The following is a 71,287-nucleotide window of genomic DNA, read 5'->3' as shown; positions in this document are numbered from 1 at the left end:
CAATCAAAACAACAAAAAAATCAATAAAATCACATCAAACAATCACAACTATCAATTTTTCATCATTTTTTCTGCTGCTACAAAACTATGTCAAAAAATCGCTTTCTTTGTGACACAACCCCATTAACTATCCCCCATCACATCGCTTGCCCATAACAATATTTCACCGTATGTGAGATCAAAGAATTCATTTTGCTGCCCGCCTCGACCAACAACTGACACACTTCCATGACTCGCCTTTTATCGCAGGATTGGCAGTCTCATTCAAACAATGAATTGTCATGACATTTATTTGATAGGTTACGGGACGACGCTCTTTTGTTCTTCATCATCATCATCATCAACGTTCGCCACATAGACAAACATCACACATCAACACAGTAGGCGACATCACAAGAGCCATAAGACGGTCATGCTGTTATCCAAACTGAGCATCTAATCAAATAAAGTGCTTTTTTTCGTTCGTTTCGTTACCCGTTCAACATGCCCGAGCGCGACAAATTGCTGAGTAATCAAACATTTTCACTCCGTTCCCGGATTATTTTGAATTTATTGCACTGCACGCGACATGTTCCACTTTTTGGTCATTCATATCAATTAAACAAAAAAGTACAAAATGCGACAAATGCATTTCTCGCCAATATTTTCATTATTTGTGGCGCGCCAGTCGCTTTGTGGGCCATTTGCGTGAATTTAGCATTTTCATTTATGAATTTCATGTACCTGACAAATTAAATTAGAAATTCCACTCGACGTCGAGTTTTTTTTCCTGTATCTGACTGACATTATTTAATAATAAAAAAAAGAGAAAAAGGGAGAAAAGTCTTACTTTTATATTTTTTCGTGACACAATTGCATAAAATTAGGCAAATTCGTGCTTTTTTGTCACGATGGTGATGAAAAGATGTTTCCTGCGTTCGTTTCTTTCATTCAATGTCATGAAAAAAAAATTCTGTAAGGAAAGGAATTTTATTAGAAAGTTATGAATAAAAAAAATATGCAATGAATATTTTATGCTCAATTTTTAGTTAGGTACTCAATTTTTTGTTATTTTGAATTCATTTGAAAATAAAAAATATCTTTTTCTTATAAATCCTTGTCTCGACATTTAAACACCTTTATTTTCTAAAAGAACAACAAAAAAAAGGGTATTCGTCACACCTTTATCGCAATTTAATTATTTATTGTCCCAAATGTCACCCTTTTTTTCAATAAATCGTTTAGTTCTTCCAATGAAAAAGAAAGAAAAAAAAATAATGAGAGACAAATTGATAACAACAAAAAATTCTATGGAAAAAAAATAAGATACCTTGATTTGCTTGACAACGACGTGACATAATAAGATAAAAAAATATTTTCAAAATATTTAGAATTTTTTTTTTAATTTATTTTTTTTACTTTAAACATTTTTAAATGTACCAAAAATATTTTTAATAAAAAATAATTAATAACAGAAAGGTTTAAATTTTCGGTATTTTTTTTTAAATTAAATTTTTGGAAATATTTATTGATATTTAATTTTTTGATAAAAACTCATTTTAAAGCTTCTATATTTTTTTTTCAAATAAAATAAATATTTTAAATTGTAAATTTTTAAAAAAATATGTTTAAAGGATTTGCAAAAAAAAATTTTTTTTTCAAAAAAAAAAAAAAAAAAAAATTTAAATTAAAAAAATAATTTAATTTTATTAATAGTAAATTAATTAATAATAAAATTAAATTATTTTTTTAATTTAAATATTTATTATTTAAATTTAAATAAAATTTTAAAATATAAATTTTGTTTTAAAAATTAAAAGCTTGTCGAACTATGTAAGAAATTGAATTTCAAAAATAATTTTAAAAATGTTTTGTGACATTTAGAAAAAAATCTTAACAAAATTCAATAAAAATCACACAAAACGATAAAATAAAACTATATGACGCAAGGTAAATTAATTGTGATCACATCAAAATCTTGCTCTCTTAAATAAATAATGATCGTTATTTTCACATTTGGACTCGTACCTCATCTAACAATAGCCCAAAAAATTTTCCATTGTTTTGTCTGGACTTGAACTTGTATACCTTCGCAACACAATTAATGGCTTCAAGTTCTGTCAATATTGTAAAAATAGCATTAATTGGCCAACTTTTCTTTTCTACCTTCGATTCACAAGAAATTGCCCCAAAATAAACGAAGAATGAGAAAAAAAAACATTAATCGCCCACAAAACAATAGAGAAAAAATCCATTGATTTTCCATTAGCGCGAAAATGGGAAAAGTTTTTACCTTATTTCCTCTTAATTTTTGGTTATAAACACAATCGGCTTTCGTGACAATATTTTTTTTTATTTTTCGTCTAGCGAAGTGTTTTAGATTCCAGCCAGGTCTAGGTCGTTGTCGGAATCGTAAATAATGAAGTGACACGACAGGAACTTGATGATTTTTATTTTTTTGTCAGTCCTTTCCAATCATGTACCAAAATCGATAAATGACTTGTCTTGTCTTATTAGAACCGAGTGACATGCAGTTTTTTCGTGTTTTGAGAAAAATTACGAAGGATGGAAGGAAAGATTAAATGCCATTTTGTAACTTGTCATGCAAATAATTGAACATGAAAAGTTTCCTTTTTTTCATGGGAAATGTCATCGTCAAAGCACTTCATCATCCTTCAATTTTTTTTTAAATCAAGTTTTTTAAAGTTTTATTGTCTGTCTGACAGAAAATAAAAAAAATATATTGAAAAGAATTGTTGCCACTCAAAAACTTTCTCATACTTGACACAGAAAGAAATAAGACGAAAAAGAATGACAAAGGCAAAGGAAACGCAAACGGAAACTCATAAAGTCATTGAAAAATCATTCTGCAAACACATTTTTTCATCTTTTTCATGCGTATTCATATTTTATAAGCACCTCGTCAATAATAATTTCACTCGAAGGATGGAAGTGTCGTGATGAAATGATTTATTCCTTTTCGATAAAAATACTTGACATTGAAAGGCAGCAAGGAAAAATTTATAAATTGAGCAAAACTTTTTTGTTTGTGTACTACAAAAACCACTTAACCAGCACTTATGCAGTTCATTCCCATTTTTTATTTATTTTTTTTACAAAAAAAAAATGTTTTGTAAGTACTTAGTCGGCAAAAAAGGAGAGAGTTAAAAAAAATAATTTTTTACTTGAAAATTTATTTTAAACATTTCCATCCTTTCGGTCGAGAGAAAATATTCTCGTAAAAATAAGAAGATACTAAAATATTTTTGACCTACATCAAGATATGTTCAGTCAATTTTTCGTTTTAATGTGGTTATTTATAAAAATAAAAAAAAAATATAAAATGTAGAATTCTCACCCTGTTGCATCGTAAAGTTTCCTCGGTGTGTTTCTCAGCAGAATATGAAGAAGAAAATTTTCATATCATGACTCTATTAAAGGAGGATTTTTTTTGTATAATATATAATGTTGGTTGTTATATTGACGAGTTTTATAGAAAAAAAAATGTTGAAAATTGGTGCAAACGACGTTCGAAAGGCATGAAGGAAAAAAGGAGAAAAAAGAATTGTTGCATGTTAATGTAGTCGTTAAGGAGGTAAACACAGGAGAATTTAAAATGATTTTTTTCATTTTTTTCTTCCATAAGGAATTTAAGGCAAATATTTGATTTTGCTCGTTCAGATTGTTTTTGTCTTCATATTTTTCTTGTGTTTTCTGTCTGTTTATGACTTTAAATTTTATTAAAGTTTTTTGACAGTTTGTCGTGAATTTAGGCGGTTTTTATGCCACAAAATTAATTTTTTTTAATAAAAAAAAAATTTCTTAGAAATTGTCATTTTTGGCGTTGTTAAATTTATCAAGTGCAGAAATTTGTCGAAAAATTAAATTAAATTTTATTTTATTAAATATTAATATTTTAAAAAAAATATGAGTAAAATTTAAGCTTAAAAAAATTATTAGACTTAACCTTGAACTTGAGTAAAAGTAAAACAAAATATTTTTTTTTTTAAATTTAAAATTAAGTAAAAATTTATATTTTTTTAAAAATTGTACATTAAGTCGAAAATTTGACTTTAAGTAAAACAATTTTACCTTAAGTCAAAAAAATTTAGCTTAAGTCAAGAGACTTTACCTTATGTCAAGTAATTTTACTTTTAGTTAACTTAAGTCAAATTGATTTTTATCAAAGTTTAAGTCAAAAAAATTAAATTTAAATAGACTTGCAGCATGCAAAATTATTAAAATTAATTCCCCTAACGAAAATTTTTCACTTTTCAATCGATTTCAATTGACGTCATTCCCTAATAAGCCCCTAATCGCACAACCATGACCGAAAATCGAGAAATAATTTTCCAAAAACTTTTCACGCGTACCGTCAACGGCAAATCGCATTAACGCAACAACAACTTAAATTGTCTCAAATTAAATTATCTTCGTTCCACATTTTGCTGCTGTTGCCACTCTCGTTGCTGCTTACACGTGTGAGCATCATTAAACTCATTAAATAAGTGGTGTCTGAGGAGTTTTCTATTTTCCATACATTGACACGCGTTCGCTTTTGTGTATTCGCCAAACACACACTTCACACACAATTTGATTAAAACCCTTTTTCACCTTTCTCTGCTTTGTTTTCGTCGTTGTGTGCGTTGCAAACAACAAACGAGCAAGCCAGCCCCCGAACGCATAGAAAAGTTTTCCACAAAAAAAGATATAAATAGCTTGGTTGTTGGCTCATTCTCTCAAAGAGCACTAAGTGGGAGATAATGATAAACAAAACCACATGAAAATAATTTAAATAGAGACAACAATGGTGACAATGACACATGAGTAGGTGCCCTGCGGATTGAAAAGGGGTTAAAATAGTCCCTTGAAATTTTAATTTATTTCTTCAGAGGTTATTTTTATCCAATTTTTAGGGGATTCAAGTCAAAAATTTTGAATTTCAAATCGCAAGTTTCTAGATGCCATAAAATTAAAGTAAAAAATCTATCAGGCCTCTTCAATTAGGGCGTCAAATTTAATAAAGTCGAAAACAATTTGACTTAAGACTTGAAGTCAAATTAATATACCTTACTTTGATTTTTTTTTATTTGCAGAAAAAAAAAGATGTTTTTTCCCCCAAATTTTATTGAAAATTTAAAAAACTATTTGACTTTTGACTTGTTTCTGGGAGCCTACCCCATGCTTCACATGCATCTCGGGTAAGATAATATGAGATACTGGTATTAATGGTGGTCGTGTAACATTGTCTTCTCCTATGCCGATATCCGCAAGATTTTTACTTCGTGTCCCGTAAATTACATTTTCGTAATAGTGCGTTTTTTTGGCTCTTGAATCCCATCTTTAAAAATAGCAAAGACGTTTAACGTAACCACTTTGGTAACCTAACAGGATTCCTAGCATTTTTGAATCACAACAAATTTTCCATTTTTTTCATCGCATTTGATTTTTTCTAAAATAAATTTGACATCGTCGTTAGTCTCGTTTAATTGCTTGGAATATCCAATAGGAATGCTGGGTCGTTTATTTCCGTTATGACATAATATAACCTAACAGACAATTGGGGAAAAGGACTTTTAAGAATCAATCATGAAGGCACATATCGTAAAGTTTTTTGCTTAAAATATTATGTTTTCTTATAGTTTACTACTTTAATGTTGTAGCTTTGATACTTTCACAAAATGAGACAAATATATCAGATAAAGGTGTAAAAGTCAACAAATATAAAATAAAAAAAAGTATAGTTTAGATAAAAATAAATTTAAAAAAATTTATTTAAAAAGTTGATTCTTTGGAAAAACTTGCTAAACAAAAAAGTTTTTGTAAAGTATTTATTTATTTTTTTTTTTTTTTTTGTTAAAAATGGGAAAAATTGTTTTAAAAATTGGAAGGTTTTATGATATTAAATGAATTATTTTCACTGTCTAAATTAGGGAAAAACTGTATAATTTTATTATTTTTTTAAAGTTTAAGCAAAAAATGCTCAAATTTTGGAATTGTTTTTTTAGCCTTTATCCTCTTCATAAAATAAGATAGATATTTTGGTTGAAAATTGAAAACAAATATTTGACTTGTTTCAATTTTTTCTTAAACTTAAGCTTAAGTCATAAGATTCTTAAGTCACATAAGCTTAAGTTTAAGTCATAAGTTCTGTTCTGCTCTAAATGAATTATCTTCTAGCTTGAGATGATCAATTCCAAAGAAAGTATGAATTTCACCCCTTTTCAATCCGCGGGGCATGAATGCGTCGCTCTCGTATCACAACTCACTAATTACGGTAGTCATTTACGAGTCACGTTGTAATTGAAATTGGAAACTGTAATTATTTGGACTGCGTGCGCGCCCATCAATCGACGAGTTTCGTTGATTTGGGTGAAGGTCGTGCGATTCAAATCTAATTTTCCTGCAATCTCGCATTCATTTCCTGAGAAACGAAATTTCCTAAAAACGAAGAAAAAAATTGGGTCACGAGCCAAAAAACGTTCTTTGGGATTTGATTTCCGTCTCTCATGCGATTGATTTCACTTTACTTTTGCGAAAATAAATAAAAGTGGATCAATTCGGATCAATCATATTCCCGCATGGCATGACGACGACGCGGACGAAACACACAAAAGGAAGAACATTAAACATGGCATAATAATTTTCCTCCCCCGAAATTTTCCGCGACATATGCGAATGACATGTTCCGCTCGATAGAGGGAGAAATGGAGAGAGAGAGCGAGTAATGGAAGCAAGTAAACAAATCGTTTGCCTCGCCTAAACAACGCGGCAAGATGATATAATTAACCTAATAACCTTCGCATTCCTCCTAATGGAATATTTATATTTGAAAGAAAAATATTTAGTATCGGTAACAATAACAAATGTTTATGACTATGTAGCGCAGTGCGGGGAATGGAGCAACTACTGCCGAGAAATAATGAAATGAAAATACGATTGGAACTGTATTGATTTTATCAAACATATATTGTTGTGTTGTGTCGGCTGCTGCTGTTTGTGGCTATTTTGTGGTTTAATGCATCATCAGAGTGTGTGATCGAATTAGAATTCATCAACTTTTTATTGTCAGAATAGTTGGAATAGGCAAGAATGGATAAAATGGAGTTCGTGACTGGTTTACGAGGCGATTTATTGAATAAATTTCGTTTTCTTGTTCATTTATCTAATTAATTACTGACAAAAAATTGAAATATGATATGTAATATTTTTTATGGAATTTTTTTTATTAATTTTTAAATAAAAATTCATTTAAAACTTTTGAATTATAAAATATTTTAAATTATTTATTTATTTTAAATTAAAAACTTATTTTTTTATTTATTTAAAAATAAAATTAATTTTATTTATTAACAAAAAAAAATATGACTTCGATTATTTTTTTCTAAATAATAAAAATATTAGTCATTAAAAAAAAATTATTTAAATTATATTAAACAATTTATTTATTTTTTTTTAATTAATCAATTTATATTTAATTTATTTTAACTAAAAAAATTCAAATTATTCATTTTTAATTTTAATTTTAAAAAAATGACAAAAAATACAATAATCCATCTTAAAAAATATGAAAAAATTGCTGAATTAAAATTTAAAGAAAATTATTAATTAATTTAATTCTAGAAATATCAAAAAATCATTAAAATTTTAAATAAAATATGATTTTGAAGAACATTTTATTAAATATTTTATTTAAATTTTATTTTAAAATATTTTACTTGAAAAGTTGCATTTGTAGAAAGCAAATAAAAATTCAGAAAACTAATTTTCAATAAAAATGAAAACTTTGAATAAAGTACTAAAAAAATTTTCCGGATGCCTGAGGAAAAACCCATTAAATTGAATCAAGCTGTGATTCAAGAAATAAAATTATAATGACAATAAAACTATTCAAACAAAGAAAACTTTTTACATATCATTTTCCTCACAAATGGCTTCCATCTAACTTGTACACCTTCGGCATCTCACGTTGCTGAGCTCAACACGTTCAACAAATAACTTGAAACAAAACTGAGTTTAAAAACCATTTTTATTCTTTTTTATTTTAATTTTTTCCAAGTCGTCGAGGCAAAAGTTTAACATCCGAATCTCGGTAAATTTTTAATAAAAAAAAAACTTTTTTTTTCTTTCAACTCGTATTTTTTGATGACATGACGTTTCATTTTATTCCATGTTGCATGCATTTAGCGTCATGTCATATCAGCGATAAGAATATTAGTCTCCAAGCACTTTGTGGAAGCAATAAACAGACTACAAACTCGTTAATTAAATGTAAACACGACGCAGGATGGAGGACTTGTGTATGCGGCATAATGCACGCGCGCGTTTGAAAATTATTATTTTTTCCTTCAAAAATGTGTTTTATGCATGATGATAGGATCCCCATAAAAAATAAACAAATTTCGTGCTTGACGTGCTAGAAAATGATTTTTTAATGTAATATTAATCAAAGGAGAAGAGTGAAAAATTTATAATTAACTGCGATTTTTTTCTGTGTTCTACCAAGAATTTTGTTCGTTTATAATTTTTTTTCTCATTTTTTTAATGAATTGAATGAAGAATAATAGAAAGACAAAATTTTACCTGCAGTGTAATAAATGGGAGAAAAAAGCTTGTTAACAAACAAAAACCGGAGGAAAATAAAAATTAACCTTAAAGTTTTTTTTTCTGCCGCAAAATTTCTTTTATGTGACGAGAGTTTTGTGAAAAAAATTAAAAAAAAAAAGTAAAATAGAGTGAGCAATTTTTTGTCCTTCGCACCGGGAGGAATTTTCGCCGTGACCCCATTTCGTAGTCCGTACCACTCTAAGCTTTTTTAACGATCCTAATTTTATCCGTCTGCACTGCCCCGTATACGGAATAAAATGGAAAAACACGAGTAAACAAGTTGCTTGCCGCAGTTGTTGCTTCTGTTCAGTAATAATAAGCAAATATGTTGTTGTTTTAAGATTCTTTAACAAGCGTTCACATACACCGACCGACATAACGAGCGAGTTGTTCGGATTCACGGGGAAAAAAGTATTTCAGGTAGCAAAACAAAAAATCTCTCTCGTTCAATTATAACAAGAGAAAAAAATGAAAAGGTAGAGATGGATAGAAAAAAAACCGGGCCGTTGGAGAATGTTAACAATAATAAATGATGATGAAAAATGTAAGTGAGATTTGCTTTCTATTTAAAATCTCGGGCAAAAGAGAGACTACATTATCTCATCAAAAGGGGACTCAAATTGAATGAACTTTGTTACACAAACACGAACACTGGAATAGCTATTTTTAATTCATCATGATCTTGCATTTAGTTTGTAAAGTGGGTCAATGTGTTAAAAAAAATTGGTCTACCTATATATCCTGATTTTGTTGATAATTGATGTCTCGCCTTAATTTTTTTTTCTATTTTGAAAAATATTTTAAATAATTGAATGATAAAAAATTAATAATAATTTATTTTTTTTTTAAATTATAGCTTTTTGAGCTTTTAACCATTAGAATCTAATTATTTTTAAAATTATTTAAATATTTTTTACAATTTTATATTTTACATCTTAATTTATTAAATATTTTTAATTTTTTTTTCTAATATTTATTATTTTTTAATATATTTTATTTAATTATTTAAAAGTGTAGGTATTTTAAATTTTATTTTTAATTTTTATCAATTAATTTAAATATTTATTTAGTTAAAAAATTTTTAATTAGTTTAAAAATTAACAAAAATGCAAATTGTTATCTATTTACTTATTTTAATTTTATTTTTATGAAAAAAATAATATTTAAAGTAACTTTTATTTGTCAAAAATTTTATTCTATAAATTTTCTATCATTAGTCTTTTTTAATTCTTTTTAAATTTCTTTAATTTTTTAGTTTTATTTTTTATCATTTTTAAAAAATTAAAATCTAACTTTAAATAATTTTAATATAAATATATTTTTTTTGAATAAAAATAATTAAAGAACTTTTTAAATTATTTTTTCTTATTTATTTAATATTTTTTTTGATTTAAAAATAAATTAAAATTTCATTTTTTGAAAAAATTAAAGAAATAAAATTTTTATGTTTTTTTTCTTGCCAAGCTACAAAAATACATTTTTGCGAGAAAAAAATTTTTACACAGTAAACTCTTCAAGTTGATGAAAATAACAAAAAAGGGACCACTCCATTTGACAGAAAAATCGTAAAAATTATAATTTTTGTCACAAACCCTTTTAATTCATTCATAACACGACGACGACGTCGACAAAACACCCAACAAACTCTTCTGCTCTTACATAACTATCATTTATGTTAATTTAATTAACATTTATGTAAGTAATGAATAAATTTTTAGAAGCATACAATTTTGTTCGTTTTTCCTTTTATTTTTTCTCCATGAGTATATTATTATTCTAGCACATGTAAATATTTTTCATCGCGTTTTTGCCTTCCCAGAAAATGAACGAAAATAACCCGCAATTATGATAAATTAAATGGAGACCAATAAATAAAAGGATTTATTTTCATTGACGTTCTCTTCCGTTATTATTAATAATTTGTATGTGTTTGTAGCGAAAACACGAGGAATATGTCTCAATTCGTTTTTCATGAGTGCAATTATTATTGTTATTTAAATCGTGGAACGTTATCGTAATAAATTATTCATGTAGAGTGTTTTTGTTGTTAGTCGACTCGTCTCGACTTGGCGCGCGAGCGAATGATTGTTGTAGTCATGCTCATTCCACGAAACGAAGAGCTACTGATATAATAGAGACGAAAGCTGCTGGCATGAATGAAAATGATAAAATTTCAATAATAATAAAGTTGGCGGAGTGATTCCGATGTAGATGGGAAAATTTTATAGAAATTGATATCAAGCGATAGATAATAATGCGAATTAAATTGATTTTATTTAAATTTTTCATGATGAAGGAGTTTTAATGCAGTTATCATAATACATAATAAAATATTCGATGATTTTTCTTGGAATTAATCAATTTTTGAACGAAAATATTATTTTTTTTTTTTAAGTTTATTTATTTTATTTTAATTACTGTTTGAGCATTTAAAGTAATTTTTTAAATTAAATAAAATAAGAAAAAATAAAAGTAATAAAACTTTCGCGAAAATTTTGTTGTTTGGTACCTAATTTGTAATTTTTTTAAAAAAATATTTTTTTACGTAAAATAAAAAAAAACTTATGAAAGAAAAAAATTAAAAAGTTTTTGTAAATAAATTAAATTAAATTATAATGAAATAAAATAAATAAAAATTAAAATAAAATAAATAAATAATTATTTAAAAAATAATTTTAAAATAAAATATTTGAACAAAAAAAAAAATATTTTTTTTAGGTAAAATTAAAGTCAATAAATGTTTTTCCATCTGGAAACGTCACTTGTGTTCAATTGTTTTTAAATCGCCTTTTACAAATATATAAATTTTATTTAAATCTTTTTTTGTATCAAAAAAACACTCCCAAAAAATTTCATTTTAATATTTGTTGAACTCACTTCAAGTCCAAATTCATTCATTTCGCATGAGTTTTTATGTAAATTGCCTCTTATTTAACAATTTCACATTTTTTTATGGATTCCATATTTTATTTATTTTTATCATGAACGATAAAAATGATTTGTGAGTGAAAATCAAGCACTTTAGTTTCGATAAGGGACACCACACTCACATTACACAACTTTTGCCGACACGTAAAACCTTCAGAAGATTACTTTAATAATTTTAAGATCCGGCAAAATCTCGCTTAGGACCCGTTTCGTAATTGAAATGTCAAATAAATCCTCTTACAAAAGAGAGTCTTGAGGAAAATCCGTTTAATATTTTTTTTGTGTGCAATAAAATTGCATCTGTAAAAAAAAAGCAGATTGGAACAAAAAAAATATTTAATCTAGTCTTTCATATAACATGAGGATGAACTTATCTCCTCTCTTTCTCCCTTTATGTGTCGTTTATGTGCAAAAGTTTAAAATTTCGCATCAAATATCAATAAAAATAAAAAAAGTTTGTGGTTTGCTGCCGATTTTTCGCTACATTTCGCCTTTGGCCACAATTATGGCGAATTACGGGAAAATAATTTTGTTCTGAAATAAAAAAAATTTGTCGCATGATAATTTTAATTTTTATTGCAATGCATTTGCCTGTGAGACAATTGCTGATTAAATAACTGGTCATAATAAAAAGAGCGTTTCAATTAAACAAACATCGATTACACCTGTTTCGACCGCATCGCAGACGAATAAATTTCATTTCACACACGATTTTCATGCGATAACGAAAAATGGTTCATGGTCGCCTCGTAATTACAATAAATTTCATTAAAAAAATATTTATTTAATTTTTAATGTAATTAAAAAAGGGTTGTAATATGGTTTAAAATTATCGTCGGCGATGGTGACAAACAAAATGGAGACGCCTGGCTCTCGTTAAAATTATTTTTATAGGCCAAGAAAAAAAAACTTACATGAAAATTTAATTTTGATATCCTTCACAATTGATTTTCTACTTTTTTTCCCCTGTTCTTTTGTTTATTTATTTACGGGTACGGGCCAACAAGCACGAGAAAAAAAGTCACCTTCAGGCCAACAACAACTCGGATCATGTCGAACGTGACCTTTTATGATTTTTTTTTGCTCGCCTTTTTCCTTTGGAGTCCCTTTCATCGATGTTGTTGTCGACGACATCCTTACGACACGGGTGACAATAAAAATAAACAAAGCCAAAACCTCAAAGCAATGACCTTTTTGTTCGGATCTTTTCTTTACTTCTTTTTTTTTTATTCGTCTTTTGTGTTAAACAAATTTTCCTTTTTATTTGGCGTTTCTCTCGTTTTCTCGTCATTATTTTATTAGTAGATTGCAATGCAAAAATTTAACAACCGCCTACCTGACCGAGATGCCTGTGATGCGGTATGGGTACGAGAGAGCGAGTTGTAATAACATCCGTGAAAGTAGGTCAGTTGCCTTGATAACGGATGAACGTTAAATTGGGCATGCAATGCAGTCATATGTGGGGTTTTTTAGAGCGGTAAGCGATAAAAAATGGTTTTTGAGAGGGGATTTGGGTTGATGGAAAGTCAAGGAAAAATATTTAAAATTGTTAGGGTTGAAAAAATTTTTAAGTCGAGTGTTGAACGTGACTTAAGCTTAAGTTAAAATTACTAAAATTTGACTAAAGTTTACATAAAAAATTAATTTTACAAAATTTTTCATAAAAAATATTACTTTTTAACTAAATTTGGTCAAATTTAATTAATTTACTTATTTTTTTTTTTTTTAATTTAAAATAGCAATTATTTTATTTTAAGTTTGAATAATAAATTTAACCTTAAGTCACCTTAAGTTTTTTTAAAGTTTAAATTCAAGTCATAATTTTTACATCTCAAAATTATCGAAAACTTAAGTTTTCCTTGCCTGAAAGACAAAAAAGTTTATTTTCACCTTAAAAAAATAAAATTTAAAACTTATTAACTTTAGCTTAAAAGATTATAAAACTTAAACTTAAGTAAAACTTTAAAAATATATCTTTACCTTAGCTTAAGTTTTATAATATTTCAATTAATTCAAGACTTTTCGACTAAATTTGACATTAAAAAAATAATTTAAAGTTTCACAAAATTGCAATTTTAAATTTTTAAGTCAAATTAAGTTATCTTAAGTTGACTTAAAGATTATTAAGTTGACTTAACAGAATTTTACTTAATTTTAAGTCATTAAATTTATCTTAAAATTTTTACATTTAATTTTTTATTAATTTTTTTTTTATTTTAAGTTTAAAAAACTTAAAAATTTTAATTTTTAAGTTAAGTTAAGTACTTCTTAAGTTGACTTAAGACCATAAAATTTGCCATCCTTTAAAAAAGCGCTCATATTTTCGACTTTTTAGACGAGTTTTAATAAAATTCTTGGAAAATAACAATCTTACTTGAAACAGTTTGTCGGTTAACCACCAACAATGTTGCATTCCAACATGAGAAACGTAATATGTGAACTATCTCGCGGGCATGTGTATTTTTTTCCAAGCTCATTACTACGGCATTAGAGATTCATAAGTACTTGCTATGTTAATAAAAAGCTTATTAAAGTTCATGAACACGTCGCGTCTAGTCTTTTATTCCATCAAAAGAAAGAAAAAAAAAAGATTTTTTCACATATCGCTTCGACTTGGTGGAAAAGAAAGTTCAAGGTCCTCTGAAAAAAAGAAGGAAAACCTTGAGAAAAATGACATTTATTTATTAACTCGCAATATGGAAACCATTTTTCAATCAAATAACCCATCATCCGACGATCCAAATGAAATATACACCTCCGAAAAAGGATGAAAAAACATCAATTTCCCGTTTTTCTAAGCATGTGAAGCCATACGGTTTGTTGATTGATTTTGCTCCTGCCTCTTCTATTTCATTCCGCTCTTTTTTTTAATGATAATAAATACTAATCCAAAGCAATCAAACAGACATGCGAGAAATATATTCGAACAACAAATTTTCGGCTATTTTGATAAATGAATCACGATTTCGGGCTGTGACATATTTTTCACGAGTAAATCCAACAAATTAATTCAAACATTTAAGCAATAATGGAACATTTAAATCACGAATTCCAAACTATTTTGAGTATTTAGGATGAAATAGTTTGCAAATTTGCGTGATAATTGAAAAGTTGATGGATTAGAGAGGCGTGAAAATGTGTCAAAAAAATCGGTTGGGAACAAAAAACGAGTTTCATGTGCAAAATTTATCCTTTCCAAGTCGGAAATATTGAAAACCATTCACAATTTTGCAAGTACAAACACAGGAAAAGCAGTAAACAACAACAAAAAATGAGCAAAAAATGCGGAAAATCGCTTACAGCAGCATTTAAAAAAGAAATTTTACGAGGTATTTTCAGACAGTTTTTCAGATAATATGAAACACACAACAACAACAAATATCTATTATGCGTTTGAACATAAAATTTTTCACGAAATCGTTTAGAGAGGCGAGATGTAAAAGTTGGTCAAGAATCGTCAATGCAGGATTTTTTACGGGACTTGGGCGCCTTTTTGCTATGCGAATTGTTTAAATCACAAAGAGATTAGAATTTTTTATTAAAATTCTTTTTTAAATTTAAAAACTAAAAATATTATGAAAAACTGAAAAATTCTGTAAGAGCTGAAAAATCTTTAAGAGCTGAGAAGTTGTTAGATTTTTAAAAAAATCAAAATTAAGCTGAGAAATAATTCTTTAGAAGCATGTTCGAAGATTTTTTAATAAAAAAATAAAAACTAACAAACTTTTGAGAAAAACTAAAAAGTTTTAATGAGGGCTGAAAAGTCTTAATAGCTCTTTAGAAACTGTTAGATTTAAAATTAAAATGAATATTTAAGTTTTTATAGTAAAAAATTTAAAAACTAACAAATTTTTGTTAAATCTGAAAAGATTTTATGAGAGCTGAAATGATATTAAATGGCTTAAAAAATGTTAGTTTTACTAAAGCAAGCAAAAAATCATCAAAAGAAACTTTTAAAATTACTTTTTTGATCTTTTTCGAAAAAAAATATCAAAAACTAACAAAACTTTGCAAGAGCTGAAAAATTTTCTAGAACTCAAAAAATGTTAGTTTTATAAAAACTGATTAAAAATCATTAGAATAGAGCTTCCTATTCATTTTTTAAAGCTTTTATAACACAATTTTTAAAAACTGACAAATTTTTAAAGTCGAAAAAAAAAAAAAATCTGTAATGACAGACGTCTAAAAAATCACATTCCTGTGTAGGAGAAAATTTCTGTAAATAAAACAGATACCCACAAAAACTCATTCATACACGTAAACAATCAATTGGATCTGAACGTGATCGCACGTAGTTACATGTTCGTTATTAGAGTTTTGTTCGTGCGAGAAAGATTTGCTTCTGTTGTTTTTCATTTATTTTTTATGGACTGCTACCTCGCATTCGGTGCTGCTATGCAATCTCTCGTTCATTTCCATGTGCAACTGGTGTTCGATATTGTTTGATTTTATGTTCGCTCATTTTTTGTTCGTTATAAAAGCAAAAAAAAAAAAAAATGGACAGAACAATTTGCAAGTGAAAAGTGGGTCGATCGATGGACGAAATAAATGGTTATTTTTATCATTTTTTTTTCTAATTTTTCATTTTTTTTCTCTCGTTACAGAGAATGTTCCCTTAGCAATGGGCAAAGCTGCGCGGCGGTCTGTTGCGAATAATCCGTCGACGCCATCATACTATGACACGTATATAATTCAGCCGAAAGGGAAGACATCGACGACATCAGCAGCGGCAACAACGACAAAAATTCCTCCCACAACATCCGCCTATTATTCGAAAGCGGCAATTAATGCAACAGCGAGGTAAGAAATTAAATGTTAAAGGAAAGAGGTTTTTAATAAATTTTTCTGTTAATTACAGCTCATCGAATAATGGAACTTTTCATCACGGTAGAAATGCAACAAGTGCATCGACTCCCACGACAACGCGCTCGTATAGCAGCAACAAGACTCCGGAGCAGCTGGCTGCTGAAAGAGCTGCTGCCGAACGCGAACGAATACGGGAAGAATTTTATGCCACGTACGATGTCATGACAGGCGTGCGAATTGCCGCCACTCTCGGTTGTTTCTTTGCTTTTATGGTTTTTCTAATCGCTTACAAGAGTCGAAATAAGGATGATGGAATGAATGTAAGTATTTTTCTTAAATTTTTATTTTAATAAAAAAAAAATGATTTAACATTTGTTTTGAATTTTTTTAATTTAAAAAAATTACTGAAGTCAAAAAATACAAAAAAAAAATTTTATTAAATTAATTTTATTAAATTTTTATTAAAAAAATTTATTTCTTTTTAAATTTTTTTTTTATTTTTTAATAAAAAAATGTTTTTTTTAAAATTCAGTAAAAAATATTTCAAACGAATAAAAAAAATATTTAAAAAAAATCTTTTATATTCAATTTATTAAAAATTGTTTCAAATTTTTTAAGTTTTTGTTTCTTGTCTCAACCAAAAAATTAAAAAAAATTATTAAGGCATAATAAAAATTACAAAATTTGAAAGTTTTATTGAAAATAATTTTTTTTAAATTAAAAATATTTTTCATATGTGACTGGTTCAACTTTTAATTTTTTTTTTATGATTTCATATATTTTTTTTTTATTTTTCAAATGAATTCCATTTAAATTAACTAACAATTTATTTTAATTATTTTTTAATAAAATTAAATATTTTAAAAATAACAAAAAGTTTATCAATAGTTTTTTAGTCATTTTATATTAAAAGCTTATCAATTTTTCCTTTAAAAAAATATTTATTATTTTTTTAAATTTGAAAAAGAAATTTAAACAAAAAATTAATTTTGGATCTTATGAAAATAATTAAAAATATTTCATTTTAGGATCCTGATGTCGCTGCGACAACAGCAACTTTAGTACAAGAAGAGGAAGAACGCGAAGAACAGGAAGTATGGGAAGCCACTCAACGAGCGATTTACGAAGCGGAATTAGATTTAGACTTAGACACGTGTGAAAATCGGTCACGCAAACGACCCCGATTGTTATCTTTAGGAAATCTAAATGTGCCACCTACATCGTCAGCATCGACGGGGCGTTACGAGCCCACATTACGATTTTCCTCTGTCGGAGGCGGCTTCGGGTACAATGGATTACTAAAACCGCCTCCCTTCCGTCGCTATTCTGCAGCTTCTTTCGTGAGTTACGATCGATATCGTCGCGGAAGCATCGTCACAGTTGGTCCCTTGCGAAAACGCAGCACTTCCATGGAGTCTCCGAGAGTTTCTTGTGCCTCGAATCGCGTGCTTACAACAACCACAAATGCGACAGAAAAGGCCTTTCGACGTCACAAAACTGGGAGTGATAGCGACGGGGACGAAGCGGATGACGAATTCGAGCAAATCACGGTGACAGCAGACATCAACCATCCGCCATCGACGTTCCTGAGTGTGCCCAAGGGACAAGATTCGCGTCGCAGTAGCGGATGTACGTGTTGCAGCACGGAATCCTCGTTCCTGGAACGTCGATGTTCGGCAATGTCGTTGGGCATCACGTCGTTGCCGGGCGTTTCGCGTCGTTCGAGTTTCCGCGACGACATCGATCTCGAAGCAGGTTGCGTTCATGGCGCCCAAACGATTGTTCAACAACGACCCCATACAACGCACGCAACGACACATATCCATCCGGAAATCGAAATTATCAAAGCGACGCCGCGAACTTCGCCGAATCTCAGTGCGAGCGATCGACAATCAATGCCGATGGGAATTGAGTTGAAACCCCTGACGACGACGACGACGCAGCAACAAACGCGTCGTGCGACAATCAGCGTAGCGAGTGATGACAAAGGATTTGACTACATTGCCGAGTATCCGGATGAAGTTGTGGTAGAAAAACCCCCGAAAGCCGTCGTCGTGGAAGAAAAAAGACAACAACAGCAAATAACGCCAGATGGACGGGCGCCACTGGCATCACTGAGTTCCTTCAAACTCTCGTCAGCCGATTGCAATGACTCGATCGAGTTACAAAGTCTCGGCTCGGATACGGTTTTCGACGATTATTATGCCGACACGGAGGACGATATGGATCCCCTGAGTACGGATAGCGACGAACTGAGTGACGAATGTGTTGGCGCTTCGGCGGGCGGCGTGAAAAGAAAAACGGAACCAAGTCCGCGAAAGTCGATTTTGAAAAATGCCGCGACAACGGCAACGACAACTAACACAACAACCGCCAACTCAACCGATAGTAATAATAAATGTACTTGTGATTCTATAACTATAAGTCATGCCGGCTCTAGCGGCACCGGTAGTGGTTTAACTACCAACGAAATTATCATAGTTAGTGATGGTAAGGGCAACAAAATAGGGATTTTACCAAGATTTAGCTCTAATTCTATTAGTATAATAAATACGGAAACATTCGAAACAAAAGCAATCATCGAAAGACATGAACCCGAACCAAATTCGACACGCACCTCGTCGTCGCAGCCATTCACGACGGTCAAATTTCCCGCCTCAACGACCACAATTGCGCCAAGTAACCCGGATCCGTGCGGCGGCAGTGACACAAATCTCCAGAAGCATCGCGCGAAAAAACTCAAAAAAATCCAAGAGGAACAGGAACGCAAACGACCTGCCAGCACAATGATGAATTACTCCCTCAGCACGTTGCAGAAGAAAATTTGGGGCAGTAGCGTGGCACGCGCCAAAAAAGATCCCGAATCCGACAATTCCAATGACAAAACTAGCAAATTAAGCAAAACGAAGGCAAATAACAACAAAAAACCATCAAAACCCTCGGACAGCAACAGCAGCAATAGTCTCGATGAAGTAATGCCGGCAGCGGAATCCGAGTCGAAGGAAAATTCAGACAGCACAAATCGACGACATGACATCGTAGTACGCGACTTGAGTCCTTGCGTGGTGCTGGAATTGCCAATTCTTGCGGCGCAGGGCGAATCGAAGGAACGTGAAGAGGAAAGACAGGAGAAGGAACTCGCCACGAGCAATACACTCGATCCGGAAGCTCCAAGTACTTCCAGAAAATGGTCACGAGAGACTTTGTTTTAAGAAAAAAATTGCCAAAAAAAATATTGAAGAAGCTTAAGATGGTAGCATTTAGACTAGAAAATATTAAAAAAAAAATATTATTTTATAAAAAGAAAAATATCAAAAAAAAATGAGGCCAATATTTTATAATTTAATGGAATTAAGAAAAATTCCCATCATAACTTTAGAAGAAATGGTGATAAATGTTACAGAAGTTACAATAAAAAAAAATAAATTAGAATCTATCATCAAACAATCAATCAAAGAGCTCAAAAATCTAGTCATAGGATTCATTTAGCTAAAAAAAAATAACTTTAATTTTAATACAAACGGATTTGAAACAAATCTTTTTTTCTACTTCATCTCTACTTTATCTATAGAAAAAATAATGAAAAAAAAATTGAAAAAAAAAATAATTTAAATTTTTTCTTAGTACCTATTAAATTTAAAGAAAATAATTCTTTATCTGTGATTTTCTTTTTTTTTCTCTCAATGGATAAGTGGAAAAAAAAAAAAAAAAAAACTAGAAGAATGTTAACAATTTTCTGTATTTTTTCAATCAATCAATCAATCGATGGTTAGGCTATTATAGATAAAAGTGTAAAAAAAGAAAGAAAATGAAACGTAGGAACGAAAGTTAATTATAAAAAAAAATACTTAGAAAAAAATCAAAAAGTTGTTAAAAAAATAATCTTAATGATAAAAAAAAGAAGAATTTAGATGGACATTCAATCAATCAATCAAAGATATACTTTATAAAGAAAAAAAAACTTTTTAAACACAGCACATGCCTTCTTCACACCTTTTATAATAGAATGAAAAAGTGCAATGTTCAACAACCTACTATCGATACCTCTACCTCTTAAGAAAAAAAAATATGAAAAAATCGAAACAATTTTCCTCTTCTGTCAATTCTTTACAATAAAAATACACACTTTTTGTACTAAACTCTCTACTATATGAAAAAAAATCTACACAAGAAAACTCTCTCCCGTCAACGACTACGCGCGCGAACTTTTAATTAGATTAAAATGAATGTTCAACAAAAATTATAAAAGTTTTCTCTTCGTTTTATGATAATTGACAGGTTTTTTTTCACGGATTTCGCTAATCTCTCTCGGTAATTGAATGAAATTGTTCGCGTTAAGCTTTATCAGAAGTTGCAAAACTTGTTCAACAGAAATAATAAAAAAAAATATAACATGTATTTCAATGTAAAAGATGTAAAAAAAATAAAATATTATTAGCAAACCTTAAATACTAAAATTACAAAACAGAAGAAAAATAATTAAAACTAAATAGAACTAAAAGAAAATGAAAGAACTGTACTTCGAAAAAAATAAAAAAAAATAAATTTATAAAAAAAATAATAGACTAGCAATCTGTGTTTATTCAAAAAAGAGGAAAAAATAATTTTACATAAAAAAAAACTAATAAAAGTTGTTGAAACAAATAAAAAAATATAAATGATAACAGAAAAATATTACTTGTTGAGCAATTTTCAAACAAATGCCTTTTTATATAGTTATATTTATATACCTAACAAAAAAATATAACGATTGGAAATAAATCAAACAACAAAACGAACTAGATTCTATGTGAAAAATATTTATCTGATCTCTATATTACATTTTTTTATATTCATCTTCTATATAAAAAAAAACAAACAGGAATAACAATTAAAAATAAATAAAAACAATATCAATTAAAATATTTTTTTTGTAACACTTTGCGATTGAGTCCTAAAAAAATACGTGAAACTAGCAATTTTTTCGATAATAATAAAAATTCGTTATTTTTCCGTCCATTCTATATTTATGAATAAATACTAATCTTTAATACTTTTTTCTTATTTCAATAAAACAAAAAATAATAATAAACTTCTTGAAAAAAAAATAAACTAAATAGTGCTAAAATTGTTTAAAAAAGTGTAAAGTAGAGAACAAAATTAAACAATAAGAAAATAATTATTAAAAAAAAATCATGAAAAAAGAGAGAAATGTTATAATTAATATTTATTTAGTTATTTATTATTAATTAATTAAAGAAAATATATTTAATTAATTATAAATTATTATATTTATTATTAATTAATTATATATTAGCGTTTAGCAATGAAAAACTGAAAAAATATATTTAAAAAAAATATATCAAAAAATAAAAATAGAAACCACAACCAAAAAAGATATAAAGTTATTATTATTAAATGAATAAAAAAAACAAGAGAATAATTTAAAAAAGTAAAAAATAGATATGTTATTTAGAGAAAAAAAAATATAAGAAAAAAATCGTAGACATTTAAATTGAAGAAAAAATGTAAAGAAAGGCGTTTTTGATTGAAGTTTGAATGTAATTCAGTATCAAAAAATAAAAGAAATAAAAAAAAATATTTGAAAGGTCAAAATTATATTAAGAATGATTGAAGTTGATCGCGTTAGGTTAAAATAAAAATGAATAAATATAAAAATGAGAGAAATAAAAAAAAATTAATAGAAAATTTAATGACTTTTAATGGAATTTGAGGATTTTTATGCAGGTAAGAAAAATTCAACGTCTAAAAATTTTGAATTTTGACGTTTTAGTTTTGAGTTTCTTTGGAAAAAATGCATTTTAAAGGATTTGGATGTCTGTCTGTTAATTATTTTTATGATTTTTTTCAAAATATTTTTAAATACAATTTAATTTTCTTATCAATTTAATATTTTTTGTTAGAAAAAATACTCAAAATCAAATTCTTTTTTAAATATTTTTTTTATATAAAATGCGCTCACATCCCTTTTCATAATTCAAAGTCAAATTATTCTTTTTGTTTACATTTCAAAAGACGTGAAATTCATCAAGTTTTCGCTCTTGTCGGCACACATTTTCCCGTAAAATGGACCCAATCGAAGATGTCAAGCCGGAAAAAGAGAACGAGGTCCTTCTCAACATTCGACAGAAGAATCGTGACGACCTGCACAACGTTCAGCACAACAAACGTTTATCCGCCGTCGATCGTCAACGTTGCGGCTTAACAGAAATCGTCGCCAACATCCAAGAACACGAACTTCTCACGGAAAAAGATGTTGCTGGCTTGTCATCTCGCATCAAACGAAGAAAATCTGCAACTCCAACCGACTTGAAACGTCTTTCTGCTGCTTTTTTACACGATCCCGCGAACATCGAGGCCTTTTCAAAAATTCCCGGTGCCCTGAATGTCGTTGTGAAGGAACTCAGTGGCAACGAAATCGAAAATCAAGTGTTGGCAGCTGAAGTTTTGTGCAATTTGGCACTCGGAGAAGACGTTTGTTCGAAAAAAATCGCACAAGCCGCTGGTTCGTACTTGATTCTTTACTTGGATTGTGTCTCGAATAAATTGTTGGTCGAAACTTCATTGTGGGTCATTCAGAATTTGTTGTTGTCCGGCGAAAAAACAAGAAAAGTACTCATCGCTCAAGGATTACCGGAGAAATTAGTGACGTTAATGGAAACAAAAGACGATGACTTACGAAATTTATCGGAAGAAACATTCGCAATGCTGGTCGTTGAGGCATTCAAAGACTTGCCAGAGGAGTTTTTATCGAAAATTCTTCCAATATTAGTGAAAATTTTGCATCACAATTCATCTGGAGTGTTTTTTGCGGTTTACTCAACCTTAATGGAGCTGAATTTCGTAACGGATTTTGGACTTCTCTCATCAATCGTGCAATTTTCTACTGAAATTCTCATCCAAGACACTTCTTCCAACTGTTTAATGGCTCTAAGAATCATCGCAAATGCTTTGGAAGTCACAAATGGAAACGAAATCCTCGTAAATTTGGTTTCTGAAACGATTTCTCGTCAAAATTCGTCTTTGGCGAACATTGTAAATAACATAATTTCAGTAGATAGTGAAAAATTGAGTCAAGAATTGTTTTGGTTCCTGTCCGTTCTCAACAAATATTCGAATTTAGACCTTTCACAGCTCAAAATTCCCATTAAATATTTATGAAATAAAAAAATTCTATACAATTAACGATAATTTTGAATTCTGTCATATTGAGTCGCTCATGCGACATTTTCTTGTCGCCAACACGTGTTTTACGAAAACAAAACAAAAGGTGTTGGAACGAGTGTTTTATTAAATTTTCATTGAATTTCGCCCAAATTTAATTTATTTTATCCAAAAAATGGATATCGTTCAATCAGTTCTGCAAAAGGAGCAAGAAGAGCTCGCGAAATTCAAGCCAATTACGGTCGAAAAGAAGGAAGAAGTTGCTCTCGACTTGGGACATCTTCTTTGCACGGATGCCAATGACTTGGATGAGGCTCGTTTGCGTGACGACACAGACAACTACTTGCTCGAATTGACGCGCGACAACACACAATTGCTCCTCAACGAGATCTGGAAGCTCGAAACGGAACGCATCGACGAAGAAATTGTCGCAAAATTGCCGGAACCGAAACTGCCGCTGCCCCGAAGTCGCAAATTGCCGGAACCGAAGCCGCTGACACGCTGGGAAAAGTTCGCCAAAGAGAAGGGCATCCAGAAAAAGAAGAAGGACAAGAAGGTGTGGGACGAAACGATGGGCGACTGGGTGCCGACATGGGGTGCGAAACGCGCTAAAGTCGAACAACAGAAGGATTGGTGCATCGAAGTGCCGAAAAATGTCGATCCGATGACAGACATGTTCGAGAAAAAGGCAGACTTGAAGAAGGAAAAAGTGGCGAGGAACGAAGTGAACCGCATGCGAAATATCGCGAGAGCGGAAAAAATCGCGCTTCCACGTGCCGGCATTGTGTCAGCTGATGCCGCGAGTTCGAAGCAACTTTTGACAGCGGCAACTATTGTGAAAGCATCCACAGCATCTGTGGGTAAATTCCAAGAAAAACTGCCCAAAGAAAAGGTTGCACGAGGAATTGGCGTGAAGGAATTAATTCCAGGCATGAAACGCAAGCGACCCATAACAGACAACAAGAAAGAACGCGAAGTCAATTTGGAGCTAGTGACACAAATTTTGAACAAAAAACCCAAAATTGACCTTGAAAAGGCAATTTCAGTGCAGAAACGTGAAGCGCGAGAGGAGTAAGTCACATTTTTTCATTAAAATTATCAAATATTTGCTAATGAATATTAAAATTTTATTTTAGACGTGAAAATTTGGAACACACAAACGTCGATTCAAAGAAAGGCGGAAAGAAAAAGGGAAAATCAAAGGGCGGTAAAGGCAATAAAAAACCGAAAGGAGGTCAAGGAGCACGAAAACCTGGCAAAAAGTCATCATTTGGTCGTAAACGAAGATAAATTGCTGCCTTTTACCTTTCTAATAAACATTAATTACGCGCTAAGATGTTAAATATACCCGAAAAAATTCAAAAATATAATTTTTTATTATATTTTCTATCTAAAAAAACAACATTTTAACAATTTTTGTGAGAGAGACTCCCCTCTCATTCCTAATTTTCTGCCTAAAAAGCTGCTAAATCGATTTTCCTTCGACATCTTCTTCGTTCGTCGTCTTCTTTTTGTTAACGCGATGCGCTCCGCAGCACGGAAAACTCCAAAATTTCTGATCTTTTCCGAATTCTTCGCCATCTTCCATTGTCTGTGGCAGTTCACAGTTCAAACTTTCCGGCAAATATAAGCAAAATAATCCTCCAACAATTCCCACGATTCCGAGCACTATCAACGGCAACGATGTCGAAAAATTCGCCAAATACACGACAAATGGCGCAATGAGACTTGCCACGTAGCCCATGATGTGAATCAACGTGATGCCTTGCCCACGCACGACAGTCGGAAGTAACTCGGCAGCGTATTGACATCCCAAGTTGTACGAAAAATTGGCAGAAGCACGTCCGAGAATCGCTAAAGCTGCGGAAGAAATACCGAAAGGCACAACAGCAGCAAGTAAACTAAAGATGCCGCCGATGAGTAATGCTCCGACGGAGGGCCAACGACGTCCCCAGTAGTCGATCATGAAGATTAGCAGCAAATCCGATGGAAGTTCTGTCGGAAAAAGTCGCGTGAAATTTGATTTTTTGAAGGATTTTTTACTTACCGGTCGCTGTTCCAAGAGTATGGGTGATCCATAAATCCATTCCGAGGGATCCAACGTTCCTTGCGTGACCTAAAAAATTAATTTTTTAGAAAAAAAAATTAGACGGCACCAATTATTTTTGGTAAAAAAAAATTCTAAAATTTAAAAAAAAAATAATTTGAAAATTTTTTAGGTTGAAAATTGTATTTTAACCTAAATATTTTTCTAAGAAAATATTTTTCTAAAAGTAGTAACTGAACTGAAAATTTTTATTTGTAGAACAAAAAGTATAAAATTATTTTTTAATTAATTAAAATAATTATTTTTTTTAATTCTGAAAAATCATTTGAAATTCTAATTTAATTACATTTAAATTATTTTTTTTTATTTAAAAAAAAATTAATTGAGTTTTTGATAAAATTTGTAATTTAAATTATTTTTCTGCTTTAAATTTTTTTTTTTGAATCAAATTTATTTATTATTTTTTTTTAATAATACAACTTGAATTTTTTTAATTTTTAAAAATTTTTAAAAAAATTTTCATTTAAATAAATTTATTTTTTTTTTGTTCAAGAAAAATTCTAAATTAAAAAAAAAATAATTTAAAAATTTATTATGTTAAAAATTGTAATTTAATTTAATTTTTATTTTCAGAAAATATTTTCCCAAAAGTTACTGAATTTTTCGTTCAAAAAATTTTTGTACAAAAAAATGATATAATTTTAAAATTTTAAGTAAAATTTTATAATTTACCGTCAAAAACGAGCGATATTGTCATCCACATAATAATGAGCAAAATAGTAATATTCCTAATTCGTGGAGTTTTGAACAAATCCAGCATCGAATAACTTTTATGCGCTTCCTCGTTCTTCCGCATCGCCTTACAACTCTCCTCAAATTGATCATAAACACTCTGATCAACCTCCTTCCGATTCATCTTCGCAATATGCTTCATAATTCGTATCGCGCGATCGATTTTTCCCTGCGACACCAACCACATTGCTGACTCGGGCACGACATAAGGCGTCAAAATCGCAAGCAACAAAGGCGCTGACGTGAGTACCGCAAACAACCGCCAATCCAGTAAGTATAAGGCAAGGAATGGCAAAGCACATGCGGCTATCGTGAAAAATACAGCAATGGATAAATTGGCAATGTACGTTCGCCATTTCACGCCTGTGTACTCAATAACTGAAAAAAAAATTTATCGGGTTAATTTTTTTCCGCAAAATTTCATTTTTTTAGGTACTTACTTAAAATGTAAATCATCGTGTAGACGTTGTCGTAAGCGAATCCAACGAAAAACCGACAAATTGCGAAACCCCAGAAATCCGTCACATAAATTGTTACAATGCCAGCCACACCTCCGACCACAGTACAGCCAACTAAAATGGGGAAATTAAGACAACGGCATATGGGTGATAATGATGTAACGATTTAATAAAACTGTCGAAAATGATTAGCCTTTGTCACACATGCAGCGCAGCACACGCATAAAACGCACACGTGACGCGAAAAATGTGTCGTTGACCTTCTTTTTTAATGAAATTTTTAGATTTTTTTACAAAAAAAAAAATAATTTTATTTAAAATTTTCAGTTTTGACTCATTTTTGGGCTCAAATATTGCTTTTTAGAATTTCAAAAGAAAATTTAAAAAAAAAAATAAAAAATATTAAAATATTTTTTTATTAGATTTTTTTTATTATTAAAATTAAATTCTAAATTAATTTAAAAATCAAAAAATATTAAAATTATTATTTCCTTTTTTTTCATTGAAATTTAATAAATTAATTTAAAAAAAATGTAAATTAATAAAATTAATAATTTTTTTTAATCATGAAATATCATTTAATTTAATTTAAATTATTTTTTTTTCGTTCAATTTTTTAATGTAAAAAATGGTTAAAAATTCTCATTTGATTTTATTTTTTTTTATTTTATTTTAAGTAAAATAAATTTTTGTGAATTTTAAAATAAAATAAAATTCTTTTCTTTCAATTTTTTTTTTTTCATTTAATTTTTAAAAAATTCTAGCGATATCATTTGAAAATTTATTATATATATATTTTTTTAATTTGAATTATGCTTGATTTTTTCAAAAAATCTCAAAAATTAAAAAAAAATAAATTACAATTAAATTATCATTTTTTTTAAATTTTGTAGTAAAAATAATTTTAATTTTTGAGAAATTTAATTTTTTTTATCTTGCAGAATCATTAAAATTTATATTTTTTTTATCATTCGTGAATTATTTGAATTCTCAAGATATTAAAAAATTCTCTTTAAATGAAATTTTATTTTTTTACAAGGAAGAATTCTTATCAGTGAAATATGTAAATTTAATATTTTTGTTTAAATTATTTTTTTAAAAAACTTTTAAAAAACTTTAAAATTTTCAACTTGAAAATGAACGAGAAAAAACAACTGAATTGTATAATATAAACAAATAATAAAAACAAAAACGACGTAACTTTAACAAAGACAATCAATTAATTAATTGATATATTTTGATATTGATTTGCGCGTATATCGACTTCGTTTCATCAAATCTCAAACGTCACACGCTTTGAAATTATGTAAATAAATATTTCTAGATTTTTTTTTTTATTTCGTCAACTCACCTAATGCCGGAACTCGCCCGTAATGATCGGAAATCCATCCGAAAAATAATCCTCCCACAATTGCGCCGACATAAAAAATACTGTGTGACACGAAAAAAATGAGGAAAAGTCGTAAATTTCCATTAAAGAGGAAAAAATTTACCTTTGTGCCAAGTTTGGTAGGAATGCTTGATCGCAAACCCAATTGAGCTGAAAAATATTCGTTTAATGGTCAAAAATGCCGGAAAAAAGGACAAATTTTTACCTCTGTTGCTATTGTCGGGTATGGAATATCACTAAAAACGTAAGTATAACCATTATCACAGTTTTTTACAGGCCACGTGCGATTCGGCTGTGTGATGCCTGCTTCAATAATTTCTCTATAGTTAACATCGTACATCTGGCACTTGTTTATTTTACCGTCATCTGGGTCGAGGGGGATACTTATCGATATCCTACAAGTTAAAAATTAGTTAAAAAGTTTATTTTTTAGTGGAAATTCGAGCTCACCTCTCATCCTCGGTCAAGTTAAAGTAATCCAGTTCAGGCACATTGCAGTAATACTTGCTCGGCACGAGCGTGATGAACATTTGTGCGAAGTAGACAAAGGCAAAGAAGAAACAAAAGGGAATCATAACGATGAAAATGAGTGCCTGATAGCGCCCGCAATCGCCAACGTGCGGCAAAAATTGATCAAAATCCATGGCAATAAATTGCGATTGGTCATCGATTTGTTTGGGGATGTCGCTGTCCTTGGTGCTGTCGGCAGCGGTGCTGCTACAACTACTGAGTTTCGTGATGTGCGTCCCGCCATTGATACTCGTTGCATGATTATTTAAACTATTATTTGTCATAGATTCCAACTTTATTTCGATTGTATTGTTATTGGCCGTGTCATTGTTCGGAGTTGTCGTCGTTGTCGTTGACATTCGCTTGACTTCCGAATCAGTCTTTTCTACCTCGTTGTCTGCCATCACTTGTTTCTTCGAGGATTTTCTGACATTCAAAAATAAAAAAAAATTAGTGGCACGTTTTTTTACGTAAAAAAATATTTTTTGAGGGTTGCAACTCCGTTAAAAGCTCAATCTCAACTAAAATTTGCTCTTCTTTCGCGTAAAGATTTATCGAGACAAAAAGAGCGATCAACAATTTATTTCAATTAATTCGTATCGAAGCTATTGATTCGCTTTAAAATGCTCTCGCGCACTCACTCATTCACTCGCTAAACTGGAAGAAGCTGCCAAGAATGATGTAAGAGCGTCAAAATCTCGCACTTCATTCACTTATCTTATCTAAAAAAAAAATTTTGTTGACGAGATTTAATTCTAGTACCGGATTGTCTACCGCAAATAATTAATCAAGCGTAATTTTTGGTGAGTTATTTGTTGAGTCAGGGTCATAAACTCATAAATTTTCAGGGCCAGGCTCCTCAATTTTTTTTATTTTTTTTTGTAGAAGTGAGGAAATGACGATTCAACGAAACAACGAGGAAATTGCTAATAAATGAGAAATGTGTACGTTTTTTTGCAAGAAATCTTTTGGGAATTTGTCTTTGTAGCAATGTTTAATCAAACAACGGCAAATATTGGGCAATGATGAAGCAATTCAACTGCAGAGAGAAATTTTTAGTATAAATTTGTATTCAAAGTCGAATTACGACAATGAAAATTTCACGTAAGATATTTTTTTTTACAATTTTTAAGCTTTCATGTGTTTGATTTATTGAAAATTTACGAAAAATTTTTTTAAAAAATATTTAATTTTAATTCGACGAGTCGAAAAGTCCAATGTAAAAATATATTTTATCAATTAAATTTTAAAAATACTATTTAACATAAAAAATAAAAAAATGTACTTAAAATATTAAATTAAATTTAATTTTAAAATTTTTAATTTTTTTTTAATGTTATTGATGCTTAAATTTGGAAAATTTGTTATTTTAAAATCTTATTTTTAATCATAATTGCTAATGTTTGGTCAAGTTTGTACAAAAACCGATCCGATTTATTAAAATTTTATATTTTTAATAATTCTCAAAGCTCAAAAATTTTTTAAAAAATATCAAAAGTGAAAATTTGACAAAAATTTGTTAATTTTACATTAAATAGCTCTTAAGTGCATTAAAATTTTTAATTGAAAAATTTCAAAAACTTAAAAATCTTGCTAAATTTTTATAAATTTTAACAAAAAAAAAAAGAAAATTAGAACTTAAAATATATTTTATGAAAATTTTAGTTTTTTTTATTTAAACAAATGAAAATAATTTAAAAATTTTGATGATTGTTCATAAAATTATTTCGAAAAATTAAAATTTAATGTAAACCTTTCCGAATCGTCGAATTAAAAAATTATTATTAAATTTATTTTTCAATTTTAATTTAATTTAATTTTTTAAACAATAATTTTATTTTATTTTTTTAACATCATCAAAAAACTGCACTTTAGTTGTTAAAAAAAATTTTGTGTATCACATCACACTCGACAAATATTTTGATAGATTTGATGATAAATGACACGAAACTATCTTGATTGACATTATTGATGGTAATTTGCATTTCTTTGTTGTGGCAAAATAAAACAATTCAATTAAATTTGCATTTACGAGCAACAACATGGAGCGCCTCGCCAAAGTGATGATGATGAAAAATGATGCACAAAACATTTATTTGATTAGTCGTCGTCGTGTGTCTTCGGCGTCGAAACATCTTCATTTTACACTTTTTGAGAGAAATTTTTACTCTCTTTCTCTAATTCACACACCCTCGTCTCGTCACATGGCAAATATTTACATCTTTGCGGAACTTTTATTTAATGTGAGTATTTTTTTTTTGTTTACTTTTTGTCTGGTAATTATAAATTTTTCACTTGATTTTTTGAGTTAATTTGATTTTTTGCATTTTTTTTGCAGCGGAGATTTTTTTTCAGACTTACGGAAGCAGATTTGTGATTAATTTTTGTTTTGGTGACGGAGAAAGAGAGCGAAGAAAAATTATATTTAAATTTTTATGACATTTTCGCACGTGAGGTTTTTAAATAAACAAACAACACACTCGCTCGCACACATTTTTTTCGATGCGACAAATGATGTCCAACTACCTTCATGTTGAAAAACGGAGACAAAGCTGGAAGTCGAACGACACGGAGCGAAGGAAAGACAGCGCTCTAGGTGTTTCAGTTACCGAACAAATATTATGACTGCGCAAAAATTCTGTTTGAAATGCACTTGAACCTACGTGTTTCCTCCTTTTTCCGACGGTTTCCGTATATTTCGTGTCTGTGTGCGAGTGTCTGAGCATCGAGAAAGCATAGAAACGTCGTACAGCCGAAGAAATTTTAGGCGAATGTTGCGGCCGTTGTTGCAGTAAAACAATCAGAAAACAGCTGGGCGACGTGTACAACGGGGGGCAAGTTGTGTAGACAGAAGCTACAGTTCGACTTTGTGTGAGTCATAGCCGGCTTTTCTTTGTGTTTTTGTTGCTCTTTACCTTGCCCGACTGAAGAATTAGACGAAAAATCAAATCGAATGCTGAGGTTATTTAGAGTCAAAAATAAATAAAATTATTGTTATTAAGGAAACAACGTCTGTTGTTTTGATGTAACCGCGGGCAAAGTTTCAAGTGCATTCTATTTCGGAATAAAAAATGACTTTTTTCAATAAATATTTAAAAGTTTTGACAATTTTTCTTTCTGAAAAATTATATTTTATGAAGTTTTTGTGCTAAAATATATTTTTCACTTTTTTATTCAGTTAATTAATTTAAATTTTTTTTTAAAGTAAAATTTCAATTTTTTTGAGAAATTAAAGATTTTAATTATTATTAAAATAATAATTATTTAATTAAATAAAATTAATGTCCGATAAAAATTAGAAATCAGTTTATTTTTTTTTATTTTATTAAAAAAATTATTTTAATTATTAAATCATTAATTAATTTATTTTTATTTAAATTATTAAATTTTAATTATTTTTAATAAGATTAAATGAAATTAATTAATTAAATTAAATTTAGGTAAATTATTTAGTTTGATAAATTCTAAAATTTTTAAAAGTTATTACAAATTATTTTTTAAACTTCTAAAAAATTTTATTATTTTTTTTTATTATTTTTTAATTTAATTTAAATTATTAAAAATTATAATTAATTAAAAAATTATTTAAACAAAAATAATTTAATTTAAATTTTATTAAAATAACTAAAATAAATTATTTTAAAATTAAATTAAAAATAATATTTTTTATTTTAGGAATTAAAATTTTAAATAAAATTTGAATAAAAAATACACTCAAGTCATCGAAATTCTCCTCAACTAATTTTTAAATCAAAAAAATTTCTTTTTCAAGAACATACAAATTTCGTCTATTGAGACATGAGTCATAAATATTTTTCCCTCTCTAAGTACCGTACACCGAAAAATTTCACCAATAATTCGAAAATTCAACGTCACACAAGCAGCAACTTGACCTTGACTCTCGTACATTAAAAAAATAAATATTTCGGAGCCTCATGAATAATAATATGTGGGGTAAAAAAAAAATGTTTCAACAATTTAACACAACGACGACGACGACGATGTGCGACACTGCCAAATAAATGTGGCTTAAACGTACATAATTAGTTCGTTGGTTGTAATTTATTGTGTGCCATGCTCGTCACAGGGGAATTCTTTTATGATTATTGGCGTGTTTAAAATATAAATTAACGACTTGCTAACTTACACGTTACTTTTACTACAGTCTCTTCTTGGTTGTTGTGGAAAATTTCCAAGTAACGCCGAAGTTTCTTCATTTTTCTGTGTTTGTGGCTCCATTTTGTCTCGTTTTTGTGCCGGAATTCACTTTGTCGATGCGACTGTCGGACGAATACTAAGTTGAAAAAGTGTTGATAACTTAAATAAAGAGAAAAGAAAGAAAAAATCTGAATTTTAAACAATTTTTTTTTGTCTTTTGAATAAATTTTGTTTACTGTATTTAATAGATAATCAGCTGCCAACTGAGTCAAAAGTCATGTTTTGCTACTAGAAGTGTCGTAAATTTTTATCTAATCAATTTTGCGATAAATTTTGATTAATTCCAATCGTCGTCGATACGTTGCCAAAGGAATCTCCGACCCTTTTGGATTTTTTAATTTTTTTTTTTTGCATGAGACACTCTCACGTCATGCCATATTAAGTAATTGTTTCTGATAAATAGTCATGTCGTGCATTTTATGATTCCCATAAAACATATTGCAATGTTAATTTTCGATGCAATTCACGATTCGTTCTTCGTATTGCCGCTCATTGTTGTGTCTTAATAGGTCAGTTTTGTGTGATTGCGAGCGATTATGAGGTTCGTGTGACACTCAGTGAGATAATAAAAAGTGCTAGAAATACTGAAACAAAGCAATGTTGCCTTGGAAAGGACCGACATTGGTTTGTGTGCCGTGGATAACGAAAAAAAAAAAAAATAAAAAATTCAAACATGTCTAATATATCTTGTTAGGTTGTTAGTGGAAAAAAGGTGCATAATTGTTGCAATTGTTTTTTATAGTTTGCCGGTGTTTGCATTTAATTGACGTGGAAATATAACTCCACGTGGGGTGAAAATTAAATTAATTGGAAAAATTTTTAATAAGTGAATTTTAATAAAATAAATTGTTAATTTATAATTTAAATTAATTAACCAAAATAATTAATATAATTTTTTTTAAATATTATGTTTTTGTTTAAAATTCTAATAAAAATTATTGTTATAATTTTTTTTCAATTGCATAAAAATATTTTGAAAAATAATCATTTATTATATTAAAAATATGTTTTTATTTAATTTTTTTTTTTTTTTTTTTTTTATAATTTTTAAAATTAGTATTTTTTAAAATAAATTAACAAAATTAACAAAATTATTATCATTTTTTTATTTTGAATTATTAGTTTTATTAGTTTAATTTTTTTTTAAATGTCATACAAATAATTAATTTAATTAATTAATTTTTTAACTTTTAAATTTGTTTTTATTTATTTTTTTATAATTAATATTTAAAAAAAATATTTGCAAACAACATTATAATATAGAAAAAAATTATTTTGTCCGCCACATAATTAAATAATTAAAAGTAATAAAAATGTCATTTAACTTAATAATAAAAAAATAAAATATTAAGTAATAAAAACTATTTTTTAAAAAATTTATAAAAAAGAATAAAACAAGGTAAAAATCTTAAAATTATCAGAAAAATAAAATATTATTTTTTTTTTAAAAAATTACTAAAATTTTTTTCCTAAAATTTAGAAAAAAAAAATAAAAAAAATATTTATATTCACAAAAATATTAAAAACATATTTTTTTTAAATATAAAAATCAAATTTAAAAAAAAAAAAATAAATTTAATATATATTTTTTAAATTTCACCCCATTTCAGGGTACTTTGGCTCGGAAAAACATGATCTCAGCATGATTGATACAAGATTAGAATACATTTTGTGTGTCAACTCCTATCGCCAGTCACCCACTTGATGTTCACGATCTTGTGCACCTGCTCTGCATCTAATTAGTCCACTTCTAGATAAAGACACAACCTTCTCAACCTCATTTGCAGCCATGTACTCGTTTCGCTTTCATGGCAAGGGAACGGAAAGAGACCATCACCGTTTTATTTTTTTTTTGCCGAGCGTTGTTTATTTTTTTTATCAATGAAACAGCAACAACACGACCTTTAATGATTTATTCCTCTTTGCTGTTTGTAATCGAATCTGGGGACATTCAAGTACATTTTTCGAGTCAATTTAAAATCGCGAGTAACAAATATCTGCAAAACGCTCGATATCAAGATAAATGCGTTGTTGACGACGACAAACCACGACCAAAAATGGCACAAGAAACCGATTAACGGCGGGATTATTCATTCAATTTGTTATTTAATACGTTTGTTATGTAAACATTGCACTTGAAATGCAGAAAAAATCGATAAATGAAAGGAAAATCGCACGAGAGTCCCTTTTAATTGTGCATTAATTGACCTTGAAATAGTGCATACCATGGCGAAGTAAAAAAAAATTGCATGTGAACATGTGTTGCATAAATTTTATCGCTAGAAATAAACACAAAACAGCAACTTATCAAAATATTTCCCACGAAGCCTTCTTCAAACGCCGAATAATTTTGTTTGTTTTTCATGCAAGAACGAATTTATAGGTCATGCATGATAATAATTAATATCCAACAATTGTTCAATTGAATTCCGTTCGTTTGAATGAGTGCAAAGTGGTTCTGTGTAGGCGTTTTGCCAATTATGGGTGAGCCTTCCGAGTTGTGCTCAAAACGTCATCAACGTGAATGAATAAAGGGGTGAATTGAGTTAAAATGTTAATTGGCGCGAGTAAAAGTGCTCATGAGCTTTGGTGTCGGAGACAATAAATTAGAATAAAGTCATGTTAGATCAGATCAAAAAGCACGAAATGTGAACGGTTGAGACATTTCCTGAGTGAGATTGATTGCGTCGAAGTTGAAGGCATGACAAAAAATTATTGCAAGTCGCACCTTAAAACGCATTTCAAAAATATTCTTTGAGTTTTGAAATTAATTAATCATTTTTAATTGGATTTTAAAATATTTTTATTATTAATTATTTTAAATATTAAATAATATTTTAAAAAATTTTTGAAAATTTAAATATTTTAAAGATATATATTTTTTTTAAATTTAAAGTACAATTGTTTAGCTCCTTTGGATCATTTTTGCCTATTAAAGACAATTTTTACCATATCTACAATAATTTCTTTATCATTATTGACAAATTTTGTCTTTTTTTTATATATTTTAAAAGAACACATAATTTATTAATGATAGCCAGTTTTAAAAAAAAATAATTATAAAATTGCATAAAAAATCATGAAAATTGTTTAAATTACTTTTATTCTTTATTTTTCTTGATTCAAGCTCATTAAAAAATATTTTGAAACATTTATATATATTTTTTTAATACAATTTTTATTTTTTTATAATTTTTTTTAATTATTTATTCAAATATTTAAGAAACGAGAAAATTCTTAATCTTTTATAAAAATCTTAAAATGACCCATATATTTTTAAATACAATTTTTATTTATTTATTTTTTATAGGTATTTTATTTATTTAAATCTTGAACTTCAAAATTTGTATACTAGAATTAATTAATTCATGTTATTTAATTAATATATTTAACTTGTTGTAAATTAAATGTCTAAGATTTTTTAAAATTAATTTTAAAATTATTATTTTTTTATAAAAACATTGGAAAAATATCAATTTTTTATTTATTAAAGTCACCAAATTTTTTTTTTATATTTTTTACAAGAAAAATTAGAAATTTTTCTTTTCATAAATTAAAATTTTTTCTTCAATTCAACTTATTTGTGTGAGAAAAACAATAAGAAACTTTACTTTTGATTTTTTACTATAAATAAATTGTTACATAATAATATCAAGTGATTTGTCAGCAATTATAAATTTAAATAATCTGCGAAACACTTTGACTTGTTGCATCATTTCAATAACTTACCTAAAGAATTTCCAGAATTTAATCAAATCTCATACAAAATAAAAACTTTTTTTTTTCTAAATATTTATATAGGAAAATTTATTGATACATATTTAATTAAAATTATAACTTAAAACTATTAATTACAGAAAAGTAGCAATTATTACCTACAAGTACAACCTTAAAAAAATTAAAATAGCAATAAATTCTTATGAACTAATAAATACAAAAGAAAGATCTGGTAGCCCTTTTCTTGTTTGTCAGAGGAGAAATCTTTCAAATATTTGAAAAAGTAATTTTTCCAAATTTTCAAGTTTAACTACCAAAATAATTAAAATTGTAATTAAAAGCTACTTTACAGTAAAAAAAATATAATAATTTTCAAGTATAAGAGAAATTTAAAAAAATAAAAAAAAAATATAAAAAAGGGCAAATATCTGATTTCTTAAATTTAATTAAAATACTTTTTAAAAAAAATATTTTTTTGTCACGATAAGAGGCGTAATTGGCACCTGATACAAATATATAAGGAAGCTCATTAATTTTACGGCGTCACGTCTTTTGTTCGTTCGTATACTTTTGTAACTTGATCTACATTTCGAAAAAAATATATCGACTGTCAACATTGATCATATCGATCGGCACAACCAGGCGACATGTACACAAGCATTTTCCGGCATAATATTTACATTTATTGACAAGTCGTTAGTCTCTGAGAAATGACGAACAGTAGTCGATCTGTCGTTTTCGAACAAAGGGCTCGAATTCTGTCATGTGGAATGGAATGTTTGTTTGACACTTGTTTGCGTTTATTGAATTCCTTAAATTTTTAATATTCATAAGTTGTTTCATAAGTCCCCATCGATCGATCAATCAATCATAAAAAGGGAGTAAATTCGAGTTGAGAGTGGGAGAGCAATAAAAAATAAATGTCATTGTTACAAATTGCACGATAATTATTAGTGGCGACACTCAATAAATGGTCATTTAGTGCTTTAATTGATATCAATTCACCTTTAATGAACAAGCAATTATGACACCATCCAAAGGTAAACTATTGATGGAGTGATTAAAGATTTAATTAAACGAGTTACATCGGATTTCTGTCATTACGAGAGCGATGGATGGCGTTTAAAAATGATTTCATTCGAGAAATTAATGGGGTTGAATGAGTATTTCGTAACTTTTATGACGATCTAAGGTTTTTATTGAAATTCAATTTTCATTTAAATTAAAATTTTTAAATTTTAGAGCAAATTTTATGAAAAATTCAAATAAAATTCTCTTGAAGTAAAGTTTTAAAGGAAAAATTGAGAAAAATTGTAATTTAAGATTTTTATAATTTCATTTTTTAAGTTCTACAAGCGAATTTTGTTATAAAAAAAATTAAAAAATTTAATTAAAAATTAATTTTTTTTTTCAATTGAAGAATTTTAAAATTAAATTAAATTAAATGTCTTTAAAATTATTTTTTTCTTACTTTAAAAAATGATAATTGTAAAAGAAAAAATTGTTAAAAATTTTTTTTCAAACATATTTTTTGAATTTTTATCATAAGTTTGTCGAAAATTATTTTAAAAAATAAATAAATTTAAAAAAATAATTTTTAAAAAATTTTTTCCATGTTTTTTTTAAATTAATCTTCTTTCAAAAAAAAAAAAAAAAAAAATAAAAAATGAATAAATTTCAGGTTTCAAGTTTTGAGAACTTTGTTACAAAATACTCGTCTAAAGTCTAGACAATTTTCTAACCAAACAGGTATTTAAGGAATATTAATCATATGACGCAAATAGAGCGTTATGTTACATCGTAAAACCTGTAACTTTAACGTAAAACGCCAAGACCCCTTCTACGTTTCTCATTCATTGCCCCAAGTAGCGTAAACCTTTCCTTCATCTCTCGTAAACTAATCTTAATACAAAAAACCTCAGAATTGTTTTTACATCTATTTTGCATGTTAATAAGACGCGCGAATGATCGATAAAGTAATTTTTTTCTTGAGAGTATTCATTTACTCGACCACAGTATCATTATTGAGTTTTATTGTCACAATAGCGGAATGATTACTGATGCATGTTTTTATCGCAATGTAATTGTATTGCAAAAAAATTAGATAAATTGTAATAAAATTAATTAAAAATAACGTCGTAGAATTGATAATTCGAATAAATTTACATGTGTGGGTTGCTTTTACGAGTAAATCACGTCAACGCGACAAAAAATGATCTACATTTTTATGTTAATACTTGTATTGTTGGCACTTGCCTACCTTTTAATTACTTGGCATTTTTCGTAAATGCCTCGCCATCGTCCAAGCTCTGTGGCAGTTCGCGATTTAGCGTTTCAGGCAGGAAGAGACACAACACGCCGCCGATCAAACCAAGCACTCCAACGACAATTAACGGTAAAACGGTTGCCACGTTCTTCAAGTAGACCACAAATGGCGCGAAAATTGCCGCCACAAAGCCCATAATGTGAATGAAGGTGACTCCTTGTCCTCGCACAACAGTTGGGATTAGCTCTGCCGTGTACTGGATACCCAAGTTGTAGCTGTAATTTATCGTAAGACGACCCAAAATCGCAAGAGTTGCGGAAATGACGCCAAATGGCACAATTGTAGCGGTGAGATTGAGAATGCCGCCAAGTACGAGAGCCGTGGCCGAAGTGTAACGACGTCCCCAACGATCGATGGTGAGGACCAAAAGCACGTCAGCGGGAAATTCGGCAGCACAGGCAAGCGAAAAAGTGAGGAAAAGATTCAATCCGAGAGAGTCGATGTTACGAGCGTGAGCGTCAAATGACTGAAAATTAATTTTTTTTAATTAAAATTTATTTTTTTTTAACATTTTTAGGGAAAAATCAGACTCACCAATGCAATAATCATCCAAATAATGATGAGAATAATTGTGTTATTTCTCAACTGCGGCATCCGGAAAAGATCGAAGAACGTATAACTCTTGGAATTTTCTTCGGACATTTGCATGGCAGCACAAGTTTTACGAATATTGTCATAAACATGAGGTCCAACGTTCTTTTTGTTCGTTCTCTCGATTTTTTTCATGATTTTTATAATGCGATCGACTTTTCCTTTCGTCGCTAACCATCTAAAAAAATATTTTTTTACTAAAAATCTTTTTAATTTCAACTTTTAAGGTACAAACCTCACGGATTCCGGCACAATTAGCGGCGTCAAAATTGCCAACATGAGCGGCAATGAAGTTAAAAGTGTGAAAATCTTCCAATCTCCGATGTACAAGACGATCCATGGCAACGAAGCAGTCATACTTGCAAAGAAAATTCCTAAGCTGATGTTACAAACGAACGTTCTCCATTTCGGTCCAACATATTCGACGACGAGAATGTACATCATGGCGAAACAACCGTCGAACGCAAAGCCAACAAAGAAGCGACAAATAGCAAAAGTCCAAAATCCAGTGGAAAAAATTGTCAAAGAACCGAAAATGGCGCCGATTAAATTGCAACCAACGAGGGCGGGAATTCTTCCGTAATTATCTAAAAAAAAAATAATTTAATTAAAATTAATTAATTAAAAAAAAATAATTTAAAAAAAAAATTTTTTTTCGAATTTTTTTAAAAATTTGTTTAATTTAAAACAATTTGATTAATTTTAAAATTTTATTAAAAAAAATAAAATTTTAATTAATTTTTTAATTTAAATTTTTAAAATTAATTTAAAACCAGTTAAATTAATTTGTTTCGAAACTTAAAAAAATTAATTTAAATTTTAAAAATTTATTAAATTATGATGAATTTAATTAATTTTTAAATTTTTAAATTTATTTAGTTCATTAAAATTAATTAAAAAAAAATAGTTAAATTAATTATTTTTTATTTTTTTTTTAGGAAAATAAAATTTTTTACCTGAAATATAACCAAAAAGTAAACCGCCACAAATAGATCCAACATAATAAATACTTTGAGCGAGATTCGGAAAATATCCTGAATCACAAACCCAATCCATTTCAGTGGCAAAAGTCGTAAAAGGAATAATACTATGATCATATTCATATCCATAAATGCACTTTTGACGGGGCCACGATGTATTTCCAACAGTAACTCCTTTCCGAATCTCCGCTACAAAATCAACTTTGTACATGGAGCAACTATCGAAGCCATCTTTGCCGCTTGGAGGAATCGCCAAAAGCTGTCTAAAAAATAATTTATTATTTTTTAAGAAGTTTTGCGTCATTAAATAAAAAATACAAATAAATTTTTAATGACGCTTTTTAGAATTTTTTTTATCATTCTTTGCGTCAAGAACAAATCGAGGTGCGGATTCGTGATAAATGATTTTTTTATTACTGACCTAGCCCACGAATGACAAGTCTCATAATTTACCAAAAACCGAAAGTTAATCCTTTATTAATTTTTATTGTTTTAATCGTACGCGCCTTAAAATCTTTCTAAAATTATCGCATGTCACTTGTTATCGACACGAATCAAAAACAAAAGACTTTGTCTGTAATTTTTTAAGAACAAATATTTTTATCTCTGTGATTGTCCGGAAATTTAACGACAACAAAAAAAATTCTACTCACGTTTCTGCCGTGTGATGTTTATTCTAATGCAGATTATCTTCTCGCAGTAAATTATTTAAAGTAGTGTCTGACTGAGTGCTTGAGATAATTAACGTGCAAATATTATGAGAATTTTTTTTATGTGACACAGAATGAGAGTAATTCACGAAAAATTAAATCAACACACACATATCTTGCAATTAAGATCAGTCAGTCACAGGAAGGTAAATGAAATTTATTGTAAAATATACAGATTACGAAATTAATTATATGTTATTTATAAGTGGAAGTATGAGACTACTTGTCATTAATTGAGTGTCGGAATGCAAGTTCGATATGCAGTTTATTTCACGGATTTTATGTTTTTGATAGGATTTTAATGAAAAAGTTCAGTGAACTGAAATAAATTTAATTTATTTTAATTTATAATTTGATCATTTAAGGAGTGAAATTTTTAAATAATTGAAAAAATTGACTTTATTTATTTTTATTTTTAATTGAATGAATATTTAATAAGGAATTAAAATTTCAGTTAAAATATTATATATCTTTTAAAAATATTAAATAAAATATATTTATTTTTTTTTAATATGATTTGAAAAATTAATCAATTTTTTTTTTTAATTTTATTAATAAAATTTCTTAACGAATGTAAATATAATAAAAATTTTCTACCAAATTTTATTTTTTTTATAATAATATTTTTTTTAAAGAAAAAGATAAAATATTATGATAAAAAAATATTTTTTTTTATAATTTAAAATATTTATTTTTTAAAAAAGTAATAAATGTAAATTCAAGCGTTTAAAACATTTCTTTAAAAATTAAGGAGATATGTATGATAAAAGAAAAATTTTATAAAAAATAATTTTAATTTAAATTGAATTTTAAATTATTTTAAGATCAGTTTTTCATTGTTTTAAAATTATATTAGGTATATCATTTTATGCGAAAATAAAATATTTATCTAGAAAAAATTTAATTTTTAGCAATTATAGATAATAAATAATTGATTTAATTAAAATAATATACATATATAATTTTTTTTTATTATAAAATATGTACCAAAATTCACTATATTTAATTCAATTTTTTTCCAAGAGCTAAAAAATATATTTTTCTCAAAAATTAAAAAAAAAATACCATTTTAAAATTCTTGCCCCTAATTAGTGACACTTATTAATGAAACATTCTAATAGCAAATAATTAATCCTTTGACAAATAATCGACCGAATTTCGCTAATTGCCATGTTAAAACAATATTTAATCACTTATATTAACATTTATCGCTGTAATCCGATCTAATCCTCAAATAAGTCCACCCTTTATAAATGTATGACGTGACCAAATCCGGTCAGTAATAAAACATGAATAAACAATGCGACAAGAATTATTAATAATTTTGTTAGAAATGCAAATTTTACAAATATTTGCATTAAAATTGAGCAATTATTTTTCAAAAGTGATTCATTTTTGACCTGAATTCACAAAAATTCATAATTTTCGTCACGTTTTAAAAAATCTTAAAATAATTTAGTAATAACCATAAAAAAGAAACAAATGGTATTTTTTGATTTTTAAGCTAAAACTGGTTTTTGTTCTTGTTACGTTTCAAGTTTTACGGTGGGTTTCTACTAATCGCACTTTCAAACCTGATCAAAACACACATTTTAAAAATGCATTTAATTTATGCATATTTCTCATCAACTTCATCAGCAGCAACGGAAGAACCATTTGTAGGTACACACGTTCCTATGAATGAATCTTTTGTATTTACGTCATTCATAATAAAAAAATCTCTCTTATAAGGTTGCTTCATGCAACTTTTTGAGATTCAATTAATATTTTTTTCTGCAGTTAACAATGCAACAAAAATTCATGCAAATAATCTTAAATTAATTCTGTCTCAAGATTTAATTTTCTCATAAATTTGTAATTTTAGAAAATTATTTCAAATTAAATTAATTTTTTTTTCGTTACCTTTCATGCAAACTCAGACTTTCCAGTTCGGGAACGCGACACCAATGATCTGGCACAAGCGTTATGAAGAATTGTGAATAAAAGACGAACGCAATGAAGCAAATGAAGGGCACCATGAGCACAAATAACAGCATCTGATAGCGCCCGCAATCGCCAAAATGATGAATTAAGTCGTCAAAATCGACCACTTCGTCGCTGTTTGCGGAAACATTTAAGCCACTTTCCGTTCCAGCGGAGCTTAAGTCACTGCTCGATACGCGTTTAAACACTTTTTTCTTGGTTTTTGTCTGTTTTTTAGTGTCTGGAGGCGTTTCTTGATTCACTTGAACACTTTTTGAAATGGTTTCGAGATTGCGAGCTGTGATGCTGCCGTAACTGCCATTACTGCTATTTTCCATTTCGATGTTGTTGTCTTGGTGAGATTGCTCTTGGGATGAGGGTTTTTTTGAACTTGGCATTTTTTATTATTTTTTTTTATCACAGAAAATATTTTTTTTTAATTATTTTTTTTTAATTATTTAATTTTTTTCATAATTTTTTCAAGTTTTAATATTTTAATAATTTTTAATTTATTTTATTAAAATTTATTTTTTTAAATTATTTATTTTTTTCATAATTTTTTTTATTTTTTAATTTTATTTAATTTTAATTTTAGTTTTTTAATTTAAATTTTTTAATCTTATTTTTCAAGTTTTAATATTTTTGCAATATTTATTAAAATTTATTTTAATATTTTTTTTAATTTCAGAGCTCAAGCTAGACACTTGTTGACCGGCACACGATTAAACTACAAATGACTCTTGCTCAACAATAAATAAACAAATGAAATATCAAGCTAGAAGTAGTCAAGTAGGCAACAAATAATAATAATAATGTACACAAACACGATCCGATGTTGGTTAGTCCGTGGTTTATCTATAACTGATCGCCGTATGTAACTGCCGTAAGTTGTTCTGTCATGTGTTAGTTCACTTTTTTCATGTTTATTAATAATAATATTGTTATTTTTTTTCAGTCCACGACGCGTACGATAAACAGGATTGCTATGAATTTGTGTTTGTTAGTTCATTATTTGCATACAGCGAGACCTTCTTGATGTTAGTTATCGCTGAGCTAACAGGTTCTTTCGACATCGTCATCATCCCGATTAGAAAAAAAATAAGAATCGTGCCGATTGTGAATGGAGCATAAACAAAATTCGTGTTGAATTGAAATATCTTTTCAACCCAGATTTACATAGGAAGCTGGTACTTATTTAATTAACGACATTTAGAAAAGAGAATTAATAAAAAGTGGATTACTTGGCTAGACTATGGAGGCACGTGTGCGTGTCAGAAATTTTTTTTATCAACAAAAATTAAACGAAATTTTAATGTAAATATTTTTTTAGATTCATTTCTAGTTTTCACGTTAAGAAAAAATTAAAAAAAAAATTAAATAAAAACAAAATTAAATTAAAAAAAAAATAGACAAAAAAAAATAAATAATAATTTTAATAATTATTATTTTTTTTAAATATAATTAAAATTATTAAATTTAAAAATATTTAATAATAATTAAAATTAATTTCAATAAAAATAAAAAAAATAAATTTAAATAAATTATAATTAAATTTTAATTAAAAATTATTAAATTTTAATTTTGAAAATCAAAAAGTATTTTAAAATCAATCGATAATGACATACAAAAAAGTTCCCCAAATATTAAGATTTTAGCTGTAAATGATCTACAAAAAATATTGACTTTGTTTAAAATAGCTATTTAAACCACAAAATTAATGTTAATGAAACACTTAGAGTCCATTTAAAATTTGCACTTGTAAAAATCCCCGATCAATTTCTTAGAAATTAATTGTTTTTGTTTATATTTCCTAAAAAAACAGCAATATTTGTCTTTTACGTCCTCACCTGTCATAATACATGTTAATTTACCGGTTTCTCATAACATTGGAAAAACCAGAGAAGTCCGTTGATCTTTTTTTTGCTTCTTGTTTTTTGCTCCTTTCAAGTCACAAATGTAAACAACAAGAATGAAAGTTTGGAATGACGACCTTAAACGGTCTTGTGTCTTGACTCATTTTATTTTTGTTTTCGCACTCGTGTGACAGACATTCCTCGTAGGTGGTTGACACAAAACGTAAATATAATAAAAATAAAGGCCACGGGATTATTACTTTCTGAAAATCTCCATTAAAAAGTTGTATCGGTACAAAAATTAGCAATTATTTTCTCACTTCCGATTTTGTGTAATAAAAAAATTATATATATTTATTCGTGTTGTTTTTAAAAAAAAAAGTACTGCTAGGTACACAAAAAGTGGTTGGCCTTGACATTCAGCAGTAAACCGAGTGAATAGCAATAATAAAAAAAAGTTGCAAAACAAAGGAAAGAGTGATTGATCTCGTATCGAATTTAATGTTTTGTTTACATTTTTTTTTATTGGAACGCATCGGCGGAAGTGGATGTGACGGTGAGTTATAAACGGCTGTTACGAGATAAAAATCTAACTGAATGGACTTTAAATGAAAACATGATTTTTTGTGTTGCAATTGAGATGTTGTGTCAGTGTGTAAAATTTTAAAATTTATTAAAAGACTTGTTACGAGATTTTGTAATGCGATAAATTGCTGCACTTGAGTAATAAAATTTTCAGTTTCTTTGCGTTCAAGAGTTTTTCTCACAAAGGTTTGATAAATTTTTATAAGAATTTATTTTTTGTTTAATTTTGACATAATTTTATTGTTATATTTATTGCTTTTTTGCCATTATTAACTTTAAAAAATTATTTGCTAAATTTTGAACTAATTAAAAATTAATTTTATGGCTTAATTTTGAGACTTAATGTTGCAAAGTCAAGGATATAATTAATAAATATTTACTTTTGGGTAGAATATTTATTAAGGTGAGTTTTAACTTTTACCCACGTATAGCGAAATTTTAAATGGGTCTTAAAGTGTATACAAAATTGCATTAAAAAAAGTTTAGAATTTTATTTATTAAATAATTTAATTAATTTAATAATTAAAAAAAGAATAATGAAAAAATTTAATATTTAATGAAATTTAAATTATTATTATTAAATTTTTTAAATTAAAATTTTTAATTAATTTTTCGACTTGATTTAATTTATTTTTTATTTAAAAATTATATTTTACATTTTATTTTATTTATTAAATTAATTCACTCATAATGGGTTCATAATAATTTTTTTATTTATTTTTTTATTATAAAATATTATTTTGAGAGTCATAAAAAAATTTGTATAAATGTTTTTTAAAATAATTATTATATAAATTATTCTTTTTTCTGTCATATTTCTTGATTTTTTTTTTTGAAAATTCACTTTTTAAATTATTTTTTAAAAATAAATTTAAAAAAACAAAATTATGACGTCACATAAAATTTGCATTCAAAAAGAAAGCAGCTACATCAACAACTGCGACTGCGGCAAATCCATTCCATTCATGATTAAATTAAGAGCTTAATACAATTTCATTTGGCTCAACGATGGATCTAGTGTACTACTCGTGTACTTATTTTATTATTATTAATGTATTGTGTTTGACTTAAACTCGCATACTTCATATTTCTAAGTATTCACTTGTCTATTTTATATCAAGTTAATCTTATTTTACTCATTCATTCATTCTTTCACTTAATTCGCCGCGACGAGTCTCGAGACTCTTTGATCAAGAAAGCGCAAAAATACGAAGAAAATATTGCTTTTTACATAAAAACGAGTGCATCCTTGATGATTTTTTTTCTAAACTCATCGTCGTCGTGTCTTTTTAAGAGAGACATTCATTGATTGCGAATGATAAATTACTCTTAAAAGTCAACGGCTTTTGAAATCAATTTTTAATGAGATTCACGAGGTAATGTGAATGGCGCTATTATCTCTTTTTTTTCGCTCGTGTGATTAATTAAGCCACTTATTGTTACAAAAATTCAACATTTGCGTTGAAAGGATGTCGAACGGTGATTAAAAAGGACAAATTTCAATTAATTGATAATTAAATAAAAATCATTAACACATAAAAGGAATTGAGTTCCATTCATTAAGTTACATTCAACGTCGTTGTAACATTTTTTCACATACTCACGGGTCGCTTAGCGAATATAAAAGAAGGTAATTTAATTCCAAAACAAACTTTTGCATTTTTGGTTCGTGTAGTTTTAAACTGGCAATTAGGCATGAAATATGTTTATTTTTTATTATTTTTTTTTTGCTAGAGTTGTTTAGAGAAACGAATGAAATACACTTAACACCATTCAAAAGTAAGCGATCGACACGCAACGATGTTTTTGAGCTATGTCAATGTACAATTTTTGTGTCTACGGAGGAAAAGACAGGTAAACTTTTTGAAATTGCACTCGAGAAGATAATATGTGACCATGAAAGGTATTTAGGTAAAGTGGATGGCGTTAGTGTACATTATTTTATTGTTGCATATTCCGACGATGTCTCACTTTTTTATCATTGTATTAATATTTAATTAGAGATTTTTCGTGTTTTATTGTCACTTTTATTATTTATTTTAATTTTATTTTTTAATTTCTTCTTTTTTTCGAATTTTTAATTTATTTCCATTTTTTATTAATTTTTTAAATCAAATATTTTTTTAATTATTTATTTTATTTTTTTTTTATAATTTTTTTTTATTTTTTAAATTTATTTTTTTTTTGTATTTTTTTATTTATTATTTAATTTTTATTTTATTTAATATTTTTTTAGTTTTTAAAAATTATTAATTAATTTTAAAATTCAATTTTATTTAAATTCTATATTTTTAATTTTTTTTTAGAATTAAAACCGCACTAAATACGTAAGAAAAATGTACCGAATATCATCAAAGTTGACTAACGACTAACGCGAGATCCTCTTTTGTTGTGTTTTTGTATTCAGCGAATATCTACGTATTATTTTATAATGATGTCTGAGGTATTTCACGTTAATGTGGTCGCAAAAATCGTGTTGATCATGTACTGACATATAATGGAGACGTCTGGTTGAATATTTTACTCATGTTTAAATTTTTCATGTGAAATAACTCAAACATGACGAAATTTCTTGTAAGCCTAAAGAAATATTTCAAGCTAAAATTCAAGCTGTGATATCAATTAACAAGAAAAAATAAAAATTAGAAGCTTCCACGAATGTGACTTTGAGACAACATCCGTAACTACTGATCGAATTCGTGTCGTGACTTAACAAACTTCCCAAAATCCAATTTTCAGAAGTCAAGAATCATCGCATAAATCACATAAATTCCCAATTTTTTTGCGCGATCAATATGATTTTCAATTTAAAACAGATTTTGCAATGATATATTAATAATTATAATTAAAGATATAAGATTATAACAAAGCATGAAATTGCTTTGAGCCGCCTATTCATGAATTGCAAGTGGAACAAATTACATAATTGGATAAGAATTGTTCTTTATTCTTAACGAAATCATTTTTTCTATTGTTTAACTTACCTTCAATAACTTTTTTTGTATACAATAAAATTCTTATTAGTCGACGTGATCTCAAAAATATTAAACATAATTAAATAAAAGACATTTTTTTATTTTTATATATTTTACTTTTAAATGAACTTTTTATTCTTCTGTTCAGTGTTTTACTTTTTTTTTCATTAATTTGTACTCTCTAGGCAATAATTAACATTATATTAAATTATTATTTTTCTTGTAATTTCTAAAACATTTATAAGTATTTTTTTCTCATTTCATGTACTTTCCTAATTTTGTTTTTTTTTTCATTACAATAATAATATTAAACATAATTATTAATTTAATTAAATTATTAAAAAAGCTTACACAATAGAACGGATGATTTAAAAAAAAATGTTGAAAATAATCTGCATTTAATGATAAACAATTTTTTAAGCCGAAAAGGTACGAATTCAGAAAAAGCTGATTGAAATATCCAAAAAGTTAAAATAAAATAATCTAATTATTAGTACGAAAGACTGTTATCCCAGATAATAATGGACGTTCATTTCATTTTTCTTCTTCTTCGTTTTACTGAAATTTTTTATATTCTATATATTTATATTTTTCTTTCTTTTTTTTTTTTTACATTGTTGACGACTATTTATTATTACTTTTATTTTTTCAAATAAAAACAAAGATAAAATCTGTATTATCCAGTCAATTTTGTCGTTATTATTATTATAAACCGACCGAGTAATCATCTTTTTTTTTCATGTATCCATTAATTGTATTTTTTTTTAATTATTTTTTTTTATTTTTAATGAACGTGCAAAAATACAGTGACCTCTCTACTATCGATTAATATACTTTTTTTATTATATTTTTATTTATTATTATTTTATAAGTATTTATATTTACTTATTTAATTTTTTTTTAATCATAACCATCATTGTCCGTCATTTTTTTTATCATCATCATCATCATCGTTTTTTATTTTATTTTGTCGTCGTTATGATTCTTATGTTAAATGTATGTTTTATTTTATATTTATGTATTTTATTGAAATGATAAAAAAACTGAAGCTATTGTTTATTTTAGTGATTATTTTGTTGTATTTTTATTATTTTTTTTTTTAGAGGAAAATGTAACATAGTTGTGTAGTATCTGTGTATGTTTCCATTATTATTGTAAAAAAGAAGTCTTATGTTTCTTGTTTGTTATATTTTTATATATGATTCTCTGCTGTTATCCTACAAATCCTAATAATTTATTTTTTTTTAAGTTACGAGATTGATCTGTATTTAAAAATCCTATCTATTAGATCAACTTTTTTTTTTTTGAAGATGACACGTAACTTTAGCTAGCTACTACAGAAAGACTCTTTGTTCTCAAATATTTTTTATTTTTCGTTTCTTAATCAGTTCATGATGATTTTTTTTTGATTCAAGTTTTATTATTTTATGCATTTTTTTAAAAGTTCAAATTTTTTTTCTACATGTTTATCTAAAGTGTTTGCCTCTCGATAAAAATGTTTAAAAGCGGATTTTTACGCACTATTTTTTAAAGTCTTTTTTTTATTATTCAAAAATATATATGTTGGAGAGGAGAAAACCATCATCATCATATGTTTTTTTATTAATTAAACAGCATAAGCATCAAATTTGAGTCGAGTTTTGCTAAGTGACCAATGTTATATATGTTTGCTTGACGCAAGGCTCTTATTTTTTTCAGCTACTACAGAAATTTCTTGTTCCATTTATTTTATAATTATATATTTTTTTCTTTGATTATTCATATTATATATATTTTTTTATTTATTTTCCTTTTGTTTGATAATATTCTCATCTATTTTTTCGTTAATTTATTACTGGAAAGGTTAAGGGCGCTAAAATTCAGTTATTTTTTTTTATATGAACGCACGACGATGTGTTATGATTATTATTTTTTTTTTCTTACTCAAAAAAGAAGTTTGATGAAATATATACTTTTTTTTGTTGTTGCTGTTGTTACATTATTCATACTTTTTTTTTAATATTAACCATTAATAATAGTATAGTCACTTATATGAAGTATGTATTATTATAATTACTAAATATATAATATATATTTATATAAGTTTAATAGTTTTCCTTAATTAATAGATTCTATATTCTTAAATTTTTAATAATTATTATTTTGAAAGACATTTGAGGGTTCTTTTAATTTTTTAAACTCCTAAGATTTTTTACGATTTTTTTTTTATTATTATTATTATTTTTTTCGTAGTATGAATTTTTATATATAATATATATTTGAAATAATGAAAGCGAAGATGAAAAAAAAATTTGCTTTGGCTTGACCTTGTCATAATATTTTTTTATACTTTCAATATATATATTTATAATTTGGATGTCACACAAGAAATGGAAAACAAATTTTCTGCTTAAAATTTCACTTTATGTTCGAAAAGTTGTAACAAAAGTAGACTAGAATTTCGAGAATTGACACGTTTATGTGAAAAATGTGAATAGTGGGTGGAAATTTTATTTACAAAAAAAAATTAAAATAAAAAACTAAAAACATATATACAAAAAATAAAAGTGTGCTTCAAAATAATTAACAAGATTTGTTCATTACTATTATTATTATATTATTATTAAGGAATAAAGATAATTTTATAATTATATACGATTAAACATAATAATAATAATAAAATTAATAAACATTAGTAACGGGTGAGAATTTATGTCACAGATATGTTGATTCACCTGAAATGGACACACAAAATAATAACAGTTGAAGGATTGCAATTAAAAACAGAAAATTTTAATATTATTACATAAAGATAAAATTATATATATAAAATAAACCTCCACCGAAGGAAATGTATTTTTTTTTAAGAAAATGACGAGTTAGTAACTTAAAAATAAAAATAATGATCTTCTTATGCTTTGACATAGTTACTTTGTCCATTACTTTTAGCGGTAGCTTCCATTGCCAAATTATTAGTATTACCACTACCATTAGTATTATTATGATCCATGACATTTAAGTTATTTATATTATTACATTGATGATTATTTATATTATTAATTTCATCTGATTGTGCTGTAGTAGTAGTATTATCTTGTTGTTGTTGTTCTTGTTGACTTTGTTGCCCAAGTTGCTGCTGCTGAATCAAATTTCCGATTTCCGGCTCTGAAAGTAATCTATATTTGACTAAACTTTCTACTTTCACGTGTTTTTTTTCATTTGTGTGGCAGAAGAAGCACAACAGCACATCAATAATAATATTTTTTAATGTATATTTTAGTGTTTAACATTTAAAATGAAGAAAAAAAATAGAAATTCATCATTAAAAATTATTATTACAAAATAATAATAATAATATAAATGTACATTCGATGCATGATGATGTTAGATTGATTAGTTAATGTCAGCATGAAAAAGAAAAGAAATAAAAAAATTTACATGTTAGTGATATGATTAATATTTAAAAATATTTTTAAAAATTAAAAATTTTGAAGAGCCATAATTTTAACCCAAAATGTTAGTTTGATGATAATTTGTGTACAAACCTTCATTAAACTGAACAAAATTTATAATCAACCAATGCACAAACAACAATTTTTTATATAGAATTAATATGTATAATTTATAATAACACATAATTTCTCAATTTTTATTATTTATTTGTGTTTTGTACTTTTTTAAAAATAAAAAAAAAATATAATTAAACTTATAGTTTTAATAATGTTTAATTTATATCTTGTATTGTTAGAAAAATTTTATAATTAAGTTAATGTTAAAATAATATTTAATAATCAGTAATATAAACATTGAGACAGAAATTATTATTTTTTCTTTCTTTTATATATGTTGTGTAATTAATATTTTTTTGTGTATTATTTATTATTATTATATTTATTATATATTTATTTATTTATTTATAACATTGGAAAAAGGTACAAAAAGAGCAAAATAATATTGAGATAGATAACGTTTAAAACACGTTTCGAATATAATAAATTTTTATGTTTTTTTCTTTATCACAATACGCTTTTTCATTTATTTTATCCTCGTTTGTTTTTGTTTTGTATTTTAATAAAATTTATATTTTTTATGTTTGTTTGTCTGCATACAATATTTAAATGTTACATACCGAAAAAAATACTTGGCCAAATTTATTTAAATTAAAATTAATTTTTATAATAATTATTTAAAAAAAAAAAACAAAAAATATAATAAATTATGTTTAGTTTTTTTTTTATCTAATAAAAAATCGATGCAATGAATGAATGTTGTTGCATTTAATTGTGTAACAATTAGTAACGCATTTTATGTACAAAGCGTTTTTTACACATTTTATATCGAATAATGAGTATCAATGATGAAACATGAAGATGAATTTATATTTTTTTTTTTGTCAGAAAAATAATGTGAATTACATCCCTTAAGTATTATTTTTAAAAAATTATCATATCAGAAGCAGAATAATAATAATAAAAAATGTTTCTCTTGAGGTACAAAATAATATGTATATAAATGTATGTGTGTATTCTCGCTAAGTTGATTCCCTGCGTCCCTTTCTCGGACTCTTGAACAATGCTAAATAGGGCATCAAGTCATTCTTGAAGGTACCACTTGAAAGACGACGTTTTGCGTAATCCATAAATTCAGTACGTGTCGATTTGGTTGGTGTCGCGGATGTAACGACGACATTATTACTGATATTATCACTACTGGAACGATCCTCGTCCTCCTCTCTGAAACATGTCGAAGACGAACTTGCCGCCTCCGTCGAGAACATGCCATCGGGACACGAGGCTGGTATGCAGCAGTCTTAAGGTTTGGTTTTTTTTGTGTTATTTTTTTTTGTTTTAAAAGGATTTGTGGATATTTACAGGTTTATTTTTGTGTCGATACCGGGGAAGGAAAATCATTATATGGAAGAAAAAAAGAAAAATATTTGTAAAATAATAAAACTTTGGTAATTTTTTTTTTTCGTTAAAATTAAATAATAATTAAACTAAATAATTTTAATTCTATTTTTTAGAGAAGAAAGACAGCCCAATAGATAGAAGATGAAAAAGAATAGAAGAGAAGGGACGACACAAGTTTTAATTTTGCTTTTCAGTTAAATATTTAATGATTGTGCATTAATTTAGTTTTATATTTTTGTTGTTTGTGCATTGATGTAAACCCCCATAATTTGTTGATTTGATCAAAATTAAGGCTCTTAACTCTTATTTTTTGACAATTTTAATGTTGTTTGTTACTAAATGTGGTGTTAATGATAAAATGAATGATGGATATGAAAAAAAATGATAACGATTGATGTTTGTTGTTAGAAATGATGATCATTCTACTCTACTATTTACCAAAAATATTACGAACCAACATCTAATTTTTAACATTTTTTTCTAAATTTATGATATATATTATATGGCAGTTAGTACCAAAACTCACACATAAAGAAATCTTTCCTAAAATATGAAAAATTAAGCAGAAAATAAGAAAAATAATAATAATAACAACAAAAAAATCGAACGACACGTTTAAAACTAAATTAATTAATAATAATATTATGTTTGAATTAATGATTAAATTATAGCGAAAATTATATTGTTATGAAAGCGCCAAAAATTAATATTAATAAAATTATATTAATTGCCCTACATTCTATATTATACTGATAAATATATTATTTTTTATGAGAAATTATATTTAATTGAAAGATACAAGTTGTAATTAAATTTAAAGAGTATAAAAAGAACAAAATTAATGATAATAATAATTAAAATTAACTCATATAACAGACAATATATTACTTTTGATTATTATATCTAATTAACTGCTTAAAATTTAATTTTTCTAATATTTAATAAGTTAAAATAAAATTTTGAATTTTTTTTAACATATATAATTTTTTAAAATTAAATAAAGAGTTTGCCGAATTATAAAATTTAGAACGGTCAAAACGAAACTTAATAAATAAAATATATTTAAACTTAAAAACTAATATTGTGATTTTTTTTTCTTTAAATCATAATAATAATAATATATTTTTTTAAATAATCAATATGATCATGATTCATTTGTTTTATTTTTTTTTAGTAGTACGATTAATTTTTTTAAAACATTTAAAATACGTTTGCAACTTTTACATTCTACACTTTCTTCGATTTCTTACTATCACCGTTGCTTTTATTATTATTATGATTATTATCGTTATTTGTCTGATGCATCTTAATTGCCGACTGAATTTCATTTCGTAAATCCCGAAAACTAAATTTACTATTAGAACTGGCTTTCGTGTTAGTTGTTGCGGCAGATTCGTCATTATTTGTAATTTTAATGATTGGGATTTCCTGCGTTGGTTGTGGCGTCGGAATCGGAGAAGTATCGTGTTCTTTTCGGGCAAAATTAAAGAATCGCTTGAAAGATTTCCGCGAATCGTCATCTTCCGTTGTTTTTGTTGCCGCAAAAATGGAAGTCGATGATTCGCCGGGCGTTGTTGGGGTGTTCGGAGGCGGCGGCGTGAATTCTTGCGTAATTTTTTTCTTCGTTGCCACCACGATATCGGGACATTCGTTACTTACGCGATGCTCGTGCACCTTGGCAAGGCGAATAAAGTCACTGGGACTCTTCGCGGGCGACCCGAACGAAAGCTGCTTATCACAAATTGACGAATAATAGTCGGAATTGAGACTGTCGTTTGACGTGCGTAACGGACTGAGACCCGTGGTTGTTTGCGTCGGGCGAAAATGCACATTTTTGTTGAGAGTTTCCCGAAAATCGGGGTCGCTTTTCATGTTGGCGAGCCATCGGATCTTTTTGCCGGTTGGAGTTGTGCTTGCCGTAGCGCCTGCCGTCTTGGCTTTGAATTTTTTGCGTTGCGCAAGGATTTTAATGAAAGGCGGGGTATTTGAGGGAGACTGTGAGAGATTTTCAGACTTGGATTCGTGTGGCTTGGACGCGGAAATGGGGATCGCGGATGCCGTAACTAACGAATGGCCAGTTCCTAGATAGTAATTGTCGTCGTTGTAATGATTCGCGGACTTTTTCTTGTCTTCCGCGAAATCCAAATGAATCATTGTCGCACTATCGGCATCATCTTGATTATTATCGTGATCATCAAATTCTACGACAACGTTATCACTAACATTATTGCTACAACTAGAAATAGTCTTAACACCACATTCTAACTGATTATTAATCATTGCTTGCGCAATTTCGTTACAACTACTGATAGCTTTACTACTATTGTTACGTGAAATGATCATGTCGCAACACTCACCAGATTCCCATTCCTCACTTGAGCTCGAGGGCTCCGAGCTGCTGGAAGTTTCCGATGCTTCGGACGGTATTTGCATGTCGCCGCCAAGCGAATTTGTCATCACAGAACGCGGTGCCGTCGCATTGTCCACTTGATCGTAGCCGCCCGTGCTGCAGGGACCGCCGACAGCGATGGCGGGCGGGCCACCGCGATGCGCCAAATGATGATTGTTGTAGGCGATGTTGTTTTGGTGCCGATACTGCGACGCGTTGTTGTGATACAGCGACTGACCGTTTGTCGGTAAGTTATTTTGCGGCGTGAGTATATGATGGTTGCTGTTGTAGTTATTTTGATTTGTTGTATTGTTGTCCGTGACTGTGGAGCGCGGCGTCGAAAATGGTCCTCGAGTGATTTTTTGCATGATCACTTCAACCTATTTGAGGGAAAAAGAATAAAAAATTTGATTAAAATTTTTTTTACAAATTTTTTTCTTAACATAACTTTGGCTGAACAAAATTTAAGAAAATATTTGAAAATTAAAAAAAAAAATATTATTAAAGTTGATACAAGAATTTTTTAAGATTTTAAATATTTTTGTGCATCAATTTTAAAAATTAAGAGATCATTATTTTTCTTCACAAAACAGATTTTTTTAAAAATTATTTTAATATTTAATTTTTTTGTCCTGTGTTTTATTGAAAAATTCAAAAATATAAAGAGGCAAAATAAAAAAATATTATTTTATGAAAAATTTCTGTTTTTTCAGTAGCAGGATTTTTTCATATTTTTTTATTTTAATTACCTATTGACAGTTGAATTATAAATTTTTTTAACAAGAATTTTCTGCTATATTTTTTTTCACAAATTTTCTTTTTAATTTTTTGACTGTTATGTTTTATGTAAATTCTATTTTTGATTTGAAATATTGTAAATTAAATTTTAAATAATCAAATCTCAAAAATATTCAAAAATACATGAAAATTTTTTTTATAATTATTTTTTTAAACGATTTTTTAATTCAAAATTGGGGCATTGAACAAAATATTAAAAAACCCGAATAATTTGAAGAAATTTTAAGAAAATTCAATGAAAAAACTTACCTCAAAATCCTTGGAATAAATTTTATGTTCTTTCATATCCTTATGCGCCGTATCCAACTCGTGCTTTTTCAATTTATAGCTCAAATTTCCATTCGGTAAAACTAAAAAAATAATTTTTCAATAAAAAAATTCACAGAAAAATTCTTCGAAGCTCTCACCTGTTGCAAGCTCATCCACGAAAAATGTATTGAACCAAAAGTGGAACAACTTATCCTGCTTCCGCAGCATTTTATTCAAGAAAAATTCCACATTAATGTCTCCATCGAGGGGAATACAGACATCCAAGCGGATCGTAACACAGCTATCTTGCTTATTGAATTGTGGACCTTGTGCACAATGCTTTTTACTACTTGACGTTGATATACTATATGAAATTGTTCCCTGGTGACTATTGATTATTGGCGGTGGTGACAGTTTTATTTCGCATATCTAAAAAGAAAAAAAATTAGCAACAAGAAATTTTATAAAAAAAAAAAAAAAAAAAAAAATAATTTTTCGCACCTGTAATGCAATTGGATTATAAAGCTTCCCAGATTTCAGCAAATACGAATAGTATTCGACGTAACGTCGCTGACTCGGGATCGTGACACCCTTTTCGTCGTGCGTTCGCTTTTGTGCATAGTGATTGAGGGCATCGGCAGCTGTCTTAAATTGTCCGCTGTACAACAAATAGCAGCAAATCATCGTGCCCGTACGTCCCTTGCCGGCTTTGCAATGCACCGCAGCGACATTTTTCTCGTCGGCACTCAGCCATTTGTGGACGTCATCACAGAAATCTTTAATCAACTGAATTTTTGGTGGATTATGATCATCGAAGGGATATCGCTCGACACGCTAAAACCGAAAAATTTCATTTAAAAAAAAAAAATTAAAATAATTTTAAATCTTACCTCAAATCGACACAAGTCATACTTTCGTTCGGAACATAAATTATAAACTTTATACTGATTTTTGTGTTTCCATTCGAGAAAACGCTTGACGTCGTCGATGTGATTCCGATACACACCCTCTAGCTTGTCGGCAGGGAAACCCATGGCAATGACATTTGGCGTAATATCTGAAAATTCAAAGAAAAAAAAATCAAAAAAGGGCTCAAATTTCGTCAATCTAATGTACTTACATGCCAAATCCAAGTTAAATCCATCTTGTGTGTAGCGTTTTCTGCGTTTGCTCACCAACTCTTTGATCGTTGAAATTGGTCGGGCCGCCATAATCGCGCTAAAAACGTCTCTTATTGTGTCTGTCTTCCAGGTTAAACAGCAAAAATTGAACAAATATTTTCGACGACGATGTAATTCGATAGTTGCTTGACTAGAAGTACATACGGAGGAATGAAAATAAAAAAAAAATAATGAATTAGTTTTTTTTCCTTCGATTTTTTTTTTTTTTTGTAAATGTAATAATAATAACGTTGGGTATAGTATAGCACGCATCTAGTGTACGCATCATCATTTAAGTGATTAAATGTCTAAAAAAAAATTGTTATAAAAATGAAGAGGATGATACGAATTTTTTTTGTTGTTCTTCTCATTCTTCTTGTTTGAAGAGGAATTCTTTCTTTTTTTTGTTCTTTTCTGGATTCGTTCGTTACCTAATAATTTTTCTCCGGTTTATTATTATTACTTTGTGGTATATGCACGAAAAAAAAAATCGGTAAGTAAGGGAAGAATATGTAAAAAAGCAGAATTACAGACAATTTTCAGCTGTACGACGGCAACGACGACGGTTCAAGTGCATTGAAAGTCGAATGTCTGGCGTAATTTTCCGAAAAAAAAATGTGATTCTTTACCGGCTTTCGTTGATGACGTCTTCGAGCGGTGCTTTTGTCGTGGGTTCCTTTGACATTTGGCGCAGTTGCGACGTCCTTTTGTCCTTTGCTCGTTGAATTTTTCGTCGTCCTAGACGAAATTCATGACGGATTCACATTAAAATGCACTATTATTCCATTCTTTCTTCGCCGACTTCTTTGCCGTGAATGAGTGAATCGACATCATCGTCTGTATGTATGAGCGGCGGCGGCAGCGGCGGATGAGAGTGTATGTATGAAATTTTATTTAGGAGAAAAAAATCAGCTTGTACTTTATTTAGTTTGATTTCTTTTTTTTTTTGCCTTCTATGATTTTGTAATAATACGGTGCAACGTACGATATTGCTGCTATTATGTGTACATTGAACATTGAGCACTCTCAGTAAGTAAGTACATAGCGGAGCAGCAGGCAGGCAGGCTTGCGGAGAAAAAGAGCGATACGAGTACAGTGGTGTGTGTCTGATTACTTTCGGTACATTACATCGGGAGTCGCTGCTTCTTGCAGTTATCGCCGTCCATGCACTTATCACTCGTCGTCTATCTTAATCGTTAATCGAATGTCCGACAGGCAAAAAGGTGATTAGATGCCGGCATCGAGGGTCCCTTTTTCCCCCTCGGCTGTCCTTGAAACGAGATCACTCACGAAATTAACGCTGTGCGAGTCCGATGCATTTTCCTCTTACTTAATATTACATATTCGTACGTCGTTCTCTCTCTTCTTCTCGAGTTTTGTTATGTACTCGCGTCGTCGTCGTCGTCGTCGTCGCTTATGTACCTCCGTCGCTACGCCTGTTACTGCGCTCTTCCATGAAACGTCAATGTGTTGGTGAAAGAACAAAAAAAAAACGATATACATCTATTGCTCAACAACGAGCAGCAGCGAGACACTCACACTAGTAGACGCCTATATACCACATAGTAATAAGTAATAATAAGGTCAAATCATCTCATCTCGGAATTAGTAATTCTTCCTACTCTACACACACTCGCGACTCGATTTGACAGAAAAAGGTCTCAAAACTTTTTTTTTCTTTTTGGATAATTTTGGAATCAAGAACGAACGATGACTCTTTGAAAGAATTTGCCCAAAAAAAAAATAAAATAAATAAAAAAAAGGAAATTGAGTGAAATTCTCTCGCATCTCAGCGAAACGAGATGTACGTAACCGGTAAAGCACATCGAAAAATTTTCCATCATGGAGAGAGGAGGAATGTTGATTACTTCTTCTTTTACTTCGTTTCTGATGATTTTTTTTTAAATTTTGGAAAATTATGAAAATTCAGGGCTTTTTTTAAATATTTTTCTCTGAATTTTGCACGAAGGTCAAGCTTTGTGAACTTGAAGGTTTTCTCACAAAAACTGAAAATTTTCCATTGCACTTCCTTAATTCACTTGCAGCTTTATTAATTGAGATTAGATTTGATAAGAATACTTCACAAAGGCCTCGATTTAATATTTAATTGACATAAATACTTTTTTTTTTTTGATTTTCCTTTCGTTAAGAAATTGTATCTGATAAGGGAAATTCTGTCGGAAGTCATTTTTGACCAGGATTTGTTCAAAGTTACTACTTTTTAAGGCCTTTTTATCGCATTTTACGCACAAATTTAAATTTTCATTAATTTTTCCATAAAAAAATCCTCCAAAAAATATTTTTTAAACAAAACTTCAAAAGTTACAATGAATGAATCCAACAAACACGAGAGAGAAAGACATTTTTTCAATAAAATCCTTCAAAAAATCGTTATGCGATAAAAAAAAAGTCAAATAAAAAAGGTCAAAATTCTTACCTGTCCTTTTTTTAAAGTGTTCTCTCGTCCTTTTCGTGCAGCAGCATCTAGCTAGGACGAAAGTTTCTCAGACGATTCCGTTCAGAGATGAGACGATGACAGACAGAAAATATTGTGTACAACACAATTTCTCGTTGCGCTGCCTTTTTAATCTAACTTTATCAGCTAGTCGAGTTTTTTCTCCTTCAACTTTTTTTTTGTGTTTTAATATTTTTCCATTTTGTTCAAGTTTTTTTTCTCGAATCCGGTATTTTATTGATAGATTTTTTTTTTGCACACACTTTTCTTTTCTCTTGCTTATTATATCACAATTACAGCTGTTCTTCTTCTATTTTCCATAATAATAATCGTGTGTGTGTACGCGAAGTTGTCTGATGTGGTTTGTTGGTAGTTAAGAGTTAGTTAAATAGTTAATTAATTAAAAAAAAAAGAGTTTTTGAATTGTTCTCTCTGCTTGTTCTTGTTGGTCGATCGTCATTTCTCATTGATTTTCTGTGTGTGTTGAATTTTTTGAAGAATAAAATTTAATGAGTGTCTACTATATAAAATATATATAAAATTTGTAGGGTTTTAAATGCCAATTTTTTCGATTCACTGCCGATTTAATTTTTTTATTCCTGTTCTTTTTTTATATATATTATATTATGTATGATTCAACTCTTGCTCTCTCTTTACTTTTTTTTTTAACCGTACATAATATACTTATATTCGTCGTTATATATTGAATTTTCGAGTGAAGAGTGAAGACACACACACACAAATACTTGCACAATGGGTCGCGTTGATTGGCTAGCAGTTGCGACGCATGTCACTATGGACCACTGACGGCAGCAGGAGCAGCAACGAGTGCCTTTGTACGACAACGTGCTGTATGACTACTTCTATTAGACGAAGAAAAAAGAAGAGTCCAATCCACCATTTTTATGCCACTCTATTTGCTAAATTTTATAAAATTATATCACATATCGCTAAGTTGTACTCTTAATAATTGTTTTTTCATTAAAAAATGTAGAAAATATTCCTATTCTAATCGAAATTTTCACTTAATTCTTAACTGCACAAAATCTCGTCTTCCTATTTCTTTTCACGTTCGTCGTCAATGTGTGAGTGCGATGGTTTTCTCCCGAATAATGAGGCCAAGTTCTCGCGTATTCCACGGAAGGCAGCACATGTTTCTACATACCCTGCGAAAAATCATGCGGAATTACACATGAACTTCCATTCTGTGTTGAAAAGTGAAAATTTTCAGTAATTCTTTTGAAAATGTTTTTAAAAATTTGAAGTTTTACAAAAATAATACATAATAATTCAATGGAATTTTAATGAATGATTCTATAATAACTTTTTAAATTATTTTTTTCATTTCCTATTTTCAATCTTATTTTATACTATTTACTTGTTCTTGTGCTTTCTTGTTATTTATATTTATAAATTATATTTAGCTGACTTAATTAGATTTCTCTTCTTTCATTTGAATATTCAAGTTCAATGAGGAACCATTTTTTACCTTTCAACTTGTTACTCATAAGATTGGATATGCCATGTTAAGAATTTATGCATTGCTGCGTAAATTCAGCTGACAGTTTTAAACTAACACGTTTACGTTTGAGTCGCGAAAAATCGATTTAAATACAATTTCATTTTGATGGAAAATTTTAATGTAGATCATAATATTTTTTTTTTATTTTTGGACACATTTCAATCAATCTTTTATGTTTGCTTATTTTTTTTACGAATTTTTTCTTTGTTATCTTTTTTCCTTTGTTATAAAAATTGAGTAGGATCTATTCCAATACCTTCAAAAGCACGAAGAATGATATCGATGCAGTTATCAATCAGTCCATAGCTGGTTGCAGTCCTTTTAAGAGTCGCACTTTTATTTGACAAGAGTGGAAGAGTGAGCAATTTGGGTATTCGTTATAAAGTATGTTGGAGGGAGAAAAAAGAATCTGGAATTTTGAGGTTATTTTTTTTATTATTATTTTTTTTTTTGTTTTTTGATGCATTCATTTATTTGATTTTTTTTTTAATAAATGAAATTTACATTTTTACTCGCTTTCATCCTTAACAATTTCCTCAGCGTTGACATCGTTGTCGTTTAATGATAGTTCTTCTATCGGAACGTTTTCAAGTTTATTATAGTATATCTTCTTTACAATGAGGTCAGTAAATCCTTCGTATATTTTCATTCGTTGCTTGCAGATTGTGGCATACGAACCGTTATCAATTTAAAAAACTTTAAAAATATTAATAAATTTAGATATGTTTTTCTTTATATCTAAATATACAAAAAGAATTTTTTTTAAAAATATAAATTTTCAAAATCATGCATAAAAATAAAAAAAAAATAAAATTTTTCGATTTACATTACTTACTTTAAAATTTTGTACAAAAATAACTCAAATCAACAAAAATTTTACAAAAATATGCAAAATCATGCAAAAAAGTTAATTTTTTCCACAGGGTTCGAATCCCAAATAACCGTAATACGAAACCTCTCTAAATGCAAACAGGGATCAGATCGTCTCAAATTTTTATCAAAATCCCGTTACAAAACCAACGATTTCGCGATTTCACAACTTTCTGTATTTTTCTTCTTAAATTTTATTCTGAATTATGTTTCACAGCACCCCTGTAGTAGCGAACAAATCAAAACGTCGTCGTAATTCCGAAGAAGATCTTGACTTTGGAGATCTCGCATGTGCTATCGTTAAAGACGACCAAGGTTAGCTTTCTCTCTTATCTCCAAAAAATCCTTTTTAACGAATTTTTCTTCTTAGATGACGAAATAAAGTCTTATTTGCTCGACGAAGGCAGTTACGGATCAACTCCTCCCAGCACTTTTGACTATTCGAACCTCACATTTTCCGATTCCAACGATTATTCGAGTGATTTTTCGTTTACGACTCCCGCTCCAGTCGACAGCATTCGCAAGAAACTCTTGGAACACGAGCGTCAGGAGCTAGAAGGCATCAAGGAATTGAACGAGCGTCGGGATATTTTTGCAGATGATGGAGCTTTAACGGATGAGGATGAAAAAAGTGACGATGAGAATGAATTTCGACACAGACCAGACAAGTCGTTGATCGGCAAAGGCGGAAAACTGGCTGTTGTTAGGAAGTTAGATGCTGTCGTTTATGGCAAGGAACCTGAAAAAACCGAATTTAATGTTAATAATTTGGTGGAAATGACTTACAAGAGCTTTTCTTTGAACGAAGACCTGAACAACAACAATTTGGATGAGGTTGGCGTCTCGGATGAGGACGAGTTGTGAGAATTTCATGAAATATCAGTATTTCAAAGTGACTTTTAGGTAAAATTCAGGAAATCATTATGTACTCTCTCTTTATTTAAATACTTATATATGTTCAACGCACTCATACATTAATTTAAAACAAGCTATTTTGTATTTTTTTTTTAATTTTTGCTATTCTACTCCCGCATTTCCATTTTTTTTTAGTCTAAGTCGATCCGATCTGTGCTAAAAAGCATTCCGGTGTGCATTTTACTCTCTTTCATCTTGCCATACGAGTCAATGAGGTCCTGCATCTTGATCGGCGGCAGTGGCGTCGCATTATTTGTCGCCCCCGACGACTCGTCATGCGAATTTTCCAAGACTTTTTGGTTGGAATTCATGAGTTCACGTACGCGATACACGGACGCATTTCGACACAACTCCCGCAAATCGGATCCCGAAAAGCCATTCGTGAGTTTTCCCAAGTGATTAAAGTCCACATCGTCTGACGTGTGTTCGTGCTCCAGCACAAGTCGCAAAATCTTGATCCGCTGCTCGACATTTGGGAATGCAATGTGAAATTGTGCCGGCATTCGTCGCAAAATCGCTTTATCCAAGTCTTGCGGCCGATTTGTCGCACCCATGACGATCACGGTGTTGTCCTTTTGTGTGCTCAGCCCATCCCACAACATCATAAATTGCGTTTTCATCATCGCCGTTGCCTCGTGATCCGACGAATTGCGCGAACGCAGGAATGAATCGATCTCGTCGATGAAAATGATGCATGGCTGGATCTTGGCAGCCAAGCTAAAAACAGCAGAAGCGAGTTTTTGCGACTCCCCATACCATTTGTCGGTCAACATGGCAACATCGAGGTTGAGGAATCGCATTCCCGCTTCTTTGGCTGTCGCTTTGGCGATGAGGGTTTTTCCACACCCCGGAGGTCCATGCAGCAAAACTCCCTTGGGCGCCTGATAAAGTGGCGCATTTTTAAAGAGTTCGCGATGCTTGATCGGATACACAATAGACTCTTTCAGCTCTTGCACGATATTGTCCAAGCCAGCAATGTCGCTCCAACTCACGGAAATATCTTCGGGAATGACGAGATTCGACGCGATCATCAGCTCGTGCTCATTCAAGCTGTTCGGATTCACTTTTATTTGATTATTGCTCTTTTCCAGGCGTTTCAGTAGCTGTTCCGCTACCGTTCGCGCACGCTTTTTACTCTTATTTGTCGGATCAATCATGTTCATCATCCATTTGAGCGAGTAATATGTGCCGACGGAAATTAGTGTGACCCTCACGAGAATATTTAGGACTTCGTTCCGCGATAACTGCGCTGATGCCATTTTTTTTGGTTCCTAAAAAAAAAGAAATTTATCGATTGATTACGAAATAGTTCTTTTAATTCCTTTTATGAGCCTTTTTTGTGTGTGCACTTGACAAGTGGTCTCACTTACCTTTTTAATTTTTTCAATAAATTCGCCGTAAAATCCAGTGTCAAGCGGTTTGGGGCTGATGTAGCTTCGAGTTTTGGGTCCCGTGGAAGATTTTAGCTGAAATGAACAGCTAGTTTTTCGATTTTTTCACAATAACAACGAGGAAAAATGCATGAAAATATTTCTCTTTATGTCATTCTACGTCATGAGCACGACTAAATAGGGTTGCCAAGCATTTAAATTTATCTAAAATGAAAATTTTTATTTTAAATTAAAAAATTTATTTAATTAAAGTTGAATTTAATAAATTTTAAATTAAAATTAAATTAAATCAATTAATAATAATTTATAATTCTTATTTAATATTATTTTCATTAATATTATTTTATTTTTAAAAGTTTATTTTATTTTAATTAAATTTTTTATATAAATTTAATTTTTAATTTGAATTATTTTGAACCTAAATTATAAAAAAAATTAATTAAAATTATTTAATTTTATTCAAAGTATTTAAAATTAATTTTTTAGCTTAAATTTCTTAGAAAAAGGAAAACATTTAAAATTTTTTAATATTGAAAATTATAAAAAATAATAAAAATTTCTTAAAAATTCTAAAGTTTCTCAAAATAAGGACGAAATTGGGGTTTTTACTCTAAAAAAAGAAAAAATAAACCCTTTGGTAACCTTAAGCTCGATTGTCCCGAGACTTTAATCGCCAAACGTTAATTCAGAATAAAAATTATCACTTTCATACGACTCAGATTCATCAGCTGATCGAATATGGACAGAATTTACGTGCATTTCATGTTTTTTATGAATTTTGATGGATTTTTAGAAGATTAAAGCCTTGCCAGTAACAAAAATTGCTAATTTTTGAAAATTTTTATGAAAAAATTGAATTTTGATGGAATGACATTTAATTTTAAAACATTTTATCAGACAAAGAAATCCTTGCCGTACGTAATTAGAAGTTGTTTTTGTGAGAAATTTGCAAAAAGTCATCATTAAAATGGATTTGAGCACTTTTGAAACAATGAAATCACATTTCCCTAAGCAATTTATTAAATGTAAATAAAACTTTACATTTTTAGTAAGAAAATTTACTAAATTTGTTATTTTTTTTTACTTTCAGATAATTTAATTTCTTAACTTCGATCACGTGAAAATAATTTTTAACAACGAAAAATAACGGTAAATTATCAAAAATGCAAAAGTTACTTAATTTTTATTCATTTCTTGATAATTTTTATAAAAGCACTCCATTTTTTAGGAAAATTTATCAACAGACATCACTTCCAACCAAAAGCTACCTTCCCACTCCCCAAAAATGCACTGAAAAAAACCAAAACATCACTACAAAAAATTTTCTGCTCGCAAATTAAACAAATTTTCGCGTAATTTCCTCCGTCATTTACTCGCAAAACCACTAAACAAGTGAAATGTTCATCGGAATCCATCGTTTTCCTGCCAAATAAGTGTAAAAAACGTGCGAAAAAGTCTCGAACGAGCGAAAAACAATTTTCGCGAAAGGAAGAAAGCAACAGGCTACACGCGCTGTACGACTCAGCTGTACGTCAGAACGGAAAAATCGATTTAATTATCGAAGAGGAAAAATGGTAAGCAAGGAAAATCTCGCTGTGACTCCAGACTTTAGTTTTTTCGGGATTCTTGAATCGCCCAAAAACTGCATTGAATCAATTGAAATTGTCCAAACATCATTTTAGAGGTTTCGCATGAATACAAATTCCGTCTATTTATAATTTTTATTTTTGGCACATTCATGGAAAACGGACAGAATCGATAAAATTCTTGCTACGCGACATTGCTCGTGCTAGTTTTGCGAGTTATTTAACTGGATTATCGTCGGAACTGTAATTTATTGCATAATAATGAGGCGAATGACGCACAAAAACCCGACAAATGCATAATAATGGCAATTGTGGATTAGAGTTGCGACGTTGTGACGCGTTAAGAAGACGATTTTTAGTGATTTTTCTTGCTTAAGAGATCTTCCAAGGAATTTAAATTAAATTTTCTCAAGAAAAAAATTAAAAATTTAGTCAAATTTTTTCTTTGAAATGGTCTAAACCGCAAATTTTTCATTCTAATTGGATTAAATCGACCGTAATTAACAACTCAGTCAACAATTTCATTCACTATCGAGTGCACCGGGTATTAAGTAACACTTATTTTTGCCTTTTGCAGCCCGCCGAATACATTCTATTATTGTCCAATGTACCTTTTAGTAACGCATTAGCTACGACGACATCGATAGTTAGCGGAAAATAAGTTGTTGCAGTCATTTAGTCTCGCCGCAAAGTTCAATGACGAAACATTTCTAAAAAAATATTCAATAAAAAAAGTGAAAATCAAGGAAAAATCCATCATGGGAAATAACTTAACTCAAATATTTCGTTCTGGCAGTGCCTTATTGTCTAATCGCGATGGACACAAGGTTTCAGAAGGGACAGCTGACAAAGTTCAGACCATCTTCGATTGCCTACGAGCCAATCCCAAGATCACTGTGCAACGATTGGAGGCATTATTGCTGCAAATTCCAAAGGTAAATCCATTTTTTTACATTTATTTTGAAATTTTTCATCGATTTTCTTGTAGTACGAAAATATTCTGGCAGTACACGACGAAGGCGGATATAATTTGCTGCAAAAATGTGTTGGATTGAATAACATTGAGATGGTGCGATGGCTTCTGAATCGTTACAAACCCGATGTGAATCGATCTCCGTGCTCCCTGCCCTTGCATATCGCCTGTCTGAAAGGGTATTTTAATTATTTTTAATTTTTTAGTTGAAATTTCAATGAAAAAAATCTTTTTAGTCACGAAGAATGCGTTGAATTACTCCTGAAATACGGTGCTCGTATCGATACTGAAGCGCGAATGTGCTTTCCGGGTGCTCATTCCCACAATTGTGAGGAAAGTGGAAAATATAAAGGTTCGTTTTGACTTGATTTTAAAAAAATCAATAAAAATCTATAAAATTCAATGAAAATCTTTCAGGTCCCCAAGATGAAGTTGGCTGTGAAGTTCGACCAAATACCAAGCTACAAAATGCTTTATGCTACACACTCGATGGCGATCATATCAATGTCCTAAATACGTTGTCGCAAAAGTTGGAGGAGCCATGGGTGCCATTTCGGAATAATCGAAAGCCTCTTTTGCATCTGGCATGCGAGAAGGGAGCTTGGCGTTGCGTGCAACATCTCGTCGTTACCAGAAGTGACGAAATTAATCTCATTAAGGATGAATATTATCCAATTCATCAGGTAAGTGACTGAAATTCAGTTTAAAAATTTTTGATGAGTCGTGAAATTTGATCCTTACTGTCATGTTTTTACTGATTTTTGTCATTCATTTCGATTGTTCACTGACAAAAATTGAAAAATAAAGAAATTCTTTAAAATAATATTTAATAAATAAAAAATTTCAAAACGAAAATTTAAAAAAAAAATTAAATTAAATAGAAAACTTTAAAGAAAATTAAAAATTAATAAAAAACAAATAAAAAAATTGATAAAATAAATGTTAATGAAAAAAATTTATTAATTTTTTCTAAAAAAACAAAAAAAAAGAATATAAAAAAATAAATTTTTATTTTAAATAATTTTTGTGAAAATGAAAAAAGTTTAAATTCTAAAATAATAAATTTTAATTATTAATTTTTTATAATTTTTTTTTTGTGAAAAAATTCTTAACTCAGCAAAAAATCAGGCTTGGCAAAATACATTTTAAAATAAAAAATTATTTTTTATTATTTCACAGGCTGTGTTACACGATGGTCGTTTCCTCGAACTCCTAATAAATCATGGTGCAGAGACAACTGTTCGTACTTGCACGCAGCAAATGACTCTTTTACACGTTGGTAAGTTTTTTTATTAAATTTAATCTCCAAAATTTTCCTAAACTCACAATTTTTCGCTTAATAGTCATTCTTGCCACGAAAAAATCTGCCGAAGACACACTAAATACCTTACGGATATTATTGGAACGTGGATGCAAAGAGTTAATTAATGCCCCCGATTCGCTCGGAAACACGCCATTGCATGCGTTGATCGTTCGTTATGCCTTAGAGGAAGCAAAGTAAGCATTTTTCTTCACATTTTTTCGTATTTTTATTAATTTTTTCTTCAGATACGGCTACGACAAATGGAACAAATGGGACATTTTACATCTCGTGCGTTTTTTCCTGCAAAATGGCGCAAAACAAAGCATCAATCAAACAGGCAACAGTGCCCTCGCATGCGTTTTCCGGCACATTCGTGACTGGGAAGTGTGTTATGAGTTACTCAATATGCTAATTAAGGAAGATGGTGAGATTTTTTTCTCATATTTTTTAAATTTTGATATTAAAATTTAATTTTTTTTTAGGTGATCCTAATATTGTTGGTCGTGACGGTTCAGTTCCTTTGATGGTGTGTCTCGTACCATTAATTAACAAAGATCCTTTGCATCATTTCACACATTCAATGAAGGTATGTTTTATTTTTTAAACATTTTTCATCGAAAAATTAACTTTTTTTCCTTAGGTTTGTTATTTGAACTGCATTCGAATACTCTTGCAACACGGAGCTAATCCAAATTGTTCATATCGATCGAATTTGACTCCGTTGCACGTCCTAATATTCACTGTGAGTGAGAATTTCACGCTTAATTGCGACATCCAGAAACAAACCAACTTTGATTTCATCAAAAATATCCTGATATTATTGCTGCAACATGGTTTGGATTGCAACATCATGTCGCAGAACATCTTACAAAGTGTCCTCGAGATGCTACAAAACGTTCGGATGCAAAGTGTGGCTCTCGATATGACCTGCGTTTATGAACTGAGTCTTGTTTTGCTTCAATATGGGGCTGATCCGAGCATTTGTTTGAGTAATCGCATCGCATCGGGCAACAATTATCTCGCTTTGAACGACTTTTTGCTGGAATTCGATCGAGGACGTTCGTCACGTGCGGCAGACAATGGCGGTCCCTCATCAGCATCCGGCTCCTCGGTGAACGGAAATGGCAATGGCGGCGCCAATGGAAATGACAGTTTACGAAATTCGTTTCGAAACAACGCGAAAAATTACCTTCTTTTCTATTTCATCATGCTAATCATGCGCAAAGAGTTTATCATTGTCGATCCTGAACAAACTTATTCGCGCATCATTCATTTGTTCTATGTCTCAATGAAACACGAACCACTGTACAACTGCTTAAAAAGTCTCCATAATCTCTTTATTGTCCAAGTCCCGAACCGTTCGATCGAAAATCTCAGTAACATCATTTCGACACTTGTACAAACGCCCCAGAACACTGAAACAAATGGCCCGCGTTTGCATTTACGAACAACTTAACCGTAAATTGGCGCAAAATATTAATCAGCTGCATTTGCCGCCGCCACTCAAGGAGTACATGCTTAACTTTGATCTCTAACCTCTAATCGTAAGTAGTTACAATCAAATTCTGGATTAAAAAAAAAATACGAATTTAAAATCTTATAAAGATATTATTAAAGAAAAATCAACACAGCTTACTGCTAAAATTAACTATAACTAAAAAATATTCAGATAAAAAATATTAACATTAACTTTTTACACGTCTCTGATATTACTTACTTACTACTGACACCCAAGAAATATTAAAGAAAAAAAAATAAACAATTCTTGCCTTTAATTGAAATTACAAAAGTTTAACACAAAAAGTTAGAATTTGCTCAAAGCTGCAAATTTGAATTCTGCTCAAAAGCAAGACAGAAATGTGTTTCTTTGAATTTGACTAATTAGCGAAAATAAACAAAAAAAATCCACCGATAACAATAGACTTCGCAAAAACTAAATTAATAAAAAAAATAAGTTTAAATGTTGAAAAAAAGAAAAAAAAACATTCGAAACAAAAATTAATTGTCAGTATTAATTTGATTAGATAAATAATTAGAATATTTGTTTTTTGATAGGAATTGTTTGATGTAAAATGGATGTTATCAGAAAAAAAGCAGAAAATGTTTGGTAACGAATTTTCAGTAAAAAGTTCAATTTGAGTTCAAAAAAGTTTTGATTTGAGGATTTTCATAACAGATTCTAAAATTTT

General features: G+C 28.8%; 8 protein-coding genes across 11 annotated transcripts; 4 read left to right on the top strand and 4 right to left on the bottom strand.

The window, feature by feature from the left end:
• Positions 1 to 22,310: 22,310 nt before the first annotated feature.
• Positions 22,311 to 23,495, top strand: LOC134830959 (uncharacterized). Its single transcript, XM_063844577.1, has one exon. The coding sequence runs from the start codon at positions 22,387 to 22,389 to the stop codon at positions 23,479 to 23,481; it is 1,095 nt and encodes a 364-aa protein (XP_063700647.1). The 5' UTR covers positions 22,311 to 22,386; the 3' UTR covers positions 23,482 to 23,495.
• A 73-nt stretch (positions 23,496 to 23,568) lies between these two features.
• LOC134829701 (ribosome biogenesis regulatory protein homolog) lies at positions 23,569 to 24,881 on the top strand. The gene is made up of 2 exons (XM_063842920.1): positions 23,569 to 24,555; positions 24,621 to 24,881. The coding sequence occupies exons 1-2, from the start codon at positions 23,660 to 23,662 to the stop codon at positions 24,772 to 24,774; spliced, it is 1,050 nt and encodes a 349-aa protein (XP_063698990.1). The 5' UTR covers positions 23,569 to 23,659; the 3' UTR covers positions 24,775 to 24,881.
• LOC134829700 (carcinine transporter-like) lies at positions 24,873 to 33,096 on the bottom strand. 4 transcript variants are annotated; one of them, XM_063842916.1, is made up of 10 exons: positions 33,076 to 33,096; positions 32,829 to 32,998; positions 28,622 to 29,107; positions 28,377 to 28,566; positions 28,275 to 28,321; positions 28,133 to 28,212; positions 26,764 to 26,895; positions 26,264 to 26,701; positions 25,532 to 25,600; positions 24,873 to 25,479 (listed from the first exon to the last, which is right to left on the bottom strand). In XM_063842916.1, the coding sequence occupies exons 2-10, from the start codon at positions 32,918 to 32,920 to the stop codon at positions 24,950 to 24,952; spliced, it is 2,064 nt and encodes a 687-aa protein (XP_063698986.1). In that variant the 5' UTR covers positions 32,921 to 32,998; positions 33,076 to 33,096; the 3' UTR covers positions 24,873 to 24,949. The 4 variants fall into 4 exon arrangements, with proteins under 4 accessions (XP_063698986.1, XP_063698987.1, XP_063698988.1 ...); XM_063842917.1 differs by lacking the exon at positions 33,076 to 33,096 and having other exon boundaries at positions 32,829 to 33,070; XM_063842918.1 differs by lacking the exons at positions 32,829 to 32,998; positions 33,076 to 33,096 and adding an exon at positions 31,208 to 31,288.
• A 5,227-nt stretch (positions 33,097 to 38,323) lies between these two features.
• Positions 38,324 to 43,661, bottom strand: LOC134831665 (organic cation transporter protein-like). The gene is made up of 5 exons (XM_063845458.1): positions 43,126 to 43,661; positions 40,490 to 40,776; positions 39,769 to 40,120; positions 39,477 to 39,711; positions 38,324 to 39,408 (listed from the first exon to the last, which is right to left on the bottom strand). Exons 1-5 carry the CDS (start codon positions 43,581 to 43,583, stop codon positions 38,884 to 38,886), a joined length of 1,857 nt encoding a protein of 618 aa, XP_063701528.1. The 5' UTR covers positions 43,584 to 43,661; the 3' UTR covers positions 38,324 to 38,883.
• Positions 43,662 to 54,650: 10,989 nt separating this feature from the next.
• Positions 54,651 to 58,914, bottom strand: LOC134829691 (phosphatidylinositol 3,4,5-trisphosphate 3-phosphatase cnrN). Its single transcript, XM_063842907.1, has 7 exons — positions 58,713 to 58,914; positions 58,044 to 58,234; positions 57,814 to 57,980; positions 57,425 to 57,757; positions 57,082 to 57,352; positions 56,924 to 57,024; positions 54,651 to 56,256 (listed from the first exon to the last, which is right to left on the bottom strand). The coding sequence occupies exons 1-7, from the start codon at positions 58,766 to 58,768 to the stop codon at positions 54,715 to 54,717; spliced, it is 2,661 nt and encodes an 886-aa protein (XP_063698977.1). The 5' UTR covers positions 58,769 to 58,914; the 3' UTR covers positions 54,651 to 54,714.
• A 4,158-nt stretch (positions 58,915 to 63,072) lies between these two features.
• Positions 63,073 to 63,794, top strand: LOC134831178 (uncharacterized). The gene is made up of 2 exons (XM_063844839.1): positions 63,073 to 63,245; positions 63,301 to 63,794. Exons 1-2 carry the CDS (start codon positions 63,137 to 63,139, stop codon positions 63,792 to 63,794), a joined length of 603 nt encoding a protein of 200 aa, XP_063700909.1. The 5' UTR covers positions 63,073 to 63,136.
• Positions 63,795 to 63,848: 54 nt separating this feature from the next.
• Positions 63,849 to 65,393, bottom strand: LOC134831177 (outer mitochondrial transmembrane helix translocase). Its single transcript, XM_063844838.1, has 2 exons — positions 65,216 to 65,393; positions 63,849 to 65,116 (listed from the first exon to the last, which is right to left on the bottom strand). Exon 2 carries the CDS (start codon positions 65,102 to 65,104, stop codon positions 63,977 to 63,979), a length of 1,128 nt encoding a protein of 375 aa, XP_063700908.1. The 5' UTR covers positions 65,105 to 65,116; positions 65,216 to 65,393; the 3' UTR covers positions 63,849 to 63,976.
• A 1,149-nt stretch (positions 65,394 to 66,542) lies between these two features.
• LOC134830565 (ankyrin-3) lies at positions 66,543 to 70,996 on the top strand. The gene is given in 11 exon segments (XM_063844091.1): positions 66,543 to 66,810; positions 67,400 to 67,757; positions 67,811 to 67,974; positions 68,032 to 68,147; positions 68,213 to 68,478; positions 68,975 to 69,074; positions 69,139 to 69,292; positions 69,344 to 69,522; positions 69,581 to 69,684; positions 69,739 to 70,491; positions 70,493 to 70,996. Coding segments are annotated over 10 exon segments (2,154 nt in total). The 5' UTR covers positions 66,543 to 66,810; positions 67,400 to 67,580; the 3' UTR covers positions 70,634 to 70,996.
• Positions 70,997 to 71,287: the final 291 nt, after the last annotated feature.

Source organism: Culicoides brevitarsis, chromosome 2, assembly GCF_036172545.1.
Source record: "Culicoides brevitarsis isolate CSIRO-B50_1 chromosome 2, AGI_CSIRO_Cbre_v1, whole genome shotgun sequence".
NCBI classification, from domain to species: domain Eukaryota; kingdom Metazoa; phylum Arthropoda; class Insecta; order Diptera; family Ceratopogonidae; genus Culicoides; species Culicoides brevitarsis.
Note: the sequence above shows the minus strand (reverse complement) of the source record. Positions and strands in the feature narration are given on the sequence as shown.

Coding starts and splice junctions, on each gene's coding strand:
- LOC134830959 (XM_063844577.1), top strand. CDS start 22,387: ATGGACCCAATCGAAGATGTCAAGCCGGAAAAAGAGAACGAGGTCCTT.
- LOC134829701 (XM_063842920.1), top strand. CDS start 23,660: ATGGATATCGTTCAATCAGTTCTGCAAAAGGAGCAAGAAGAGCTCGCG. Junction 24,556..24,620: donor AAACGTGAAGCGCGAGAGGA/GTAAGTCACATT, acceptor ATTTTATTTTAG/ACGTGAAAATTTGGAACACA.
- LOC134829700 (XM_063842916.1), bottom strand. CDS start 32,920: ATGGAGCCACAAACACAGAAAAATGAAGAAACTTCGGCGTTACTTGGA. Junction 29,108..32,828: donor GACTGTAGTAAAAGTAACGT/GTAAGTTAGCAA, acceptor TTTGAATGTCAG/AAAATCCTCGAAGAAACAAG. Junction 28,567..28,621: donor AACTTGACCGAGGATGAGAG/GTGAGCTCGAAT, acceptor TTTAACTTGTAG/GATATCGATAAGTATCCCCC.
- LOC134831665 (XM_063845458.1), bottom strand. CDS start 43,583: ATGCCAAGTTCAAAAAAACCCTCATCCCAAGAGCAATCTCACCAAGAC. Junction 40,777..43,125: donor AGTCTGAGTTTGCATGAAAG/GTAACGAAAAAA, acceptor ATTATTTTTTAG/ACAGCTTTTGGCGATTCCTC. Junction 40,121..40,489: donor ACTTTTTGGTTATATTTCAG/GTAAAAAATTTT, acceptor TTTTTTTTTTAG/ATAATTACGGAAGAATTCCC.
- LOC134829691 (XM_063842907.1), bottom strand. CDS start 58,768: ATGTCAAAGGAACCCACGACAAAAGCACCGCTCGAAGACGTCATCAAC. Junction 57,353..57,424: donor ATAATCCAATTGCATTACAG/GTGCGAAAAATT, acceptor TTTTCTTTTTAG/ATATGCGAAATAAAACTGTC. Junction 57,025..57,081: donor CGTGGATGAGCTTGCAACAG/GTGAGAGCTTCG, acceptor TTATTTTTTTAG/TTTTACCGAATGGAAATTTG.
- LOC134831178 (XM_063844839.1), top strand. CDS start 63,137: ATGTTTCACAGCACCCCTGTAGTAGCGAACAAATCAAAACGTCGTCGT. Junction 63,246..63,300: donor TATCGTTAAAGACGACCAAG/GTTAGCTTTCTC, acceptor TTTTCTTCTTAG/ATGACGAAATAAAGTCTTAT.
- LOC134831177 (XM_063844838.1), bottom strand. CDS start 65,104: ATGGCATCAGCGCAGTTATCGCGGAACGAAGTCCTAAATATTCTCGTG.